Below are 72089 nucleotides of genomic sequence, written 5' to 3'. Positions count from 1 at the left end.
AGCCCGGCATCGGGTTCTGTGCTGACAGCTCAGAGCCTGGAGCCTGCTTTGGATTCTGTGTCTCCCTCTCCCTCTGCCCCTCTGCTGCTCATTCTCTGTCTCTCTCTGTCTCAAAAATAAATAAAAACATTTAAAAAATTAAAAAAAAACAAAAATTCATTGGAATTCTTGCTGAAATTTAAAAAATGTATTGACTTTCAATAGTAATATATTATGATGAAAAGAAACCACTGCCCCTTGCCAGTTTTGGTAACAGAGATGGCAGAAAAATGCACATGTTTAACATTTGAAAAGTATAACATGTAGAAAATAGGAATAGACACAAATGGCTGAAGTCTGTGCTATTTTGTTTTTATTATAAAGAGTCAAGATGTTCCAATTATTTGTCTCCAATAATTGCTTAATGATACAGCAGTCTTATAAATTACCTCCTATTAAGCTTTCTCTCAATGTGTGCATGAAAGCCTTAAAGCTTATATTAGTAATAATAGAGTCTCAATTTTCCACTGAAAGTTCTGATGTCAAAAGACCTCTTATATGCTTTGGATAGTTTAAATGTAAGATTGAAAATAAATAGGGTTGTGTTCATTCAGAAGAATTATTTACACTTAAACACTTTTTTTTTAAATTCAGGACAATTTTAATATTCCTGAATAAAACCATTCTGTTAACTTTATTACATTACGTGCATAAGCAGCTTTGTTCATGCATATGCAAGCCACCTCTATGTCGGTCCCCTACCATCTGCCAAATTGTGTGCTCTGCAGTTAAGATGTAAAGACAAAATGATAATTTTCCTATACTCAAGGAATTTAGATAAATGTTCATTTAGTCACATAAAAAGGGTGGCTAGGAGCCCTGTCTGGTGGCCTGAAATGATTATTAATTTCAGTAATGCCTAACAATTACTGAGTGATGTTCTATAAATGCAAGTCCTATACTAAATATGTTACATGGATTTTTAAAATTTAATCATCACAATAAGCTTATTGTAAATATTTATATTATTATTCCTCTTTTACCTTTGAGACCACTAAGTATTAGGAATTTGTCCCAAGTCACACGGCCAATAAGAGGCTCAGATAGATGCTCTGACAGTGCTGTTCCATATACACAGAGAAAAGAGAAAAATGATTTCTTCCAGAGTTATTAAGAAGGGTTCTAAATAATTGAAGCAGTCATCTTATATTTGAAAAAGGGGTTTGAGATAGGGAAATAGGATCATTATAAACTATTCCAGTACTAGTTTACATGTGCAGCATGGAAAAAATGGCATTGAGTAAAGACTTTGGAATGACTGAGAAATAACTCCAAATCTTGGCTACATAACTTACTGGTTATATAGAGTTGGCAAAATTATTGAATTCTGTATATCATAATTTTTCACATGTGACAATACGGCTGACAATTCCTACTACAAAAAAAATTATTTTTTTTAGTGTTTATTTTTGAGAGAGAGAAACAGAGCGTGAATGGGGGAGGGACAGAGAGAGAGGGATACAGAATTTGAAGCAGGCTCCAGGCTCTGAGCTGTTGCACAGAGACTGACGCGGGGCTCGAACCCATGGACTGGACCACAAGATCATGACCTGAGCCAAAGTTAGATTCTTAACTGACTGAGCCACCCAAGTGTCTCCAGAATTTTTTTTAAAGACTAGGGACACCTGGGGGCTCAGTCGATTGAGCGTCTGACTTTGGCTCAGGTCATGATCTCATGGCTCATGAGCCTGAGCCCTGTGCGGTGCTCCATGCTGACGGCTCAGAGTCTGGAGCCTGCTTTGGATTCTGTGTCTCCCTCTCTCTCTCTCTGCCCCTTTCCCTCTGTCTCTCTCTCTCAAAAATAAATATTTAAAAAATTACTACAAATAATATAAAGAATATATGTGAAATAAAAATAAATGAGAATATTTGTGAAAAAACCTACCATGATAACTCACATACATCATTTAAAATCCTTCTAATTCATTTTGTCTACTGTAATTGTCCTACAAAACCTACATGGATTCTTAGGCAGTTAGAAAATCATATGGCTTTGGCAAATCGTGCAAAGCTGCTTACCAGGCACTGGATTTCTTTCTATCTTTGGAATATAACCACTAGAAATAAATGTGTAAGCTTTTCATTGTACTCTCAAGCTAACTCCTGGAAGTAATTAAGTGATTTCCCAATACATTTGCTTAAGATGTGGTTCACAGGAGTGAAAGGAGAGAGGGGTTAGGGCTATAGTCACAGGACCAATTCACTTACAATTACCTTACAACTTAGTACTAAAAAATGCAAATTTTTACCACATTTGCAAGGAGAAGTTAATGCCCAAATTATATAATTATTACATAAATTTGTAAAAATCCAAAGCTACCAAGTACAGTTTATAAAACTATAATAAACCTGTTTCCAACAAAGATAATATAAACCCATTTTGCTTATGAACAAAAAGAAAAATGAATATCATAGATCCATTTTCTAATGAACATAGAAGAAATAATTCTAAATATTAGACAACTGAACCATCATTAAACAAAATTTATCATAATCATGTAGGGTTCATAACAAAAATGCAAACATTTTCAAAATCAGAAAAATTAAGGTAATTCATCATAAGGATCATTAAAAGAAAAAATACATAATTATTTCAATTGATAAAAAGCCCTTGGTAATGATTAGCTCATATTTATGATTAAAAAAATAACTAAGAATTAAAGAAAACTTTCTTAAAATAGACTTGGCAGACTAACTGTTTCAACTCCAACTTTTAAGAATCTTGGAAATTACCTATTCCAATCTATACCACAAGGAAAGCTAAATGAATTGATAATGGTTTTTATGGACCCAGGGCAAGAAAATTAGGCTGCAAGGCAAACAGCAACCCTGACATATATAAATAGTGAATCTAGAGTCATAGCCAAAAATCAGTTTACCCAGGGAAGACATCACTGGAGAGATAAACTCATAGGACATTTAAATGGTAATTTTAATTAATTGCTGGAGTTTGAGTGTAAATCAACATTATGTAAGAAACTAATAGGATGATAGCCTTTGGGCAGACCTCACACTGTCATGGATTTCACCTTCAGAAAATCTACCAAGTTTTTGGGGTGAAGATCCAAGAATTATCTACCTGGATTTCTGGGTGGGGAGAAGAAGAATCACTGAGAAATATGACCAGAGCATTTTCCCTGACAAAAGCCCACTCTCCAGGGAAAAGACTACTAGAAATTTATACCATCTGTGGGAAGGTATAAATCTCTTCCACTTCAGTACCCTGCAGCTTTTCTGTCTTACTTAAGGGATGGGAAGAAGCTAAGATATTCATATAAAGTTCACAACCCGGGTAAAAAGGACTAAGATTGCATCATAAGATTATAGAAGGCTCCTCCTCTCCCACAATTTGCTACTGTACCAATAGGGTTCCAATAGAACAGTATATTACAGCTGCAAGAATAGGGTTCCAATAGAACAGTATATTACAGCTGCAAGATGTAGACTCTCAGGAGAGAAGTAGTTACAGAAGCCAAAGTCAAACATGAGACAAAAACAAGGACACTAAAGGAATTTTAAGGCCGTGGTACTTACAGCTATAGAAAAACTAGATACAGGAAATATTAGCTATATTAAAATAAAACTGAACACTGTCTCAATTCTAATTACCCAATAAATCATGCTTGATGTTTTAGTCAGTTTGAGCTGCTATAACAAAACACCATAATACAAGGGCTTAATCAAAAGCAGAAACTTATTTCTCACAGCTCCGGAAGCTGGAAGTGTGAGATCATGGTGCCAGCATGATTGAGTTCTGGTGAGAACCATCTTCCTGTTTGCAGATGGCTGACTTCTGCTATTCTCACACGGAGGAGAGAGCAAGAGAGCCCTTTATAAGGGCACAAATCCCATTCATGGGAGCTCTACTCTCGTGACCTAATCCCCTCCCACAGACCCCCCCCCCCTTCCTAAGACCATCACACTGGGAGTTAGACTCTCATCATATGAATGGGGAAGAGCACAAACATTCAGTCCTTAAAATTTAGCTCTCAACCAAAAATTAGAAGTCATGCTAAAAGGCAAGAAAAACAGTGTGAAGAAATAAAAAAGCATAAGAGACTCAGTTATAACACTGATTTTTGAATCATCAGTCAATTTCAACTATGATTAATATCTTGAGGGAGCTAATAAGAAAAGGAGATAATTCAAGAATAGATAGATAATTTAAGCAGGGTTACAGAACCCTATTCAGACTGTCTAGTAAGCTTAACTAGAGAATCCAAGCAACTGTGAAGCCCAATCCTACAGTTTCACTTGGGCAGGGAACCAAGTCAACAGTCCCATCCAGCTATTCTAAACCGGTGGCTTACCCCCAATCCTGACTTCAGAGATTTAACACTTGACTCACCCCAAAATAGACCCTAATAGCAGGAACTACATACCCAAGGGCATTTATTACCAGCAGGTGTATCCAGAAATATAAACTGAGCTGATAGGTGAACTGTTTCTGCCAAAGGGAACCTGCAAAGTCTGAAAGAGGAGACAACTTACTCAAATGCCCATATATCAATGTAATGAATTAAGGATCATGAAAAATCAGATAAATATGATACCACCAAAGGAAACTAATGAAGTTTTAATAACTGATCTTCAGGAAATGGAGATCTGCCAGACAAAAAACAAAGGTCAGAATAGACATCAGCATGTTTTTGTGAGTCATTTTTTCTTTCCCCTTCAATTTACAATAAACCAGACATCCATAGCAAAAAATAAAAAATAAATAAATACATAAAAATAAAGCACTTCTGCACAGCACAGCAGGCTACCTGAGAGATCCACTCATCTATGCACCTAAAAGTGGGTATATTGGACTTCAGAGGAAGCAGCACCAGGGGAGTGGTGACAGAGGCAGTGGCAGTGGCAGCAGTGGGCCAGCACAGCCCGTCTGGCAGAAGAAGTTGAGGGAGAAAGTGGTGCATTGGGGCTTTACTCAGTTGCATGGGATGCTGCTGGAAGGACCATTGCTCTAAGGAGACACTGTAGTGATTGGGGAGCAGTGTAGCATGGGGGAGTAAAAGAAAAGGCAAGAAGATAAAGAGAACTGAAGGAATAGGTTTCCTGCTTTCTGACCCAGGATTCTGGCAATCAGGCCACCCACAGACATCTGGGACTCCTAACTTGAGTATCCCCTACATGGCTGTGGACACACCCAAATCCTCAAGGGCTCAGCACACACCTCCCCCTATTCTGCCACCATCCTTTTCTCTGCTCTGTTTTTTATGCACATTCACAACCTTAGTGGCTAGCCAGTTCTTGGAAGAGAAACGAAAAACTTATGCTATATCACCATCTTATGGAATAACAAAGGAAGGCTCCTAATTAGCAACATGTAGAACTGTTAGAATCAAAGTAAACAAAGCTTTACCTAAATAAGAAATATGTTCACTATTTCTAATGCATTAGCAGAGGCACTTTTTATCATGACTATGCAAAGTCATGATAGTATGGTATCACAAGAAATTGACAGTTTTCTAATAAGTAAATCCAAGGACACAAAATATTGCACTGTAATAAATAATTCAAAATAGCTGGTGCAAAGAAATACAATGAGCTACAAGAAAACTCAGAAAGGCAATACATGATCTCAGAAATCAAACTGACAAGCAGAAGGAGTACTTCAGCAAAGATATTGAAATTCAAAAAAAAAAAGAACCAAACAGAATTGCTAGAGCTGGAGAACTAAAAAAAAATAAGATGAAGATTGCATTACAAAGCATTGGGAATAGAGCAGATCAGATGGAAGAGAGAATAAGTAAACTTGAGGACAGGAATACAGAAACATTTCAGGAGGAAAGGGAGAGAAAATTAAGACTTTTAAAGCAAAGAAATGCTATTATAATTATCTGATTCTTTTAGAAGAGCCAACACAAGATTCATGGGTATAAAAGAAGAGAGGAAGAAGGGAGCAGAGAACATATTTAAAGTAATAATAGTTGAGAACTTCTCAAACCTGGGGAAGAAATTGAATATAGAAGTCGATGAAGCTAATAGAACATCTTAATATCTCATGACCAAAAAGACTTTCTGTGTTAAAACATTATATTAAAATTATCAAAAGTCAATAATACAGAAATAATTTTAAGGGCAATATGAGGGAAAAAGACAGTCGTCTACAACAGGCCATTGGTAGATTTCTCAGCAGAAACTCTACAGGCCAGGAGACAGTGGAATGACATATTCAGAGTATTGAAAGATTAAATATTACCAGCCAAGAATACTCTATCCGTCAGTTATCCTTCAGATCTAAAGGAGAAATAAATGTTTTCTCAGACAAACGAAGGCTAAGGAAGTTCACCTCTACCTGAGTTGCTTTACCAGAACATTGAAAGGAGCTCTTCAGGCTAAAATAAAAGGACAAAAATATAGAAGACTCTGATTAAGTTGATAATCAATTAGAATTCCATAATTCTTTTTTTTTTAGAACAGCATATTATACTTTTTGTTTTAAAGTTTATTTATTTTGAAAGAGAGAGAGAGAGAGAGAGAGAGAGAGAGAGAGAGAGAGAGAAAGTGGGGGAGGGGCAGAGAGAGAGGATGGGAGAGAGAATCCCAAGCAGACTCCACACTGTCAATGTGGAGCCCAAAGTAGGGCTCAAATCCATGAACTGTGAGATCATGACATAAGCCAAAGCTGGACATTTAACCAATTGAGCCTCCCAGGTGCTTCTTAAACTCTTAACTATAGCATAAAGATTAAAGAAAAAGAGCATTAAAAATAACTATAGCTACTACAAATTGATAACAAAATCAAAGCATAAAAAGATGTCATTTATGACATCAAAAAATAAAAGAAATATAGTAAAAAATGGATCCTTTATAGACAAAGGTAAATTACTATCAGCTGAAAAAATACTATTTTTAAAATTTTATTTTTGTTTATTTATGTATATTTTTGAAAAAGTACTATCTAATATAGGAGGTGTTTTATGTACATCCCATAATAATCACAAAGAAAATATATAGAAGAGAGACAGAAAACATAAAAAAGAGACTGAGGAAATCACCATGAAATCTACCAGCTTATAAAGGTAGATGGGAAGGAGGGTAGGACGAAAAAGAAACAACGAAAAGACAAAATAACCAGAAATCAAGAATAAGATGGCAGGAGTAAATTCTCCTTATCAGTAATCACCCCAAATGTAAATGAACTAAACTCACTAGTCAAAAGGTGCAGAGTGGCTGGATGGATTAAAGAGCTCTAAAGCTCATGTTAGCTCTAAAGACACACACAGGCTTAATATGGGAGAATGGAATATTTCAAGTAGATGGAAGCCAAAATATAGCAAGTATAGCCATACTTAGACAAGCTACACTTCAAGCCAAAAAGTATAACAAGAGAAAGTCATTGTATAATGAATACAGTAGCCAATAATTCAAGAAGATATAAAAATCATAAATATATACTCTATCAACACACAAGAACTAAAATATATTAAGCAAGCAATATATATTAAGCAAGCAGATCTTAAGGAAGAATTAGACAACAATCAAATAATCTCAGTGGACTTCAATACCACCCTATTAGAAATGGATAGATTATCCAGACAGAAAGTTAACATGAAAACATTGGAATTGAACCACACTTCAGAACAAATGCACTTAATAAACATATCCAGAACATTCCATCTTACAGAAAGAGAATACACATTCTTCTCAAGTAAACACAGAACATTCTTAAGGATAGATCATATAATAGGACACAAATAAATTTTTGCAAATTTAAGAAAACTGAAATCATACAATCTTTTCTGACAATGGTATGAAACCATATGAAATCAACAAGAGGAAAGTGAGAACAACAGATATGTTGAAACTAAACTAGCCAAGACACTTCTAAAACAACCAAAAGGTCAAAGAAAAAATCAACAAGAAAATAAAAGGTTATCTTGAAACAAATGAAAATATAATGTATCAAATATTATGGGATGCATAAAAGGCAGTTCTGAGAGGAAATTTTATAGCAGTAAATGCATATTAGAAATTAGATTCTAAACAACCTGAGTACACCTGAAGGAACTGAAAAAAAAAAGAGCAATGAAGTCCCAGGTTAGTAAAAGTAGGAAAATATTAAAGATCAGAGTGAAAATAAATGAAATAGAGACTATAAAAAAATAATAAAAAGAATAAAACTAAAAATTGGTTCTCTGAAAAGATTTTAAAAATTTGAAAACCTTTAACTAGACTATAAAAAAGCAGGGGTGGGGAGGAAGAAGAATCATATACAATTAGAAATGAAAGTGGAGATGTTACATATGATAATAACATGAGACTACTATGAATGACTATATAGAAACAAATTACATAACTCTTGAGGAAAAAGATACATTTCTAGAAATACACAACCTATCAAAACTGAATCAAGGAGAAATAGAAAACAATGGTGAATAACAGATGAATAACAAGAAATTGAATCCATAATAATATAAAAAAATAATCCCAACACAGAACACTCCAGGACTAGAATGCTTCACTGGAGAATTCTACTTAACATTTAAAAAGGAATTAACACCAATTCTCACACTCTTCCAAAATATCAAGAAGCATGGAATACTTCTAAACTCATTCTACAAACTCAGCATTACCTTGATATCAACCAAATAAGCACATCACAAGAAAGAAAACTATAGACCAGTATCATTGATAAATATAGATGTAAAATTTTTCAATATTCAAGAACACATTAAAATTCAAGAACAGGGATGCCTGGGTGGCTCAGTCAGTGAAGCATCTGACTTCAGCTCAGGTCATGACCCATGGCTTGTGGGTTCAAGCCCCAAGTCAGGCTCTGTGCTAACAGCTCAGAGCCTGGAGCCCACTTTGGATTCTGTGTTTTCCTCTCTCTATCCCCCCACCCCCGCTCATGCTCTCTCTCTCCTTCAAAAATAAACAAACATTAAAAAAATTAAAATTCAAGAACACATTAAAAAGATTAGTATACGTGCTGCCGAAGCGAGCACAACACATTAAAAAGATTATATACCATAACCAAGCGAGATTTATCCCCAGGATTCAAGGATGGTTCTGCATACTCAAATCAATAATATAATACAGCATATCAATAAAATTAAAAATATAAATCACATGACCATCTAATAGACACAGAAAAAAGGATCCAACAAAATACAGCATTATTTCATGATAAAAACCTTAAAATGTTGGGTATAAAAGAAATATACCTCAAAATAAGAAAGGCCATATATGACAGGACAAACAGCTAACATTATAGTCAATGGAGAGAAATTGAAAGTGCTTTCTCTAAGAAAAGGAAAAAGACAAGGGTGCCTACTCGCAACACTCCTATTCAATACAGTACTGGAAGTCCTCGCTAGAAGGATTAGTCAAGATAAAGAAATAAAAGTGCTCCTTATCAGAAAGAAAAAAGCAAAAATGTTCCTATTTGCTCATTGATATTGATGTTGACAATAATTTTTCAGGCATGACATCAAAAGCACAAAAAATGAAAGCAAAAAATCAACAAATGGGACCACATCAAACATAAAGCTTCTGTAAGCAGAGAAACAATGAACAAAATGAAAAGACAACCTACAGCATAGGGGACAGTTTTTTGCTAATAACCTGTCAAATAAAGGATTGATATCCAAAATAAAGAAATCATACAATAACAAAAAATAAAACTCTGATTTAAAATGGCAGAATAACTAAATACACATTTTTTGAAAGAGGAAGTCAAAATGGTCAGTGAGAACATGAAGATGCTCAACATCATGGCTATCATCAAGAAGACAAGAGACAACAGGTGCTGGCAAGGAGGTAGTGAAAGGGGAACTTATGTACACTTTGGCAGGAATATGAATTAGTCCAATCACTATTGAAAACAATATGGAATTTCCTCAAAAAATTACAAGTAGATCTATCATACAATCCAGCAATTCCTCTTCTGGGTATATACCCAAAGGAAGTAAAATCAGGATTTGAATGATATATATGTACTTCTATGTTTATTGCCACATTGTTCACATTAGCCAAGATATGGAAACAACCCAAATTCCCATCAGTGGATGGATAGATTAAAAAGATTTGGTACATATACACAATGAAATATTATTCAGCCTTGAGAATGGAGGATATTCTGCTATTTGTGGCAACATAAATGGACCTTGAACACACTACACCAAGCAAAATAAGTCAGAAAGAAAAAGACTAGTACTGTATTATAACATTGATATGTGGGTCTTAAAAAAGTCAAGCCTTTAAAAAAAACACACACACAAAAAAAAGAGAGTATGTTGGCTACCAGCAGATGAAGGGGGTAAGATTGATGGTGTTTAAGGATATAAACTTGTAATAAGTATTAAATAAGCCATAGAGGTCTAATGCACAGTGCAATGAATAAAGACAACAATATTATACTATAATTATGAAATGTGATAAAATATCACAACAGCAATGCTACAACATATAAATTTCTCAAAGTAAAATTCCATACATCTTAAACTTATACAATGTTAAAAGTCAAATGTATTTAGTAAAAAAAGATTTAAAAAATGGATTCAGAATAATCAGCTTTTAACAAGTTGTGAATTACAAGAAGAAATACCGGCAACTAAATGAAATTAGGAAGACAATGCATCACAAATGAGAAAATTGACAAATAGAAACCTTAAGAAAAAAAAGAAAGAAATCCTAGAACCAAAAAATATAATAACTGTATTGAAAAATTCATTAGGGAACCCCAAAAGCAGACTTGCTCATGCTACCCAGAAGATAGGACAACTGAAATTATCCATTCAGGGAAATAAAAAGAAAAAAGAATAAAAGAAACAATAAAGTCTATGGGAATTTTTGACACAATTAAAGCAAATATTCACATTATCAGAATTTCAGAAGGAGAATAGAAAGGGACAGAAAGTATATTTAAACCCACAATGGTTGAAAGCTTTTGAAACACGAGGAGAGAAGTAAAAGAATTATCCAAATACAAATGGTCAAAAAGACCCAAAATAGATGAAACCCAAATAGGGCTACAGCAAGACACATTAAAATTCAAGTGTCAAATGTCAAATAGAAAGAATTTTAGGGGCACCTGGGTGGCTCAGTCGGTTAAGTGTCCGACTTCAGCTCAGGTCACAATCTCGCGGTCCGTGAGTTCGAGCCCCGCATCGGGCTCTGGGCTGATGGCTCAGAGCCTGGAGCCTGCTTCTGATTCTGTGTCTCCCTCTCTCTCTGCCCCTCCCCTGTTCATGCTCTGTCTCTCTCTGTCTCAAAAATAAATAAAGAAAACGTTAAAAAAAAAAGAATTTTAAAGTGAGCAAAATAATATTGAGTAGTTACAGAAAAAGGAACCTGCATAAGGCCACTGGGGTATTTCTCAACAGAAACTTTTTGGAACAGAAGAGAATAGGATGACATATTCAAAATATTGGAGGGGGGAAATGGTCAACCAAGAATATTATACCTACAGAGATGTCCTTCAGAAAGAAAGAAGGAGTAAAGATTTCTCTGAACAAACAAAAGCTGAGAGAATTCATTACCAGTAGACCTACCTTACAATAAATGCCAAAGTTTTTTGACTAAATATAAGAGAACACTAATTAAATCATAAAACCATACGGCAGTTTAAAATTCACTAGTAATGGTAAATGCATAGTTAAAAATATATTCTGTAATAAGATAATGTTGGTACACTTGCTGGTGGGAATGCACACTGGTGCAGCCACTCTGGAAAACAGTATGGAGTTTCCTCAAAATATTAAAAATAGAACTATCCCATGACCTAGTAATGGTACTAGGAGGTAATTATCCAAGTGATACAGGTATGCTGTTTCAAAGGGACACATGCACCCCCATGTTTATAGCAGCACTATCAACAATAGCCAAAGTATGGAAGGAGCCCAAATGTCCATCGATGGATGAATGGATAAAGAAGATGTGGTATATATATAAATGGAATCAAAAAGAATGAAATCTTGCCATTTGCAACTATGTGGATGGAACTAGAGGGTATTATGCTAAGCGAGATTAGCCAGAGAAAGACAAATATCATATGATTTCATTCATATGAGGACTTCAAGATACAAAACAGATGAACATAAGGGAAGGGAAGCAAAACTAATATAAAAACAGGGAGGGGGATAAAGCATAAGAGACTCTTAAATATGGAGAACAAACAGAGGGTTACTGGAGGGGTTGTGGTAGCGGGGGATGGGCACAATGGGTAAGGGACATTAAGGAATCTACTCCTGAAATTACTGTTGCACTATATGCTAACTAACTTGGATGTAAATTAAAAAAAAAATGAATTAAATAAAAATTTAAGAAAAGATAATGTTTATGCACAATTCATGTACACCTGTAGCTTAAAAGTTAAAAAAAAATTAGTAAAAATAACCATAACTACAATAATCTTATTTGTTATGCAATGCAAAATTATTTAAATGATTGTATCAGTAACCTAAAATATGAGGGGGAGAGGTAAAACTGTAAGGCTTAGAAATTATATTAAATTTAAGTTGTTATCAGTTTAAAATAGGGTAGTATAGCTTAAGATATTTTATGTAATCCACATGGTAACCAGGAGGGAAAGCCTTGTAATTACACAAAACAACATGATCAAAAAAAGTCAAACATACTGATACCAACAAACATCAAAACACACAAAAAAAGATGACAAGATAAGTACCAAGGACCAGTGAAACTACAAAACAACCAGAAAAACAAATGAATAAAACATCCTCATTGTCAATAATCACTTTCAACATAAATAGATTAACTTCTCCATTCAAAAGAGAGAATGGTTGAATGGATTTTCTTTTTTTTTAAAGATCCCATAATATGCTGTCTACCAGAAACTCATTTTAGCCTTAAAGGCACACATGGAGAATGAATGGATGGAAAGATTTCAAACAAAGGGGAACAAAAAACAAATAAGAAAACCCAACAGGGGTAACTATATTTGTATCAGACAAAATAGATTTTAAACTAAAAATGATAAAAAGAGACAAAGAATGTGATTATATAATGATTAAGGGGTCAATACATAAAGATATAACAACTGTAAATACACATGAACCCAATGTCAAAGCTTCTAAACATATAAAGCAAAACCAACAGTTAAAAGGAGAAATAAACATCAATATAATAATAGTTGGGGACTTCAATGCCCACTCTCAACAATGGAAGTCATCCAGACAGAATCAATAGGGGGAACCAGATTTGAACAACACTACAGCCCAAATGGATCCAACAGACATATGCAGAACATTGTATTTGACAAATACAAAATTCACATTCTTTTTAAGTGTATATAGAATATTTTCTAGGTCAGACCATATATTAGGCCACAAAACAATCTTAGCAAATTGAAGATTAAAATCAGACCAAGTATTTTCTCTAACAACAATGGTATGAAACTAGTCATCAAAAACAAGAAAAAAACTGGGAAATTCATGAATACACAGAAATCAAATCAACGGATTAAAGAATAAATTAGAGGGGAAATAACAAATTTCTTTAGACAAATAAAAATGGAGACACTGCATATCAAAACTTATGAGATCCTACAAAAGCAGTTCTAAGAAGGAAGTTCATAACAATAAACACCTATATTAAGAAAAAAGATGCTGGGGTGCCTGAGTGGGTCAGTTGGTTGACCATCCCACTCTTGACTTTAGTTCAGGCTGTGATCTCATGGATTCTCTCTCTCTCCCTCTTTCTGCCCCTCCCCCATTCATCCTCTCTCTTTCTCTCTCTCAAAGTAAGTAAATAAGCTTAAAAAAAAAAAAAAAAGATGACAAATGAACAACCTAACTCTACACCTGAAGGAACTGAGAAGAATAACTGAGCCCAAAGTTAGAAAAAGTAGAAAATAGTAATGATTAGAGTAGAAATAAATGAGATAGAGAACAGGAAAAAAAAATAGAAAAAAATTAATCAAAATAAAGTTGCATTTTTGAAAAGATAAACCAAATTGAAATGACTCCTGCTAGACTAAACAAAGGGAAAAAGAGATAAGCCATATCAACAAAATTATAAATGAAAAAGAAAAGATATTACAACTGACAGCACAGAAATATAAAGGATCATAAGAGGTACTATGAACAATAATATGCCAACAAAGTGGACAAGCTAGACAAAATTTAAAAATTTTTGAAATACACAAACTACAAAGACTAAATCAGGAAAAAATACAACAACCAATTACCATAAGGAAATGGAATAGTTAAAATATCTCCCGATTAAGAGGAACACAGGGCCAGATAACTTCATGGTGAATTTCACCAAACATTAAAGAATAACTAATACCAATCCTTCTTAAACTCTTCCAAAAAATTGAAAATGGAGGACATTTTAAAATTCATTTTGGGAGACCAACATCACCCTGATCCCCAAACTAGAAAATGTCACTACGAGGAAATAAAAAATAAAACCAATATTCCTGATAAGTATAGATGCAAACAATCTGAATGAAATACAAGCAAACCAAATTTAGCAGCATATTAAAAAAAAAAAATCATTCACGCTGATCAAGTTGGATATATCCCTGGGATAGAAGGGATGGTTCAACATATACAAATCAATGTGATATATCATACTAATACAATTCAAAAAATCCCATAACCATTGCAATAGTCACAAAAAAAAGCATTTGATAAAATTCAGCATCTTTTCAGGATAAGAACACTCAAAAAATTACATATACAAGGATGACCTTGACATAATAAAGTGGTATATGATAAGCCCACAGGTAATATCATAGTCTATGCTGGAAGTTTGAGTTTGTCTTTTAAGATCAGGAATAAAACAAGGATGTCCATTTTCACCACTCTTATTCAAAACCGTACTGGACATCTTTGCCAGAGCAAGCCAGTGCGGGCAGAGGGGAGGGCAGCAGGTAGAAGACATTATGATTGGAGTGGAAGTATTGATATTTTATCTACTTGTAGATGAAATTGTTTTATACATAAAAATCCCTGAAGACTCCACCAAAAATTTCTTCGATCTAATGAATAAATTCAGTAAAGTTGCAAGTAAAATTGACATACAAATATTGGTAGTGTTTCTATACATTAACAGGTTATCTGAAAAATAAATAAATATCCCATTTATAATAGCATCAAAAACAATAAAATACTTTAGAATGAACTTAACCAAGCAAGTGAAAGTTCTCTACTCTAAAAACTACAAGACATTAATGAAAGAAATAGAAGAAGATACAAATAAATGGGATTATATTTTGTGTTCATGGATTGGAAAAATATATGTTGTTAATATATCCATACTACCAAAAACCTATGGATTTCAGTCCAATTCCTTTCAAGACTCCAATGGCATTCTTTTCAAGAAGGAGAAAAAAACACTCCTAGAAATTGTATGGAACCACAAAAGACCCTGAATGGCCAAAGAAATCGTAAGAAAGAAGAACAAAGTGGGAGGCATCACACTTTCTGATTTCAAACTTTACAATAAAACCATGGTCATCAAAACTGGCATAAAAGCAGGAAACATATCAGTGGAATAGAATCAAGAGCCCTGAATTTAACCCAAGTACATATAGTCAACTAATATTTGACAATAAAGCCAAGAATACTCAATGGAGAGAAGACAGTCTCTTTAATAAATGGTGCTGAGAAAATTAAATATTCAGCATGTAAGGAATCATACTGGACCTGTATCTTATACTACTCATAACAATTAACTCAAAGTGGACTAAAGCCTTATATGTAAGACCCGAAATAATGATACTTGTGGGGAAAAGAACATAGGAAATATTCCGTGACATGGGTATTGACAATGGTTTTTTTGAATATGACACCCAAGGCACAAGTAACAAAATCAAAAACAGAACAAGTGAGACTATTTCAAACTATAAAGTCTGCACAGCAAAATAAACAATCAGAAAAGCTAAAAGATAACTCATGGAATGAGAAAAAAATATTTACAATCCATATATCTGATAAAGGGTTAATGTACAAAATATATAGAGCTCGTACAACTCAATAGAAAAAAAATATTCCAGGGACACCTGGGTGGCTCAGTCAGTTGAGTGTCCACCTTTGGCTCACATCATGATCTTAAAGCTCATGAATTCAAGCCAGACATGGGGCTTGCTGCTGCCAGGCTATCAGCGAGATCCTGCTTTGGATCCTCTGCCTTCCCTCTCTCTGTCCCTCCCCAGCTTGCGCTCTCTCAAAATAAATAAACATTAAAAAAAAAATTCCAAATAAAAAATGGGCAAAAAATCTGAACAGACATTTTGCCAAAGAAGATATATGAAAGCCAACAGTACATGAAAAGACACTCAAGATTACTAAATCATTAGAGAAATGCAAATCAAAACACAATGAACTATCACCTCACATGCGTTAGAATGCCACCAACAAAAAGAAAAATAGTAACATTGCTACCAAAGATATGGAGGAAAGGGAACACTAATACATTGTTGATAGGATTGTAAACTGGTATAGCCAGTACGCAAAACATCATGGAAGACTCTGAAATACTTAAAAATAAACCTATCATGTGATCAGCAGTTATACTTCTGGAAATATATCTAATGAAATGAAAATACCAACTCAAAAAGATATCTGCGCTCCCATGTCCTTAGCAGCAATATACAGAAACCAAGAAATGAGAATAACCTAAGTATCCATCAATGAATGAATGGATAATAAAGCTGCAGTATGTGTGTATATGTATGTGCACATGCATACATACACACACACAATTGAATATTATTCACAAAAAGTGAGAAAATCCTGCCACTTGTGACAACACAGACTTTGAAGGCATTATGCTAAGTGAAATAAATCAGACAAATAGAAATAAGTCAGAGAAAAATACTGTAGGATCTCACTTCTAAGTTAAATCTAGAGAAAGAAAAGGAAGGAAGGAAGGAAGGAAGGAAGGAAGGAAAGAAAGAAAGAAAGAAAGAAAGAAAGAAAGAAAGAAAGAAAGAAAGAAAGAAAGAAAGAAAGAAAGAAAGAAAGAAAAGAAAGAAAGAAAGAAAGAAAGAAAGAAAGAAAGAAAGAAAGAAAGAAAGAAAGAAAGAAAGAAAGAAAGAAAGAAAAATTTATAGAAGGAAATCAGATTGTGTTTACCAAAAGTGAGGGCTAGGGAAAGGGGGAACCTGAGAAAGGTGGTATAAGATACAAACTTACAGTTTTGAGGTAAGTAAGCACAGAGGCTGTAATGTACAGAGGTGACTATAGTTAAAACTGCTGTATTATATGAGAGTTAAGAGAGAGAATCCTAAAACTTTTCTTTACAAAATTTTTTTCTTCTTATATTGTATCTATAGAAAATGAAGGATGTTAACTAAACTTATTGTTATAAGAGTTTTCACAATTTATTTAAGTCAAACCATTATGCTTTATACCTTACATGGTGAAGGATGTTAATCAGGTCTCAATAAAACCAGGAAAAAATAAAAACATTGTTACAGAAATAAAGAATGCCTTTGATGTGCTCATCAGTAGACTTGAATAGTCAAGTAGACAATCAGAGAGCTTGACAATAAGTCAACAGAAACTTCCCACCTGAAATGCAAACAGGAAGAACAGAATGGGGGAAAAAAAACCCACCACCAAGATCTATGGGAAATTTTTTAAAAGATGAAATATATACATGTATAATTGGGATACTAAAAGAAAAGGAAAGGAGAGAATGGAGAAGAAATAATTTGAAATGTTACGGATGAGAATTTTCTGAAACTAATGACAGACAATATACTTCAGATTCAGGAATTTCAAAGAACACTAAGTAGAAAAATATTTTTAGAACTATACCTATGTATATCATAATAAAAGATTTAAAAGAGGACTTTGTTACAAATAGTAACAATACATTGGGTAACACGTGATATGGCATTTATTGATGAAAAATGTTGACTCATCAACCTGGATAGAGAAGCTGTTGTTTTTCAGCTATTACCCAAATTATCTTTGATTATGTGCGGGCATCATGTAATGTGTCATAAAATGTTGACCTATCATACTGTTTGAGAATTTTTCATACTCATCCTAAACAGTTTACTCACTATAATTTTGTATGATGACATTATCAGTCTTATCAACTCTTAGCTTTTACTTTTCTGGGAAATAAGATTTACTGGTAAATAACTTGTGTTTGGTGCTTTTCACTGATTTTTTTAAAATAGGAGCTTTACTGTGTTTGATACTATAACAGATCATTAAGAAATAAGCACTTTCAAGGGTCAAATTCCAGTGTCCTGCAGTTAAGTGTTGTTTCAATTTTCCTGGAGTCATTTCTGTATTTGTAAGTTGTTTCCCACATACAGCATACTGTGAAATAGGACGATCTGAATTAGCACACCCCAGCCCATGCAGTAACCATCCATAAGCAGCTCTTGTTATAAACATGACATTTTTGTGTGTGTGTGTCCCTTGTAGCAGTAGTGTAGTGAAATAAATCAGAAGATTATAATTCATCATTATTTATTTTAGATAAGAACTTTATTGAGACATAAGTCACATGCCATAAGTTTCACCCTTAAAAGTATTCACTTCAGTGGATGTTAGTATATTCATATGGTTGTGCAATCATTCACAATTAAACTTATTGGATCTACCCCTGGGACAAATTTGGAATTCTATTTTCCCTATGTTACAACATATTTCCAAAAATTGTCTCATTGGAACAAACACATTTTTAATGTTTGTTTATTATCTGATGTTTATTTATTTATTTTTGAGAAAGAGAGAGAGACAGAGAGGCAGAGAGAGGGGGAGACAGAGAACCCGAAGCAGGCTCCGTGCTATCAGCTCAGAGTCTGATGCGGGACTTGAACTCATGAACCATGTGATGATCTGAGCTAATATCAAGTCAGATTCTTAATTGACTGAGCCACACAGGTTCCCCAAATGGTTATTTATTTTTGAGAGGAGAGAGGGGCAGAGAGAGAGAGAGAGAGACACAGAACCTGAATCAGTCTCCAGGCTCTGAGATGTCAGCACAATGCCTGATGCAGGGTCTGAACTTGTGCACCATGAAATCGTGACCTGAGCTGAAGTCTGATGCTTAACTGATTGCAACCCCCAGGTGCTCCTAAACACGTTTTTTTTAATACAAATACTAATGAAATATAAAGCAAAACACAATAATATAGATATAATAAGAATAACCAAAAATGAGATCACAAAAATATAAAACCTTGACAAAATGATTCAATTCTGAGCAATGCAATTCACTTACTGTAAACTTTACAATAAAGTAGAACAGGGAAAATGACTAGAAGCACATAAAACTTCAAGTTTTAGAATGAACTTTTCCTCTTAATTCTTTTCTCTACTGAGGGAACTTGTTTGTATAAAAGGAGATTGGGAAGGTAATTTACAAGAGAGAACATGAAACTACCAACCTACACGGTCTCCTTTGTATGATACAGTGTGGGCTCTTGACCAACACAGGTTTGAAGTATGCAGGTCCACTTATATGTGAATTCTTCTTGATAAATACAGTGTATTAGCATCAATGCATCCTCACTTTCTGATTATTTCTTAATAACATTTTCTTTTCTCTATGGAACTGTATGATTACAGTATGTAATACATATAATATACAAAATATATATTAATCAACTGTTATTGGTAAGGCTTCTGGTCAACAGTAGGCTATTAAGTTTTGAGGTAGGTCAAAATTTATATATGGATTCTCACCTGCTCAGAGAGATTGGGACTCCTAACCCTGGAAATGTTCAAGGGTCAACTATACAGTGCTCAACGCTCTATTATACCTATCATTAAATCTATATTACATCAAAATCCTAGAATAAACTGAGTCAATGATAATGGTTCTACTGCCCACTGCCCAGAGGACTAAAAAAATACTCTGAAGAAATTGTTACTGGGAATCAGTCACTGTAATCACTGAAAATGCTAGAATCACACAATATATGATGCTAACAAACAAACAAAAAGACAAAACATGTATTTGTTTTTTCTCATCACTAGCTCTTGAACTTTTACTGACATCTTAAAGAACTCTGGGGTTCCATGGACCCCTGCCTGAGTGACAAGCACTGGAGATGTAACAGTACAATTGTGTTCTTTGCATGGATCGTGTTACACATATAAAGGGTAATTCCTTGCTGTCCTCTTTTTCGGGATGATTTCCTAGGCTCACTCTCCCCCTTGTCTGTCACTGTCAGTTAACTGGAAAATGTGTTCCTCCATCCTCTAGTCTTATAAAAAAAAGTCTAAAATGATTGCTTCAACAGTTGAGACGAGGAACAGATACTGGACTTGGTATCACCCTTAGGAAATCTTGATGATTAGTTACATTAACAGAATTGTAAATGCTTACAGATATTCATGGAAAATGAGAGAACCTGTTAGGCAATTATGATGACAGTTCTGTAATCAATTGTCATATTAGAATGTGTTTATGTTCAATCAGGACATTATCATGATTAGGCTGAGCGACTTTAAGTATTAGAAATTCACTCATTCACATAACAGATTTTTATGGAGTGTCTGTCTACTTTGTGGCAGGCAGATTTGAAGCCCTGGGATATACATAATAAATGGAAGCCTACCTCAAACTCCCTTCTCCCAAAGAGCTTTAATTCTAGAAATGCAAGAAAATTTATATGGTACTTTCCTTTTTTAAGAAATGCTCTTTCTCAGGCTCCAAATCTGTATCTTCATCTTTTCTTTTTGTTTCATATAACAGACCACAGGGACTTACCCTGTTTTACTTCCTCATATTAGCTATCATGATCCTTCTATTCCATTCCATTCAATCTAGCTGCAGAAAAGGAATGAGTTATTTCTCCAATATCACTTTTCTCTTGTCCTGATGTTAAATATTCATTGCTCTTAAGTTTTGAGATTTTGATGGCATTCCATATGGAAGAAGCAGGAGTAAGAATAGTTTATTGGTAAGATACTACATTAACAGGTAAACTTCAATATCTTAGTGGTTTATTTCTTGCTCAGGTCAAAGAAAAAAGCCCCTAAGAGTGGATGCCTTTCTTCCAATGGCTGATACTGAGACGTAGGCTCTTTTCACATAATGGCTTTATCATCTACAACATTTTGGCTTGCAGTGTCCCAGTGTCACTGTGCTTCCCTGAATCAACCTGGCAGAAAAGGAGACTATGGAGTGCCCAATGCAAGAGATTTTCATGAATCAGTTTTGTAACTTGTATAAATTAACATCTCATATTTCATCATCTAGAATTTAGTCTATATTCGTGTCTACTTGTAAGAGAGTCTGGGAAATAGAGTTTAGATATATGCTCAAGAAGAAAAGAAAAAACAAAACAAAACAGGTTAATTAATGAGGTAACCAATTTCTGTCAAATAATGAAGATTCTAGGATTCTGGAGCATTTCTAAAACTACTTATAGCAGTGGGTTGGTGATTATGAGTCATAAATCTCAATAGCTGTGATTTTATTTAAATAAGATTTCCAGGAGGTCAGTGGTTTTGTCTTCTGACACAACCCAATACATGAAAGTGCTTAGAGAATAAGTGTGTAAAAGAAAGAATGAAAAAACCATCTTTTGACTCAAGTGAAAAACTTGCCTTCCTACTATTTCACACTGAATCTAGTAGGACTCTATATTTAGTTATCTACTCTTCCACTTATTTTAAGGAGAGAATAAAATAATTAGGAAAATAATAAAGTGGGAGAAAATCTTAATTAAATATCTTAATTAAATAAATATTAATTAAATATTAAATAAATCTTAATTAAATAAATATTGTAGTGATTTATACCAAAGTTGGCCCAGAAGAGCTGTGACTTCTAAATGACTGTGGGTGTAGATCTACCTATCCTTTGTTATTTGTTGTCAGCCCAGAACTGGAGACCCATCTTGGATGTTAATTTCTAATAAGTGCATTACAATGTAATTCACAGCTGCATATTTTCAGTGTTGTAAAATCTCTAGCTCACCATGGACATAGGTCTTAGCATACCATACATACTAGAAGAATGACAGACATAAATATCAAGGATCACAACACAGTTAGAAGTGTGCCATAGTCAATGTATATACAAAACATAATCATTGAGCAGGGTAAAGAAAAATCAACTTTCTTGGGAGTTGAGAAAGCCTCTCCAGAAGGATTCCTCCTTGACCTGAAACTTGCCATGTAAACCAAAAGCAGGAGGTAAATAGGTATCAAAAGTGCATGCAAAGGTTCAGGAAATCAAAGGGAGAAGTATATGTAGCTAGGGCATGGAGTGACAGTTTTTAGAAGAAAAAAATAGAAAGAAGGTTTGGATGAGATGCTGAAGGGCCTTTCATGTTATGTTAATATAGCTGCATATTTTGTTCATTGCCAGGAATAGAGAAGGATGGCTTGGAAGGGCCAATTATAGCTGTTTTGACACAGAGGATTTTTTTCACATGTCAAAATTCAAAAGCTTTTAACTTTTACAACCAAATAGCATGTGCAAGACACACTCTCATTCTAACTTCTATCCCCAGGGTAGGTTGGAAGCACAATGAGCCCTAGAGATGAGATAACAAAGGCAGTATAGTTTAAGAGTAAGGATGAGGAGAGTATGCGCTCAGGGATGATGTAGGATGTCTGTTCTGCACATTATTACTTAAAAAGAGAGACATGTAATAAACCAAAAAAAAAAATGCCTGGATTCTGATGGTGTGGGTTATTTTGGGGGCCACGTCAAGTGTACCTGAGTAAAAATGTCAAGTACCCTGTGCTAAAACAGCTTTAACTAACCATTTTGTGCCTTGCAGGAAATATGGAAAATTGGTTTTTTTTAAGAGCTCTCTTAACCAAAATACAGAAATATAATGGATTGCCTGTAACTAGAGAAGCATTTGTAAAATAAATTAAGACCACTATGTTGAAATTATTGGGATACAGAGCCTAGATAGTTATGTATGTATGAATGTATAACTGATAAGTAACTAAAAATACAAAATAACTTCCTAGTAGTGAAGACTTCTTTGGAAGACTGGGTCCCAAGAATGAAAATATTCATACATGGGCTTAGAAGATGTTGTAAAAAAATAATTCTAGCAATGTATGAGTTGTTAATCATTTATGTCTTCTTCTAAATCCTAGGTTCAACAATAATTATAAATGGTGACTCAACTCAAATTTCTAACAAGCATTTTTTGAGATTCCAAGTAAGACACAGCCCTTTGTAGAACACAGATTTTGTGATAATGCCAAGATACATGTAAAAGAAACTCTACTGCCCAATGTCATTTAATATTTGTTCAAATGGTGTTTATTAGGTTTCTATTCTGTGCCAGGCATTGGTTGTCAGTACTGTTGATAGTTTTTAGACTAAAATCAATAAAATTCCACATAGAAAATATATTTTATTGAAAGAAAAATAACAAGTAAATAAACAAATAAGAGCGACAATAACACCAGTGTGGGAGAAGCAAAATGATTTAGGGGGAAGTTATGGGAGAGCAATTAAAAAGGTCATGGGGCAAGATTAATGAAAAGCACAGTAAGGAGACTGGATTTTAATCTAATTGAGTAGAGAAGTCTTTCAAGTCTTTGAACAGGAAAGGATATAACCTTACTTTTATTTAAAAAAAATACTGCAGTTGGTATGTAAGGAATAGACTGTAGGGGATAAGAGTGTGAGTGAGGAACAGTACTCCTCACAAGGGAATAATGGCTTATACTTATACTAATAGCAGTATTTGGTATTTGATTTGTATTTTGAAGTAGCTCTTTCAGGAATCTTTAGTCTGGATAGGATGTGGAGTTATGGGAAAGGGAAATCAAGAACAAATCACAGATTTTAATCTAGAAAAACCAGTAAAGGTGGCAAGATTTACTAAATGGAAACACGACATTTTTTGTTTACTAATTTGGCAAGTGAAGCATAAGTAAGACTTTTTTACATCTGTAAATTTTGAAAACCTTATTAGATATCCAAGTGGAAATGTTGAGAAGGTAATTGACTATCAGTTGACTATTACTCTGGATCTCAGGACAGAAATCAGGGCTATCATTGTTAAACTTGGAGTCCTTGTCATGTGGCTTCCACTTAAACCATGAGACTTGATGGGATTATCTGGAGTGGCAATTTGGGAAAAGGACAGAGAATCTGGACTGAATTCCATGAGAGGAAACACTAACAATGAAAGTAAGTTAAGAGAAAAGTGAGAATTGTATGGTATCTTGAAAGTCAACTGAGGAAATGAGAAAGCATTCATTATGTCAAATCATACAGAAATATCAAGAGATATGATTAACTTCTCTGGCTAGACTGTTCCTAACAGGTCAGTCAGAAACACCCGTGCACACTTCGGCATGTTCACAATGTTCAACATTACAAAAAGACTCCATCTACAACTTGTAAATTGTACAACATCTACACTCCATTTATAACTTGTAAATTCCCAGTGTCCCAACCCTGTTGGGTTTTAGTTGTTCAGACTCCCTGATTTCATCCATCCCCTAGATCCAAAATTCTCAAAATTCCAAAGTGTTTTATTTTAAGCATCTATAAAACACTTCTCCTAGCTGGTTCACCCCTTCCCAAAACACATTTATGTTTCAACAACAGAATTCCTATATTCAAATACTACAGAATAAAACTGAGTCCTACTAGATGTGAATCCACAATGAAGTTTGAAAATTGGTTTAGGCCGTATTTTTAAGGGCCTTGAATTTCAGGATAAGTTTTTGGAAATGTTTGCTTTCTATGCAATCTGAGTTTCAGAGAAATGATTCTGGCAATAACATAAAAGTGAATTCAAAAAAGAAGACATCAGAGAACAGGTAGCAGCCTATCTGATTATTCTTCATTAAAAAAAAAAAAAAAACACACACAAAGCCTTATTTGACTTGAAAAGTAAAAGTAGGCATGATATACAGCAGAAGATTTGCAAAGAAGTAAGAATGCAGGACTATGACTCAGAAGAGTGTTTGGAAATATAAAAATATAATGGAGATTTCCAGGCAGAGAAAGTACAGTTGATATGTTGAGAAGAATAAAATGAAAAAGAGAGGAAAAGGAAATGAAAGAAAGTTATGTTTCAAGTTTGATAATGTCTACATTTAGGGATTAAAGGAGAAATAGAAGTTAGTTAAAAGACTGAGAAGAATAGAAGGAGGGATTACAACAGGGAGATCAGGGTTTAGTGTTAAAAAATAAAAAATCTTCACATTTAATTATTTGGAGACCAAAGCAAGGTATAGGTGTGTTTGTAGCCTAGAGTAAGGAGATTCAAACTTACTGTCTGAACTGGGACACTATTAAAAGGACATACTAAGCAATAGCCATGCTATTTGATTTACAAATAGCTACACAAGTAGGGCTGGCTGTCCCTGGAATACTGGAAATTCAGTCACTCTGGATAAGAGATGGGAGTCGGGGGACAATTATAGACTATCTAATTGCTAACAGAAAACTTGAACTCAGAGGGAAGAGAAAATAAAATTAAGAAAACAGCAGAGTGGTTAGTTTTGATAAGAAAGGGGTGTGTTCTTCCTAAACACAAAGCACAGTGAGAGTAGGAACACAAGTCCCAGAGGCATTTATAAATGGAAAAGAGGGCACTGAAAGATTTCCCTTTAGAGAGCCTCGATCATTTCAATATAGTAGACCAGATGGTTAACTCAGGAGCATCACAGGTAGAGCTGGAGATTTGAAAACATCAAAAAGGTTTTCAAAGGACCACTCTTAGACATGGTACAGGAAGTCGTTATACATTAAACGCACATGTTACCAAGCATGCCCAAGGTGCCATTCAGGTTTTTGACTCTTCAGAACGTTAAATAAACTTCACAGTAATTCTACTATCTGTTGATTATTGACTCTGCTCTACTGTGCTTTACCTGAGTACTTTCATTTTAATCTCAAAGCAACCATATGAAATAGATGTTACTATTATCCCCATTTTACCAATGCAGATACTGAGGTACAGAATGTTTACATAGCAACCCATCAAAGGTCACACAGCTAGGATGTAAAGTCATGATTCAAATTTGGCCAGTCTGGCTTCAGAGCCCAAGGTCTTGACTACTGAACACATTGCCTCTCAATTTTGATGTTAACTTTGAGTTTATAAAACAGATTTTAGAGTGGTATTCATTCTTTGAAATAAAAGGGTTCCACAGATTATACACATATGTAAGGAAAGCCAAATGGAGAGCATTGCCCAAGGAAAGTGTCTCTCACTGTCTGCATTTGTTGAGGCTTCCACCATGATCTGAAATGATGCTGTCATTTGATGCCAAGTGGGATGTAGTCAGTCTGTCACAGGAAGGTTTATACTACGTTGGCCTATAGTTCTACAACTGAAAAGATGATTTTAGTCTGTAGGGTATCATTTACTAGCATGGTATTTTCAGCACTTCAAAGAATATCAATCAGAAATCCCTGAAAGCTGAAATGTGCTTTCCTGAAGTGAGCAAGCTGGTACAATAATTCTTAAATCCTTTGTTGTTGTGGAGGAAATTTCTATGGATTTCATCGTAAAAAATATTTTATACTACAGCTAGCAAAAAACCCTATCAATCTAAGATCTAACATTAGTTTTTTTATGGTTTGGTTGCTAGGTAATAAATGCATACGGAAAAATGCAGTTTGAGGGAAAAAATGCCCCAATAAAGAGAATTCCCCTAAGGTTTAGGATGGCAATCTCAACTAATATTTTACATTTAAAGAATCAGAGATAGAAGTTCCTAAGAAAATTACAAAGGTCACCACAGTTTTACAAAAAAGATAATTTTTAGCATTTTTCATTTCTTTATTCCAGCCCCATGAACAGTGCTTGCGTTATCATAAGTTTTCAATAAACAGATATTGAATAATTAGGTAGATTTTCATTCTGTAAATTCTAAACTATATATAAACTACTAAATGAACATAATTTTTTATGAAGTTACTTTCTTTTCAAAAATCTTCCCTCTCCCACTAAAATATATGCATAGCTGATAAGATTATATGTATTTATTTGACATTGCATCTGAGAGTGTAGGATTTCCATATGTTGGTACTGTTATTCAGTCATCAAAAAGTCAGGCTGTCTTTGATACATATTAATTACTTTCTAGAGCAACAGAAAGACAAATAAAGAAACTGATCCCATTCACAATTGCACCAACAAGCATAAAATACCTAGGGATAAATCTAACCAAAGATGTAAAAGATCTGTATGTTGAAAACTACAGCTTTATGAAAGGAAAGCTTACGAAGGAAATTGAAGAAGACATAAAGAAATGGAAAAACATTCCATGCTCATGGATTGGAAGAATAAATATTGTCAAAATGTCAATACTACCCAAAGCTATCTACACAGTCAATGCAATCCCAATCAAAACTGCACCAGCATTCTTCTCGAAACTAGAACAAGCAATACTAAAATTCATATGGAACCACAAAAGGCCCCGAATAGCCAAAGGAATTTTGAAGAAGAAGACCAAAGCAGGAGGCATCACAATCCCAGACTTTAGCCTCTACTACAAAGCTGTCATCATCAAGACAGCATGGTATTGGCACAAAAACAGACACATAGACCTATGGAATAGAATAGAAACCCCAGAACTAGACCCACAAACGTATGGCCAACTCATCTTTGACAAAGCAGGAAAGAATATCCAATGGAAAAAAGGCAGTCTCTTTAACAAATGGTGCTGGGAGAACTGGACAGCAACATTCAGAAGGTTGAAACTAGACCACTTTCTCACGCCATTCACAAAAATAAACTCATAATGGATAAAGGACCTGAATGTGAGACAGGAAACCATCAAAACCCTAGAGGAGAAAGCAGGAAAAGACCTCTCTGACCTCAGCCGCAGCAATCTCTTACTCGACACATCCCCAAAGGCAAGGGAATTGAAAGCAAAAATGAACTACTGGGACCTTATGAAGATTAAAAGCTTGTGCACAGCAAAGGAAACAGCCAACAAAACTATAAGGCAACCAACGGAATGGGAAAAGATATTTGCAAATGACATATCAGACAAAGGACTACTATCCAAAATCTATAAAGAGCTCACTAAACTCCACACCCAAAAAACAAATAACCCAGTGAAGAAACGGGCAGAAAACATGAATAGACACTTCTTTAAAGAAGACATCCGGATGGCCAACAGGCACATGAGAAGATGATCAATGTCACTCCTCATCAGGGAAATACAAATCAAAACCACACTCAGGTATCACCTCACGCCAGTCAGAGTGGCCAAAATGAACAAATCAGGAGACTATAGATGCTGGAGAGGATGTGGAGAAACGGGAACCCTCTTGCCCTGTTGGTGGGAATGCAAACTGGTGCAACCACTCTGGAAAACAGTGTGGAGGTTCCTCAAAAAATTAAAAATAGACCTACCCTATGACCCAGCAATAGCACTGCTAGGAATTTACCCAAGGGATACAGGAGTGCTGATGCATAGGCGCACTTGTACCCCAATGTTTATAGCAGCACTCTCAACAATAGGCAAATTATGGAAAGAGCCTATATGTCCATCAACTGATGTATGGATAAAGAAATTGTGGTTTATACACACAATGGAGTACTACGTGGCAATGAGAAAGAATGAAATATGGCCCTTTGTAGCAACGTGGATGGAACTGGAGAGTGTGATGCTAAGTGAAATAAGCCATACAGAGAAAGACAGATACCATATGGTTTCACTCTTATGTGGATCCTGAGAAACTTAACAGAAACCCATGGGGGAGGGGAAGGAAAAAAGAAAAAAAGAGGTTAGAGTGGGAGAGAGCCAAAGCATAAGAGACTGTTAAAAACTGAGAACAAACTGAGGGTTGAGGGGGGTGGGAGGAAGGGGAGGGTGGGTGATGGGTATTGAGGAGGGCACCTTTTGGGATGAGCACTGGGTGTTGTATGGAAACGAATATGACAATAAATTTCAAAAAAAATAATAAAAAAATTACTTTCTAGAAAAATACCTCAAGGCCAAATTTCAAATTTTAAAAATATTTCTATTATTTATAAAATTCAAAAGGCCATTTATAAAATGTGGTATAAAGAACAGGGTTGGCAAAATCCAGTACCTACAGTTGCCTGGAGGTAACAAAATGAGTGAAAGAATGGGCTGGGAATGGAGTTTCAGTGGCAAATTGCAAGCAAGCCTGTCAAAAGAGAATGGCTATTATTCTTGCTACAGACCTTTGCCATGAATGATGACCATAAGTGATTCTGGAAGGGTTGATTTTAATATAAAACTAGTGATTTTAAAAAAATGTTTTAATACATTCAGTAACATTTAAAACACTGTGCAAGAAAGAAAATACCCTTGGGGAATAGGTAGCCTGAGCCCACAGTTAGTTACTTCTAAGCATGGAGTTCAGAGTCGTTCTAAACAGGGGTCATAATCTTGGCAGGCAAGGTATTGAACTTTACTCCCAAGTTTGTCATGCCTTCTTTATACTGGTTGAATCAACTCTTGTTCTCATAAGATGTGTTATAAGGCTCATTTGCTACTTATGGTACTTAAGTTACAACCTGAAAGCCTCTGAAGTGCGTGTTGTAAAGACTGAAGCAGAGTTAATGATTAAAGTTGCCACAGTCTTTCTTCTTTAAAACAAAACACGCAACAAGCAACAACAAAAAAAATACCGAACAGCAATAACAAAACCACAATTAATGCTGTCATGCTTCAGAGTTAAAGTTCCTTTCTGCCATAGGAGCTAATTAGTGTATTCTGTAACCAGTATAAAAAATAAAGACCATAAACTGTCTGCAATGGCAACCTGATTAGATTATTATTCACTTTCATTTTTACAGGTCACCAGGTGTCCAACTATTATAATTGCCAGGACTTTAATGTTAAAAATTCATTTACCCAAAGCCCAGGATCTCTTAAGTCACTGTTAATTTGGGGAAGACCTAATATAATGTTCTCAAGTGAATAAAATGAATGGTTCTAAACTTAGTTGTAAAATAAATTGAGAGTGCTAAAAAATAATTCTGCAAGTGTTATAAGAAATATTAAAATATTAGTATTACAAGTAATAGTTGCTTAAGAAAATGAAATGACAAGCCAGAGACATGGAGGAAATCTGGAAACACATACTAAAGGACTGATTCTAAAATACAAAGAATTCTTATAACTCAAACAAAACAAAGCAAATTACCCCGTTAAAAAAAAAATGGGCAAAAGACACAGAGACCTTACCAACACATATACAGATGGCAAGTAAGCACGTGAAAAGACGCTCAACATCACAGGTCATTAGAGAGTTGCGAACTGAAATGAGATATCACTATTCCCCTGTGAGAATGGCAAAAATCCAAAACACTGACAATATCATATGCTGCTGTGGATGTAGAGCAACAGGAACTCTTATTCCTGGTTGGTAAGAACGCAAAATGGTAGAGCCACTTTGGAAGACAGTTTGTCAGTTTCTTACAAAACTAAACATACTCTTACCAAATGACCCGTCCATTAGGTTCCTTGGCATTTATACAAGTAAGTTGAAAAGAAAACCTGCACATGAATGTTTATAGCAGCTTCATTCATAATGGCCAAAACTTGGAAGCAAACAAAATGTCTTTCAATAAGTGAATGGGTATATTCATACAATGGAACATTATTCAGTGATAAAAGAAGTGAGTTATTAAGTCACACACACACACACATTCACACAAACATAAAGCAAACTTACATATATTTTGCTAAATGAAAGCAGCCAATCTGAAAAGACTACGCACTCATTCCAATGATATGACATTCTGGAAAAGGCCAAACTATGGCAACAGTAAAAAGTTTAGTGGTCTGGGGGGAGAGAGGAATCAATAGGTGCAGCATGGGATTTTTAGGGGAATGAAACTATTCTGTACAGTACTGTAGTGGTAGATCCATCTCATTATGTATTTGCCAAAATTCCACAGAATGCACAGCACAAGGAGTGAGCCCAACATAAACCATGGACTTTTGTTAATAATAATATATAAATATGGACTCATCACTTATAACAAATGTACCACACCAAACCAAGATATTAATAACTGGGGAAATTGGGAGGAGGATGAAGGGCAAAAAGGGAATTCTCTTCACTTTTTGTTCAGTTATGAAATAGACTTACAATCACTTAAAACAAGACTGAGTTTTTAAAAAGTTGGCATTCAAGGAAAAACTTCAGTCCATTTAAGGAAGATTCTCTGGTAGTACTGTATACATTTCCTACATACTAAGGACAACATTTTTCACATAAAGAAAATTTGTTTTCTCAACCAATGTATTTCCATAATGCTGAGCCATATTATCCAACTGCATGAAGTAGATAAAGTATCATGCCTTGTGTTGAAATAACACATGGATTTCAGAAACTAAAATGTATTTACCTGTAATTTATTGAAGTATTTCTTTTATAGCCAGGAACAATTAATTGGAAAAGTACGATACTAACTCATTATGACATGTAAGTATATTTATTGATTAAACTTCGTTTCTCAAGAATAATAAGAGTTGTTACAATTTTTACAGGTAGGTTTCTGAGAGGAGAAATCCTTATTTTTAGATTGCACATAAAACATAACTTGTATTTCTACTGTTTTTTCATATGTTGGAAAATTCATTTACTGTTAAATGGATTTACTTTTAAATTGAAATTAATTAAAAAACACATAGACATCTTGAAATTTACTTGTAATATTAATTGATAGTACACATGACCTGATGAATAATATACAGCTAGGTACATACGTATCTGAGATATATGTATACACGTATATAGAGAATGTATACACGTATATATATGTATACACATGCAAGATATGGGGTAGTAATGCTCAGAAACACAGATAATTGTTTTCTTCATTTTTAAGACATACCACTTTGACATTCTAATTTCTCTAAAATTGGGAGGGTCTTAAAATTAACATCAACTTACAGTAAATGAATTTTAATGATTACACTGTTAAAAGATAGTATGCATGAGATATTTTGAGCTTGAGTTTAGTTTAATGGGAACATTTTTGATAATGTAAGTTTCCAGCTCTATTTCAAAGGATGCAAGATTAATACCTAGGGAGGGAAGAATATCACATTTCACTTAGGAATTTTAGTGGCTTTAATGGATGAGAGAATGGAAACAGGGAGCATTAAGTACATGAAGAGGGCTTCTCCATTTTCTAGCTCATCATCTGGATGCTACCTTTTTTTCCTTCAATGCGTAATTGCTCTATATAAAGTGCTATATTAGGTCTTGAGTTAATTTTTCAAGGAAATAGGACTCTGGATTCATGTTTTAAAAGAACTTAGAGATTGTTGAAAAAGATAGATCATAGAATATGTTATATAACATTTGACAACTTCAGCAGAATCTCTTCGCATTATATGAGTGCTAAGGTTTGTATTTATTTTGATTATAGCTTGGTAGTATTAATCCAGGAATACATATTAGAAGAAAGAATATGAATCAGAAATTCAAAAATTAAAGAGATAGAATTTTTTAAAAATGTATTTTTGAGAGAGTGCAAGCTGAGAAGGGTCAGACAGAGAGATGGGGACAGAGTATCCCCAAGTGGGCTCTGTGCTGACAGCAGAGAGCCTGAGGAGGGGCTCAAACTCATTACCAGTGAGATCATGACCTGATTTGAAGTCGGACACTTAAAACCCACTGAGGCACCTAGGAACCCCAAAGAGATAGAATTTTGATATTGAGGAGAATGTAAGTTGTTTCAGGTTGAACAAATGTCTTATATGTTTGAGATAGAATGAACAGATGCTGTTTTTTAAAAAAAAATATTTTAAAAATCTATTCCTCAATAGTGAGATACTTCATTAACTTCATTACTAAATGCAAAAAAAAAGTTATTTCTATATAGTTTATAGGTTAAATGTTTGAACTGTAATAGCTTATTAGGAAACCAATGATTTTCCCAGTACCTCCATAGTACTTAAACAGCCTTACTTATTCACAATGAAATGCTTTAATAATTAGTAGTATGATATTTATATCTTTTTCCTCTAGTACCAGTCATCAAAATATGTCAACATATTAAATTATTTTTATTATTTTCATTTGTTTGAACTGGTGATTTGCATGTAACACTTTAAGCAAATAAAAAAAAAAAAACCTTCTAAGATCTTCAAATAACTCAGATCTTTTCCAAAGGAAACATTCTTTGAAGTGTATGAGTTGTGGCCTTATTTAAAAGCAATGCAATATTTTAACATGCAATACACTTAGAAAGGATTGTCTCCTTCACAAAGTCAAATCAAATTGTGTGGTTCGAATTCTGATTCTATCACCTATTAGTTTAGGCAGAAACAGCCTTTTCCTGTTTCAGTACACTCTCTGTAAAATGGAGACAGTAGTAAGTGAGAAAATGTTTGTAAGGTGCTTAGGTCAGGCTGTGTCAGCAGAAACAAATAAAATTTTGAAACAAATTCAAAAAATGGGCACTTATACACACCGATACCTGAGTGGAGAACAATACTACAATGATATTTAAATAAAATAAAAGTTGTAAATACTTATTCATATGCTTTTTAAATAAAATGTTGGAATAGGTGGGAATGCAAACTGATGTAGCCACTCTGGAAAACAGTATGGAGGTTCCCCAAAAAACTAAAAACATAACTACTCTACGACCCAGCAATTGCACTACTAGGCATTTTTCCACAGGATACAGGTGTGCTGTTTCGAAGGGACACATGCACTCCCATGTTTATGGCAGCACTATCAACAATAGCCAAAGTATGGAAAGAGCCCAAATGTCCATTGATGGATGAATGGATAAAAAAGATATGGTATAGATACAATGGAGTATTATTTGGCAATCAAAAAGAATGAAATCTTGCCATTTGCAACTACGTGGATGGAACTGGAGGGTATTATGCTAAGTGAAATTAGTCAGAGAAAGACAAAAATCATATGACTTCACTCATATGAGGACTTTAAGAGACAAAACAGATGAACATAAGGGAAGAGAAATTAAAATAATATAAAAACAGGGAAGGAGACAAAACAGAAGAGACTCATAAATATGGAGAACAAACTGAGAGTTACTGGAGGGGTTGTGGGAGGGGGGATGGGCTAAATGGGTAAGGGGCATTAAGGAATCTACTCCTGAAATCATTGTTGCACTATATGCTAACTAATTTGGATATAAATTTTAAAAACTAAAAAATAAAAAAAAAGAATTATTACCCTAAGTAATGGAATAATTTGTCTCCGGTAGAGAAGACTGGCCTTGAAACATCACATGAGATTTCTTAATACTTCTTGATAATGAAAATCATCATGTATATGATTGATCTATTCCAAAGACTCAAAGTGGAAATTTCTGTTCACATTCTGTGATTGCTAGAGATTTATAAAGTAAAAACTTAAAAACTTGGAAAGAAAAAAAATGCAAGGATCAACGGAACAGAATGGAGAGAACAGAAATGAGCCCACATGCATATAATTAATGATTTTAAAACAAAGGAGCCAAGGACACACAATGGGGAAAGGATGGTCTCTTCAATAAATGATGATGGGAGAACCAACAGCCACGTGCAAAAACAAACAAACAAACAAACAAACAAACAAACAAAAAAACCTGGACTCCTATCTTCAACCACACCCAAAAGTCATTTCAAAATGTGTTAAGGATGGAAACATAAAACCTGAAACGATAAAACTGCTAAAAGAAAATGTAGGTGGAATACATCCTGACATCGTTCTTTGCCATGATTTTTTTGGGAGGGGGCATGACAACAAAAGTAAAGGAAATAAATGCAAAAGTAAACAAGTTGGACTACATCAAACTAAAATGTCCTGCATATCAAAAGAAACCATCAATAAAAATGAAAAGACAACCTATTGAAGGGAGAAAATATTACAAATTGTGATCTGAAAAGTGGCCTGTATATATCCACATAGAACTCAGTAGCCAAACAATGAAGCCTTGGAAGGTGCTGAAATTTGTAATCAGCAGGGAAATGACAATCAACATCACAAAGAGCTATCTCCTTGTACCTGTCACAATGGTTCTTACTGAAAAGACAAGAAATAACAAGCATTGCCAGGAATGTGAAGAAAACGGAACCTGTACACCATCGGTGGGAATGTAACATGGTACAGACCCTTTGGAAAACAGCATGGAGATTCCTCAAAAAATTAAAAATGGAACTAGAACACAATCCAGAAATTCACTTCTGGATGTTCATCTGAAGGAAACAAAAAACATAATCCTAAAAGATATACCCACACCTACGTTCACTCCAGCAATAATTACAATAGTCAACATCTGCAAACAGGGTACATGACCATAGATGGATGAATGTGTACAGGAAACATCACACACACACACACACACACACACACACACACACACACAGTGAAGTACTATTTAGCCATTAAAATAAAAAAATCTGGTCATTTGTATCAACATAGATAGAACTTGAGATCATTGTGCTAACTGAAATAAGTCAGAGAAAAATACACATGATCACTTATATGTGGAATCTTATCAAGAAAAAAAAAGCTCATAGATACAAAGAAGAGATTAGTAGTTTCCAGAAGTGGGATCAGGAAGTGGGCAAAATGGCTGAAGGTGGTCAAAAAGTGCAAACTTCCAGTTGTGAGATACATAATTCCTGGGGATGTAACTAATGTGCAGCATGGTGACTGTAGCTAATGATCTCGTCTATTTGAAAGTTGCTAAAAGTTTATTTTAACTACAAGAAATATGGTAAATATGCATGGTGATGAATACTAAAAAAAATTGTAATAGGTAAAATAATCATGTATATTAACTCTCAGAGAAATAAGTAGAAGGATTACAGGAATTAAGATTAGTCCGGAAGTACTAAGTAGTGAAAAGCTTTAAACTTCAGGATTGCATTTTTCCTTTGATTAATGAGGTCTGTGTGGGCCTGACTCCACCAACTGTGACGGAACTTGAGAAGGGCAATGGGAAAGTCAAGACATGACATACTACAGGTTTTCACAGTCTGTACTCTAGAGTATCAAGTATGTCAGTGAGAATACTTTGTAATTCAGGTTTTATCTTGATAATATAAGCTAAAAGGCTAAGATGTCTAGGTTTTCTGGGTCATGCAATGATGTTCTCCTCCATGTACTCAGGCACTCTTAATATGAAGTATAGAAAATAGCACCTGAAATCTTTCAAATGCCAATGAGATACAAAATGATCTATGCACAGGTGAGAAAATCCTTGTGCTTTAACAAACAAGCCAAATGTACTTACATACATCTGATTATGATTTGGGGGAGAAAAATTTGCATTATATCTATTTCCAAATAGTATAATTTGGCAGTAATTTCCTATTTCAGAGATATAGACATTTCTCCTGAAGCTAATTAAAGAAGTATAAAGACTTCACTTAGGCTTTGAAATACTCATTTTTTCTTTGAATTGAGAGAAGAAATAGTTTAATAAAAATCAGTGTGCCTCTTAATTATCAAGGATACAATGCAGGTACCTTTCCATGCCTGGGATAAAATTCCTCTAGAGCATACAGGCCAGATGTAGTATAAAACAAAACCCAATAGATTAGTTCAGTTTCCTCTTCCAATGCCTACTCGATCGGGCTGCCTAGCACTTGGGAACAAGTAGGTACTATTTAGATTTGCTTGGCATCCATGTGCGTTATGTGAAGCAGTCATCTATTTTACAGCTGCATAAAACAGTACATGGATTTCATGATGCAGAAAAGCAGTAGTTTATTCCTCATTTTCCATCATGTAAATTTTTACTGAATAGATTTGCACGAAGAGTCACCCTCCCTTTACAATACAAATGAAAAATGCCATCATTATACACTTTCCTTTTTCTAAGCCTTTCTTTGTCAGAATCAAACACTTTAAAGAAGGAGAAAAGACAGAACATTCTTTAGGATAAAATTGCCAGCCAGAACTGCAGCTAATTTTAAATGTTGCAAGAATAAGTTTTACAGCAGGAATAGAAGCAGGTATAGTTTGAAAATAGACTCTTTGTATTCATTAAAAAAATGGTGAAAAATATTCTTCCTGCCTACAAACTAAGAATTACGTATAAAATAGTAGAGTTATCCTCAACCCATAAAGTTAATACATTCAAATAAAAGTAAAACTCATGAAAGAATCAGAATATACTTTCCTAATAAACCATAAATAGAAATAATCTACATTATAACAAAATATGAAATAAAAGCCAATTGTCATATATATTAACTGGGAGGCATTACTTTTTTTTTTTTAACTTCAATTAGTAGTTTAAATTACTTCATTTAATCATTAAATAGTATGAGAATAAATCTGATTTTCAGACATATGTCAGAAATTCATACTTTCATTTCTTGGTAGGATGAAATTACAGAATACCCAAAATAAAGACTTTTTAAAATCTATGACTGCTGAAAGTGGCATATATTTTGAAGATATAAATCATATATAAAAGTGTGAGTTTTACATTTGAACAGTGCCAAATGATCCAGCAACCAAAAAATAAAAGGTGTGTTTAGAGGATATACAAGATAGTATGATCTCAAAAAACTGATGTTTTCAAAGACAATCTCTTAAAGAATTTGTGATAACCTTGAAGAATAGGTAAGATATAAAGAAAATAAGAAAGCAGCCCTGAAAGAAGAAAGCATACTAAGACTTAGGCTGTAAGTTTCTCAACCGTGGCACTATTAATATTTGGGACTGGGTATTTTCTTATTATGGGCAGCTATCTTGTACATTATAGAATGTTTAGTTGCATCCCTGTAGGTGTCAGTAACACACTTCATTCCCTGTAGCAACAACAGAAACTGTCTCCAGCTATTGCTAAGTGTCCCTCTATGTGAAGAAAATCACCCTTGGTTGAGATTCCCTAAGTAATGGAGATAGAGTTACATAATGGAATAAAGGATAAGGAAACCAATGTTGATGTGGCAAGGTTAAGATAAAGTTATGGAGGGCCTATAAACTCAGGTTAAGGAATTTTCAAATCTTATAAACACTGGAAAACTCTGAATGTTTCTAAGTAATAAACTAACCTAATGGATGTTAAGCTTTAAGAATATAGGTGTGTATAATTGCATATTGTAGGGAATATAGAACAGACAGAGATCAGTGAGCAGGTCAGTTATCCTAACGTGGAACAACAAGAACAGAAATTAAGATGATAGCCATGAAAAAAATATAAAGGTGGGGATGAGGAAACTTCACAATAAATACTGCCAAGAGCAAATGATATAGACTATGTCCTACTCAGCTTATAGTAATGGAGGACCCTCATTATTGAAAGTCAAAATAGTATATTATAGAAAAGCCTGGAATTCTAGCCTAGATATGTGTTTATGCTACCAAGTAATGTGTAACTTTCACTACTTAGGTGGCTTGTCCCAAGGATTACCTCTTATGGGTGTAGTTATAAAATTTATTGAGAAAAATTTCAGAGACTTTTCTAACTTCAAAAGCTTATGAAACATCAGCAGTTCCAGATTTGTGGTTTGGTGCAGGAAGTCTAATGCAGTAATTTCAAAAAAGCAGGGTCAGTTATTTTCTGAGGAAATCATTATTTTTCATTTTCAAGGCTTGAGTTCACAAGGAGAAGACTTGTAACTTGACTAAGAATCAGCTAAATGAACAGGACCAGGTATGTTGCCAGTAACACAGTGCAATGTTTCTTTTTTATTTTTTTTTAATGTTTATTTATTTTTGGGAGAGACAGAGCACGAACAGGAAAGGGGCAGAGAGAGAGACAGAATCTGAAACAGGGTGCAGGCTCTGAGCTGTCAGCAGAGAGTCCTATGCGAGGCTGAAACTCCTGATTGTGAGATCATGACCTGAGCTGAAGTCGGATACTTAACCGACTGAGCCACCCAGGCCCTCCCACAGTCCCATTCTTCTGTATTAGTCTCCTTAGCCTGTTGTAACAAAATACCAGAGTCTGGATGGCTTAGTAACAGAAATTTATTTTCTGGCATTTTGAAGGCTACAAGTTTAAGGTAAATGTTCAGGTTGATTTTGTTTTTTGGAAAAGGCAGTCTCCCTGGCTTACAGAAAGCTTCTTTCTCATTATGTCCTCCTATGGCCTTTAGCCAACGCACTTGTCCAAAGAATGAACTTGCTAATGTTTCTCTTTTAAGTATACTAATCCTTTTGGAACAGTGCCCCACCCTTATGACTTCATTTATTCTTAATTACTTTTTAGAAGCTCAATTTCCAAATAAAACAACACTGAAGGTTAAAACTTCAACATTTGAATTGGGGGAGGGAGACAGGCACAAATAGTAAGTCAGTAACAGTTTCTACCATTGGATCAGAAACAAAGACTCTCCATGATATTACTGAAGAAGAAAATGAAGATCTCAATAGATAACATAAGGTGTATAAAAACAAAAACCTCATGCCATATAAAAAATGAACTAAAAATGGAGTGCTTCGATTTCTGTGTCTCCCTCTCTTTCTGCCCCTTCCCCACTAGTGTGCATGCTCTCTCTCTTTCTGTCTTTCTCTCTCTCTGAAAAATGAATAAATATTTGGGATGCTGATTGGCTCAGTAGGTTGAGCATCTGACTTCAGCTCAGGTCATGATCTCAGTTTGTGAGTTTGAGCCCCCCAGTCAGGCTCTGTGCTGACAGCTTGAAGCCTGGATCCCGCTTTGAATTCTGTCTCCATCTCTTTCTGCCCTTCCTCCACTCACTCTCTGTCTCTCACTCTTTCTCTAAAGTAAATATACATTAATTTTTTTTCCAAAATGAATAAACCTTAATTTAAAAAAAAGGCAGCAAGAAACAAAAAGTTACCTACAAGGGAAAACCTATAAGACTATCAGCTGATTTTTCAGCAGAAACCTTGAAGGCCAGAAGGAAGTAGCATGATATATTCAAAGTGCTGAAAAGGAAAAAAAAAAAACAGAAACAAGAAATACTCCACCCAGCAATATTATCATTCAGATTTGAAGGAGAGATAAAGAATTTCTCAGGGGTGCCTGGGTGGCTCAGTTGGTTAAGCCTCCAACTTCGACTCAGGTCATGATCTCATGGTTTATCAGTTCGAGCCCCATATCGGGCTCTTTGCTGACAGCTCAGAGCCTGGAGCCTGCTTCCGATTCTGTGTCTCCCTCTCTCTCTCCCCTGCCCCCTCACGCTCTGTCTCTCTCTCCTCAAAAATAAATATCAAAAAAAAATTTTTTTTAAGAATTTCTCAAAAGATAAGGTGTTTATCACCACTAAGCCAGTCTTACAAGAAATGTTAACAAGATGTCTTTAAGTGGAAAAGAAATGGCCATAATTAGACATAAGAAAATTATAAGTAGAAAGATGTAATATATAACAACATGTACATAAAATGTAAAACAGAAAGTAAGAAAGGAAAAAGAGATGGGAAGAAAAAAGAGAAATAAGGTGTTTTTTTTCTTTTCATTTCCAGAATGTATTTGAACTTGCATAACCAAATTCATATCAACTGATATTTACTTAAGATGTCATATATGGACCTCATGGTAACCACAAATCCAAAACCTATGATACATACATACATAAAATATAAAAGAGAAAGGAAGCCAAACATAACACTATAGTAACTCATCAATCACAAAGAACAGAGAAGGAATAAAGAAACAAAAAAAAGAAAGAAAACAAATTAAAAATGGCAATAAGTACATACCTGTCAATAATTATTTTTAATGTAAATAGCCTAAATGGTCCAATCAAATGACATAGGGTGGCAAAATGAATGAAAAAAAAAAAAAAAAAAAAAAAAACAAGACTGATCCATATACTATCTAAAGAGGCTCACCTTAGATCTAAAGACACATATAGACTGAAAGTGACATGAAAAACATTCACCATCCAAATGGAAGCAAAAACAAAGCCAAAGTAGCAATATTTGTATCAGACAAAATATACTTTAAAACAAAGACTTTAACAAGAGACAAAGAAGGGGATTATGTAACAATAAAGGGATTGCTCCTATAAAGGGATATAACAATTATAAACATCTGTGCACCCAACACTGGAGCACCTAAGTACATAAAGAAAATATTAACAGACAAAAGCAGAGAAGTTGATGGCAATACAATAACAGTAGGGGACTTTAACACTTAACATCAATGGATAGATCATCCAGGCAGAAAATCAATAAGGAAACAATGTCATTGAATGACACATTAGACCAATGGACATAACAGATATATACAGAACATTCCATCCTAAAACAGCAGAATACATATTCTTTTTAAGTGCACATGGAACATTGTCCAGGATAGATCACATTATAAACTGCTAAACAAGCCTCAGTATATTTAAGAAGATTGAAATCATAACATGCATCTTTTCCAATCATAATGAAACTAGAAACAAATCACAAGAAAAAACGGGAAAATGTGCAAGCACATGGAGACTAAATAACATGATACTAAACAACCAATGGGTCAATTAAACAATCAAAGAAATAAAAAATACATAAATACAAATGGAAATGAAAAAAACAAAATGGTCCAAAATCTTTGGGACACAGTGAAAGCAGTTGTAAGAAGGGTGTATATAGCAGTGCATGCCTACCTCAAGGAACAAAAAAATCTCAAACAATTTAACCTTATACCTAAAGGAACTGGAAAAAGTCAAAGCCCAAAGTGAGTAGAAGAAAGGAAATAATAAAACTGTGAGCAGAAATAAATCACTAGAGACTAAAAAAAAAATAGAAAAAAATAATGAAACCAAGAGCTGGTTTTTGAAAAGATAAACAAAATTGACACATCTTTAGCCAGACTTATGAGGAAAAAAGATCTTAAAAAATAAAGTCAGAAACAAGAGAATATCTGACACTACAACGAATAAGAGAATATTATGAAAAATTATAAGCCAACAAGTTGGATAGCCTAGAAGAAATGGATAAATTCCTAGAAACATACAGTCTTCCAAAACTGAACCAGGAAAAAATTTAAAATCTGACAAAATCAATTATAAGTAACAAAATTGAAATGATTATCAAAAACTACCAAGAAATTAAAGTCCAGGACTAGAAGGATTCACAAGTGAATTTTACAAAACATTTAAGGAAGAGATAATACGTACTATCTTCAAACTATTGCAATAAAAGTAGAAGGTGAAGGAAAATTTCCAAATAGTTTCTAAGGCCAACATTATCCTGACACCAAACCAGACAAAGACACCACAAAACAAGAAAACCACAGGACAATATTCCTGATGAAAACAGATATAAAAATCCTCAACAAAATGTTGGCAAACCACATACAAAAAAACATTTAAAAGATCATTCACCCGAAACAAAAGAGATCATTCATCAGGATTATGTAGGATTTATTCCAAAAATGAAAGGGTGGTATAATATTTACAAATAAATTGATATCATAAAACACATTAATAAAACAAAGGATAAATTTATATGATCATCTCCTTAGAAGCAGAGAAAGCATTTGACAGATTCAAAGTTCATTCATGATAAAAACTCTGAACAAAGTAGGTTTAGAGGGAACATACCTCAAAATAATAAAGTCTGTGTATGAAAACCCACACCTAACATCATCCTTAATGGGGAAAAACTGAGAGCTTTTCCCAGATTGGGAACAAAACAAGGAAGTCCATTCACACCACTTTTATTCTCCATAGTACTGGAATTTCTAGGCATGGCAAGAAGACAAGAAAAAGAAATAAGAGGCATCCATATTGGTAAAGAAGAAGTTACACTGTAACTATTTGCAGATAAAATGATACTATACATAGAAAATTGTAAATCCAAAAAACTATTATAAGCAATAAATGAATTAAGTTGTAGGAAAAAAATTAATACCCAGAAATTGGTAACATTCCTACACACTAATAAAGTAGCAGAAAGAAGAATTTTACAAGAGCATTCAAATTTGCACCAAAAAGAATAAAATGCCTAATAATAAACTTAACCAAGGAGATAAAAGCCATACTCTGGAAAGTACAGAACACTGGTAAAAGATACTGATGATGACACAAACAAAAAAAATATTCCACCCTCATGGGTTAAAAGAATTAATATTACTGAAAGCAATCTCTATCAAAATATCAGCAACATTGTTTTCACAAAACTAAAACAAATCATATTAAAAATTGTATGGAACCATGGAGAACTCCAAATAGCCAAAGAAATCCTGACAAAGAGGAACAAAGCTAAAGATATCACAATCCCAGATTTCAAGATATACTATAAAACTCATAATCAAAACAATATGGTACTGGCAGAAAAGTATACACATAGATCAATGGAAGAGAATGAAGAGGAATTAAATAAACCCACATTTATATGGTCAATTAATGTGACAAAGGAGACAAGAATATACAGTGGGGGAAATGATAGTCTTTTCAATAAATGGCGCTCGGAAAACTGGACAGCCACACGTAAAGGAATGAAACTGGACTACTATCTAACACCATACATGAAAATAAACTCAAGATGGATTAAAGACATAAATGTGAGATGTGAGACCATAAAAATCCTAGAAGAGAACACAGTCCATAATTTTGCTGACATCAGCCATAGCCACATTTTTTTTAAATTTTTTTAATGTTTTTTTTTTATTTATTTTTTGAAGGAGAGAGAGAGAGAGCATGAGCAGAGGAGGAGCAGAGAGAGAAGGAGACACAGAATTGGAGGCAAGCTCCATGCTCCAAGCTGTCAGCACAGAGAGCAACGCGGGGCTCAAACCCATGAACCATGAGATCATGACCTGACCTGAAGTCGGAGGCTCAACCGACTGAGCCACCCAGGTGCCCCTAGCCACATTTTTCTAGATAGGTCTCCTGAGGCAATGGAAATAAAAGCAAAAATAAAATGTTGGGACTCATTAAAATAAAAAGCTCTACATAGCAAAAACAAAGCAAACAACACCCCCGTCCCCCCAAAAAAGCCTCAACAAAACAAAAAGACAACCTACTGTTGGGAGAAGACATTTGCACATCATATATCCAATAAGAGGTTACTATCCAAAATATATAAAGAAGTTACATAACTCAACACCAAAAAAAAAAAAAAAAAAAAAAAAAAAAACACCTTGATTAAGAAGTGGACAGAAGATCTGAATGGACATTTTCCCAAAGAAAACATTCACAAGGCCAACAGGTACATAAAAAGAGGCAACATCACTAATCAAGAAAACGCAAATCAAATCAACAATGAGGACCTTGCACCTATTACAATGGCTAGAATCAAAGAAGATAATAAATAAAAAGTATTGATAAGGATGTGGAGAAAAGGGAACCTTCATTCACTGTGGGAATGTAAATTGGTACCACCACTGTGGAAAACAGTATGGAGTTTCCTCAAAAAAATTAAAAATAAAAAACACCAGGGGCGCCTGGGTGGCTCAGTCGGTTAAGTGTCGGACTTCGGCTCAGGTCAGGATCTCGCGGTCCCTGATTTCGAGCCCTGCCTCAGGCTCTGTGCTGACAGCTCAGAGCCTGGAGCCTGTTTCAGATTCTGTGTCTCCCTCTCTCTCTGCCCCTCCCCCGTTCATGCTCTGTCTCTCCCTGTCTCAAAAAAAAATAAACGTTAAAAAAAAAAATTGAAAAAAAAAAACAACACCATATGATCCAGTAATCCCACCACTAGGGATTTACCCAAAGGGAAAAAAAAAGCGCTAATTTGAAAAGATATATACATTCCTATGTTCACAGCAACATTATTTACAGTAGCCAAAATAGAGAAGCAACACAATTGCCCACCAGTGGATGAATGGATAAAATATGTGGTGTGTGTGGGTGTTCCATATATATGGAATGTATGTGTGTGTGTATATATATATATTCCATACATATATATATTCCATATATATATATATATACCATATATATATATATTCCATATATATATATTCCATATATATATATATATTCCATATATATATATATATTCCATATATATATTCCATATATATATTCCATATATATATATTCCATATATATATTCCATATATATATATTCCATATATATATATATATTCCATATATATATATATTCCATGTATATATATTCCATATATATATATATTCCGTATATATATATATTCCATATATATATTCCGTATATATATATATATTCCATATATATATTCCGTATATATATATTCCATATATATATTCCATATATATATTCCATATATAATTTATATATATGTAATTTATAAATATAAATTTATTATAGATAATTGTAATATTATAATTATATATATTTATTATATATAATTTATATATATGGAATATATATAAGGAATATATATATGGAATGTATATATGGAATGTATATATGGAATGTACATATGGAATGTATATATGGAATGTATAATATATACATTTCATATATATATATAATATACATATGTATATACATACATACATAAGCCATAAGAAAAGATGAAATCTTGTCATTTTGTGACAACATAGATGAACCCAGAGGATCTTATTCTAAGTGAAATAAATCAGCCTGGAAAGAAAAAATACCATATGATTCCTCTCATGAGTAGAATCTGAAAGAAAAAACAAGTGAATAAACATAAAGCAGAATCATACCTATAAATATAGAGAACTCATCGTTGCCAGAGGAAAAGGGGTGGGAAGTTGAGAAAAATGGGTGAAGGGGAGTGGGAGATATAGGCTTCCAGTTATGGAATGAATAAGTCATGAGAATAAAAGGCACGAATAAAAGGCACAGCATAAGGAATACAGTCAGTGATATTTTAATAGCTATGTAATGGGATGGATGGTAGCTACATTTGTGCTGCACATACAGCAATGTATAAATTTGTCAAACCTGAAACTAATGTAACATTTTGTGACAACCATACAAAAAAACCTAAAAAACAAAAACAAAAAACAAAAAACAAAAACACAGTGAAAGACCCTAATGTCCATCAACTGACAAATGGGTAAACAAATGTGGTATATGTATACAATACAGCATTGTTCACCCACTAAAGGGAATGATGTACTGACACATGTTGTATCATAGACAGTCATTGAAACATTACACTCAGTGAAAGATTCTAGATACAAAAGAGTATATATTATAGGATTCCTTTTACATGAATTGTCCAGAATATATAAATCCATAGTAGCAGAAAATAGATTAGTGGGTACCAGAGTCAGGGGAATTGGGGATGGGGAATGACTGCTAATGGATAGAGGGTTATGAAAATGTTTTTGGAATTAGACGGTGGCTGTGATTGTACTATTTTGTAAATATACTAAATAGACATTTAATCATACACCTTGGAATGATGAATTTTTTGGTATATAAATTATGTATCAGTCAAGATTATATGAGAAATAATGAAGGCAAAATAAAGATAATTTCAGAAAAACAAAAGAAAAAACAGGGAAAAATAACTTATTTCCCTAGCCTGGGAGACAGTTCTAGAAAAATATTGCGGGGCACCTGGGTGGCTCAGTCAGTTAAGCATCCAACTTCAGCTCAGGTCATGATCTCACAGCTTGTGAGTGTGAGCCCCACATCGGCCTCTGTGCTGACAGCTCAGAGCCTAGAGCTTGCTTTGGATTCTGTGTCTCCCTCTCTCTCTTCCTTTTCCCCACTCATGTTCTGTCTCATCTCTCAAAAATGAATAAATGTTAAAGCAAAATTAAACAAAATCCCTTTAGAAAAACACTGCAAAGGCTGATGTCAAAGAGATTACTGCCTATTTTGTCTTCTAGGAATTTTATAGGTTCAGATCTTATACCTAAGTCTTTAATTTTAAGTTTATTTTTATGTATGGCATAAGAAAGTTGTGTACTTTCATTCTTTTTCATGTAGATGTCCACTTTTTCCAGCATTAATTATTGAGAAGACCATCTTTCTCCATTGTATATTCTTGCTTCCTTTGTCATAGAGTTTTTTAAATATTTAAAAATTTATTTTGAGATAGAGAGTGCATGAGTAGGGGAGGGGTAGACAGAAGCGGAGGTTAAGAATCCCAAGCAGGCACTGCACTGTCAGTGGGGCTTGGACTCATGAACCTGGAGATCATGACCTAAGCCAAAGTCAGATGCTTAAGTGACTGAGCTACCCAGGTGCCCCCTTCATTGTAGATTAACTGACCACATAAGCTTGGATTTCGTTCTGGGCCCTCTATTCTGTTCTGTCGATCCATATGTCTACTTTTGTGCCAGTACCATACTGTTTTGATTACTACAGTTTTGTAGTATATCTTGAAATCTAGGATTGTGATATCTCCAGCTTTATTCTTCTTTCTTAAGATCAATTTGGCTATTTGGAGTTAACTATTGGCACTATACCAAAATAAAAAGGTTTTGCAAAGAAAAGGAAACCATCAATATAAAGAAAAGGAAACCTATTGATCAGAAGATATTTGCAAATGATATATCTGACAAGGGGTTAATATCCAAAATATATACAGAACCTCTGCACTCAACACAAAACACACACACACACACACACACACACACACACACACACACATATACACACACACAACTAAAAAACGGGCAGAGGATATGAATAGACATTTTTCCAAAGAAGACATACAGATGGCCAACAGACACATGAGAAGATGTTCAACATCACTAACCATTAGGAAAATGTAAATCATAATCACAATATCACATTAAACCTGTCAGAAACCTGTCAAATCAAAAAGAAAAGAAATAAAAATATTGGTAAGGGTGTGGAGAAAAGGGAACCATCATGTGTTGTAGGTGGGAAGGTAAATTGGTAGGGCCGATGTGGAAAACAGTGAAGGCTCCTCAACATATTAAAAATATAAATATTATTTGATCCAGTAATCCCAACTACTAGAGATTTACCCAGAGAAAATAAAAACACTAATTTGAAAAGATTATGTATTTCTATGTTTATAGTAGCATTATTTACAATAGCCAAAATATGGAAGCAACCCAAGTGCCAATCAACAGATGAATGGATAAAGAAGTGGTAATATGTGCCTATATGTATTAGCCATAAAGAAAGAGGAGATCTTGACATTTGTGACATCTATGGACCTCGAAGGTATTTTGCAAAGTTAAATAAATCAGTGAAAGACAAATACCATATGATTTCACTTATATGTAAAACCAAAACAAAACAAATGAAGAAAAAAAAAAGAAAGAAACCAAAAAAACAGACTCTTAAATACAGAAAACAAATGTGGTTGCCAGAGGTGGGTGGGAGAAGAGTAAAATAAAGGTAGTTACGAGAAACAAACTTATAGTTATGAAATAAGTAAGTCACAAAGATGAAAATTACAGCACAGGGAACATGGTGATTGATGTAATAACATTGTAGTTATATGGTGACTACACTTCTCACTAACTAATGAGCACTGAGTAATGTATAGAATTTTTGAATCAATGTTTTACACCTGAAGCTACCTTTATATTGTATGCTAATTATACTTCAATTTTTAAACAAAGCCTAATGGAAAAATCTTAACAGATAAGAAATTTAGTGAATATGCTTTAAACCATTTGCTTTTCACCTTAACCAATATATAAGAAATGCCTGGTTCTTCTATATATTTTCCATCCCCCCTCAGACACAATGACTGATTATATATTATGAATATACAAGCCTAATAAGCCTGTTAAGATAAAAACAAGATTTGTAACTCACTTTATATTTTAAAGTCCAAAGTAGATGTTTGTAGGGATAATTAAATGCAAGGGTAAAATCGTTAGTTGTAAGTATTATTACTTGTTACTGTAAAACTTTTCAAATAAGTTTAGGAACATATAATTCCTGAGATTGGCCATTGAGAATAAATTCACGTTTTTAGCATAGGGAAAGAATTTAAATCTCTGCATTTAGGTTTCTGCTCACAATTTGTCTCAAATTTTCCAGTAATCCCTGCCAATGTATTCAATAAGTAAAAATCTGAATTAAGTTACTGCTTGGTTTCTCACTGCACTGAGAAGGAAATAAATACTGATGTTGTTGCGTAAAGCCTCTATGCCCCAATTTCCTCTATCTTATGTTCACCTTTCTTGTACCACTCTCCACTTCACTTGGTTTTCTTCAGCCACATGCTTCTTCATTCTTGCCTATAGGAGATTCATGATTGATTATTTCTTCATTGAGGTTCTGGCATTAGGCTGATTGGATTAATCTATGGAGCAAAGTAATGTGTGAACCAGTTACCCATGTATGTAATATTCTTTCCTTCAAGGAAAGTGATGACATCATTCGAATCCAGGAATATATTTGTCATCTTGGCTCTCTACCTCCCTACACCTCTCATAAGCATATTCAGTCAGATTCCAAACGGAGGTACTGAGCATGTTAGGAGGTTTGAAGGTACTGATAGTCACATAGAACTACCTCTGTAGAGAAGATGGTAAGGTATCCATCAATGACAAATGTGGCAAAGATGTTGAATTTTAGAGGAATATTTTCTCATATCCAGAAAATGCCCAAATTTGCATTTAACAGTATAGATTTTAACTTTTTGATTAAAACAGAGACAAAATACCCAGCTCAAACATTTGTTATGAGAAGAAAATGAGATCATATATTAAATGAGAGAAACAAATAAGCCTTAAAATGCAGATACTGAATAACTAGATGGACTGTTTGCTACAGAAAGCACACTAGCACTTTCATTTTTTAATAACCTTATTGTGTGGATGTTCACAATCACTCAAAATAGGATAAACCACATGTGCTGAAAACACGCACACATGGACACACAGGCTCTACTAAATATTTACTGCCATAAAATCTTTGAAGAGGTATAAATGAGCCCATTTCTGATAGAATATCAGATAGAATATCAGAATATCTAATAGAATACTTAAAACAGTGTTACGTGTGGCTCATAGCTAGTCTCCGAGGGGGAAAATTGTTCCCAGGGCTGCGTCTGTTCCAGAGTCCCCTACATGTTCCATATGCATCCTCAGCTGTATCATCAGTTGGGAATGATGTCTTCACATGATTCTCACTCCTTTCTCTACACTCTGGTTTATCAGTAAGGTAAGTGTTAAATAAGTAGCACAAGTAAACCAAGAACCAAATGTAAGCTTTTGCCAAATACAAACCAAAATGTTATTATATTGTATCTATAGTTCATTAAATGCTAAGGAAACAACATGCCAGCTGTCACTGTAGGATTCTATATTTTTGAGAAACCAAAGGTAGTTCTTCATATGAAGAACAAAAATTTCTAACATAAAAGGAATGTAAAATTTAAAAAAAAATTTCTATTATCTTATTCTAAAGCCAAGTTCACCATTTGCTTTTCCTTTTTCATACCAAAACATAGAAAAATGGAGAGATATGCATTGTTAGGAACATGGGGTTTTGATTTTATAAATGTGTTTTACTCCAACCCATCTTTTGTAATTTTATACCTTTTCAAGGAACTAGAGAGAAATATTGTCTAGCAATGCAGACATAAAATGCAGTGTAAATGTGTGGTAAATTTACATTTTTGGATCCAAGCAAAATTTTGCCAAGGTGCTTCTTTCTGGCATTGACTGCAAACAATACTCAAGACCTATTCTGAGAAATACTTTCTGTTCCTTGTAATTCCTTATACAACAAGACTAGTAGTTTTTCCATTTTATCTATTCATATTTTCATTTCATAAAGCTCACACTTAATAAATGGCTTGAATATATACATGTTTTGGAGTATTCAGCACTTAAATTTGTTAAATTTATCCATTACTTTACAGCCATCCACTCACCCACTCATCTATCCAACATTTACTGAGTATTTACTATGTGCCAGGCAGAGTAAGTTCCACATGCTTGGAGTATATGGAGAATGAACCAAAGATCTCTGCCCTGGTAGAGCTTATATTCTAGCTAATAAGAGAGAGACCATCAAAAGTAAGTTTAATAAATAACAATATTACAAATATGTTAGGAGATGATAAATTCTATGGAAAAAAGTTTAAGTAGAGTAAGGCAAGTGGATTCACACATTCTGGTGATAAAACAGATGGAACAATGTAGTACTAAATGATGTGGGAAGGTAGGGTTCATTAAGATACAATTTGAGCAGATACCTGAAGTAGGTTTGTCAGTTGGCCAAATAGCTATTTGGGACAAGAACATCTAGGCACAAAGGAGAGGTGGGGCACAGTCCTGAAAGTGAGCATTGGCTTGATATGTTTAAGGAAGTTATTAGATGTCAGTATGGCTGCAGTGTTTAGGGCGAAGAAAAGAGAAGTAGAAGATGAAGGTGGAAGTAATGTGAGCCTAGTCACCTAAAGACTTAGAAGACATTTTAAGGACTTTGGATTCTACTGTGAGGAAATGGCCAGCCATTGTAGTTTTTAGCAGAGGGGTAACATGAACTTACATTTTTGAAGGATTCTGTCAGTTTTGGGTTGCTAGAACAAAACAACAAAGACTGGTATCTTAAACACTTATTCCTCACATTTCTGGAGCATGGGAAATCTAACATCAAAGTGTCAGTAGATTGAATTTCTGTTGAGAACCTGCTTCCCGGCATATAAGCAACTACCTTCTTGCTATATACCCAAATGGCAGAAAGAGAAAGCTCTGGTGTCTCTTCCTCTTCTTATAAGGACACTAATTCCCTCATGGGGCCTCTACCTTCATGACCTTATATAAACCTAATGGCCTCCCAATGGCTCCATCTCCAAATATCATCACATTGGAGATTAGGGCTTCAACAGTAAAGGGAGTGTGGAAATCACAAACATTCAGTCCATAACAGATTACTTTGGTTTCTCTGTTAACACTAGATTGTAGGAGTGGCAAGGATAGACCCATGGAGACAAATAATCAGGCTATTCCTTATTTTCATTTTCAGCAAAATAAAATTCTGGTTTAGTGTTCAACAACATTGTTTCACACATACATCAAGCGGGCCAATGAATAAATAAACAAGCAGCAACTTCATAGAGAAAAAAAGGGAAAAAATAAACTTTTTATCTTTGGTCTTGTTAGCCATCTCATAGAAAGTAACTACTTATAGTACAACTAAAAACATATACAAAAAAAAGTTACTGGAATTCTCAGAATAAGATTGTTTTATTGCTTTTGCTTTTTAGAACAAGGTTATTTTCCTCCTTTAAGATCACAATAAACATGATCACACCACAAGTAAAGTCAGAGAGAGGACAGGGAACCTTCTGAAGGATGATTTGGTCATCCAAGATCATTAAAAATGACTGACCCCTAACAATATAGAAAAAGGTATAAAATGTAAATAAAAAACACAAATTTTCCTTTTTAAAGTGTTTTTAAGGAAAAAAAGAACAAGGCCTTGGATGTTTTGGTTCTTTTTTTCTCCCGTGTTGCAAATTCACGTCGTGCTTGTGTGTGACATCTGAGGGTGGCGCTGCCCAGGATGGGTGGGTGAGACCGTCCATGGTGACCACGTTTGGATTCTGAGGTGGGAAGTAGAGGGTGAATAGGTCGCGATGGTCTTTTTCTCGTTTGACTTTTCCTTTTTTGATGTCTAGTCATCTGTGTTGCTTTTCTGCTTCTTGTTGTGGATACTGTCATCCTCATCATCTTCAGCCGTCCATTTGCCAGTAGCTGCCTCAGCCTCCTCAGCCTCATCTTCATCCTCTTCCTCGCCTCGCCTTCCTCTCCTCCTCTTCATATTCCTCATCATCAGCCTACTGCTCCCCATTTGCCTCATTAGTGTTCCCATCAGGGAATCAGGGGCCGGACTGGGGAACAATCTATTCCTTACTTAAATTATGAGATTATATTGGTTCCACTAGGGTAATATAAGTAGAAGCTATGTAAACTGGTCAAACTCTGGATGTATTTGGTGATGAAACCAATAGGATTTCTTGGAAGTTCCTGATAGGGGAAGTAGGGTTCCAAGGTCATGTATTAAGAAACTGGAAGGATAGAGTTACGATTTATGAGACGGGAGAGGCTGCAGGAAAAAACAATTTGGGGGTTGGAGGTGTGAGAATTAAAGTTGTAGTTTGCAGTTGAGGTTCCATTAAAAGGTGAGGTGGAGATACAGCTAGCTGGATGTATGTCTGGAGATCACAGGAAATATCAGGGATATGGATATAAACTTAGCAATGAATACACACGATGGCATATAAAGATCCAAGCATAGATGCAGTCAAAACATGGATGAGTATAGATAAAAAATAGTAGATGGTCATGGATTGAATTACATATTAGAATATTCCATATTAGAATATTAAGAAGAGAAGAAACTACCAAAGCAGACTGAGAAGGAATACCCAATGAGGTAAGAGAAAATTTCATGTGACGTCTGAAGCTCAATAAAGTCTACCAAAAAAGGAGTGATAATGATGCTGCTTATAGGTCAAGTATGATGAGAAATGTAAATGGACCATTGGACTTAGCATTGAGGTTATAGGTGACTTCAATAAGGACATTTCTAACAAACAACTCTATGAATCTCTTCCTGACCTCTTTACCTCCTGCCTAGCCATCTTCAATTCTAACTTCTTCCTATTATGATTACCAGTTATTAATTTTTCCTTTTGTTTGTAATTAAAAAAGGAGTATATGCTAGTTGAATTAGTGAAATAATTTCACACCATTTTCCATATGAACCTAAATGGAAAAATGTACAATTCTATTTATTTAAGGGTCAGGTTTTTAGCTTGTGTTGACAAAAACTGGTCCTAATTGCTCTAATAGAGAAATATAAATTTGAATATCTTTAGTAGCTGCATTTACATTAATATGTGCAAATCAAAATTTAATCCATTGGTTCTGAACAAATAGTTATTTCCGGTTTTTGTCTCTATAGATGGTACTGTAACAGTATTTTCAAATATCCTGATATACCTGTATTTTTGTTTCAGTTGGGTAGTTTTTCAAAAGTTGAATTCATAGTCAAAACATATGTATATTTTACAGTATAATGGATATTGTTGCACCCTCACTAGTAATTAATGGATTTTTATAGTATAATGGATATTGTTGCACCCTCACTAGTAATTAATGTTTACCATACCTTTACTAGCATTGGATTGTACTAATTTTGTTTATTTTTTATTTTTTATTGTTTTAGCATTTTCTAATCTGAAAGATATATGAATTGTTGCTGTGGTTTGCATTTCTCTGAATAGTAATCAGGCCAAGCACCATATAATAATAGTATTTTTATTTTGCTCTTAAGTGAATTACCCATTCTTTCCCTTTGTTCACTTATTTTTTTCTCCTTTTTTAAAAAGTTTATTTTGAGAGAGAGTGTGCACGCATGAGACAGAGAGAGAGAGAGAGACACAGAGAATGTGGGGTAGGGGCAGAGAGAGACAATCCCAAGCAGGGCCTGCGATGTGAGCACAGAGCCCATTGTGGGGCTCGATCTCACAAACCCTGAGATCATGATCTGGACTTAAATCAAGAGTCAGATGCTTAACAGATTGAGCCACCCAGGCTCCCCCGTCCATTTAATTTTTAAGTAGTATCCCAGAAACTACTTTTTTTCCTACTATACTGTTTTTTAGAACTCCTTTTATTTCTTCCACATATGCAGTTACATCACCTTGGACAATCCTAGAAAGGTATCTTTTTGCTGCTTCTTTTTTCCTTAAACTTCCTCAGGATTGATAAACTATGTTAATTGTTTCTAAGAAAGTTTTTTCTTTAATTTAGTATTTTTTTGGTTGTCACAACAGAATGGTACTATGCTAGGCACTAAAACCGGTATAGTTAAGGAAGTAATGTTCCTTTAATGGTAAAAGAAATGGAAAGTTACAAAGATAATTACTTTAATAGGAGACAACACAGCATGCTCACACAGAGTTAAAAGCTTACCAGTTTTTTCAAAGTTCCTCTGTAGAGGCATACAACCGCTCATGAGTGAGGAAATATCCCAAAAGAAAGTCTCCATTTGCCACACTGAAGGAGGTTTTCATATCATACTTGTTCCCTGACCTTCACTAAACCATGTTGGAGATGGGAGGCTAGGTATCTGGCATCCTGATAATCAGGTACAACTCGTGTCAACACATTCTTGAGTCTCAATTACATAGCTGGGCTGAGAATTTCCCAGTTTTTCAGGTCTCATTTTATTATTTCTCCTTTTCAGCATTCATTTCTACTTCTCTTCCCTCTCTTTGGGCAAATAAACAAAAGTATTGAATACGTTTGTAGTAGTGACAGGTAACTTTCACCCTTATCTGTTTGCTCACTTTTTTTTTTTCTTATTAACTAATTAACAAGGCAGTGCTGCTCCTCAAGGTTTAAGGTGGTCTGTACTTACCAGCCTTTTTTGTAGGTAGATATGGCTGTATGACTAAGTTCTTGCCAATGAAATAGGAGTGGAAGAAATGCATGCTACTTTCACATCATTTACTTAAAAGAAGCATGCTGACCCTTTGTTTCCTCTCTTTCTGTCTTCCCCGTGAGTTTTACTATGTAGTGGTCAGCCAGCTTCCATCGTGATAATAAAGGCAACTTAGTCTACACAAGGTAACCAAACCTAAGAACCAGAAATTTTGGTGGCTGCAACAGCAATGATTTTGGCCCTGCGCTGCCTATCCACCTATATAGTAAAATGAAAACACATAAACTAACAAAAAAAAATGGTCTTGTTTTGAGCCACAATATTTTGGAGTCTTTTCAAAATATCACAGTAGTCTAGCCAAGGGATTGGCAAACTCTTTGTGTGAAAGGCCAGACAGTAAACATGTTCAGCTTTGCAGGCCTTACAGTTTTTGTTGTGACTACACCATCTGCCCTAAACCTGTCCTTTCAGGGTAAAGGGAGACAGACATAGATAATACAGAAATGGATGAGCATAGCTGTGTTCCAATAAAACTTAAAAAAAAAAAGCAACTTTTTAGTCATTTGTTTCATGGATATAGTTTGATAGTTTGATGTCTGCTGATCCAGCCCACAATATCATACAATCTTTTTGGTCATACATGTGTTTGAAAAAAAATTTTTGTGTGAATATACATTTGTTTTAAATTTATATAAATTGTATTGCATTAAAGACATAATTTAAAATTTTGTTAATACCGTAAATTTAAGATTATATTATAATTTGCATTTGTTATTGATTACTTCTGATTATTGCCTGGATTTCCATAATAATTAGTTAGGAGACAACTGATATGTTAATATATTGAATCTTCTGATAGATGAAAATGATACAGTTCTCCATTTGTTTAGGTCCTCTTTAGTTTTATAGTTTTTGGTGAGCCAAACTTACACACATATGCTTAAATATTTGGCTTAGTAATTTGTATGTTTTGACACTATTGTTAGTAGGGCTTTTAAATTTCCATTTCTAGCCATTCAAGCCTATTTACAGAAATGTATTTGAATTTACATATTAACACTATATAACACAACCTTAATTCATCAGTAGTTATGGTATCTTTTTCTGTGGATTCCTTAATATTCTCTATAGAGATAATTACTCTGATAGAAAAAATAAAATTTTACTTTTTTTCCCCAAGTATTCGTGCTTGTATTTCTTCTTTCTCATTTCACTGCACATTCACAAATTTTCAGTAATGAATACAAGTAGTAAGTGTAGACATTCCTTTTTTGTCCCCGATTAAAATGGGAAAGCATTCAAATTTTCATCATCGCCCATTGGGTCCATTGAAAGTGGTTTTGAAGATTGCTCTTAAGCAGAATGAGGAAGTTCCCTTCTATCTTTAGTGTGCTGAGAATTTTATTATAAATAAGTATTGATTTTTGTCAAATGATATTTTAAAAAAAATTTTTTTTTCAACGTTTATTTATTTTTGCGACAGAGAGAGACAGAGCATGAATGGGGGAGGGGCAGAGAGAGAGGGAGACACAGAATCGGAAACAGGCTCCAGGCTCTGAGCCATCAGCCCAGAGCCTGATGCGGGGCTCGAACTCACGGACCGCGAGATCGTGACCTGGCTGAAGTCGGTCGCTTAACCGACTGCGCCACCCAGGCGCCCCTGTCAAATGATATTTGACATAACCATGGCCCAATGCACATGGTTTTCCTCCTCTATTCTGCTAATATGGTGAATTACATTTTTATAACATCTTTTTTTGTGGGTGAATAATTTTCCACTGTATGGCTATCCTACATTTATTTGTCAGTTTATAGACATTTGAATTCATTTCACTTTTTGGCCATTATGAGCATTTATGTACAAGTTTTTATATGAACATATGCTGTCATTTCTCTAGCAGAATCTAGAGCGATGATTGGGTTATAAATTAACTGGATGTTTAGCTTTAAGGCAGTGCCATGCTGTTTCACAAAGAGGTTTCACCATTTTACCATCCCCACGCAATATAAGAGTTCTGTCTCCTACCATCCCTGTCCTAAACACTTGGACTTACAGACTGTTGTCTGCTGGGTCACTTCATGCTTTTCTCAGTTAACTGCATTTTATCAAAACTCATTGGAACTGTTCAAAGATCAGTTTTTGCCACTTATACTGTAATCACTATGTTTAATTAGATGTTATGTCAACAATTTAAAAAAATGCAAATAAAGAATTTGTTTTCTTGAGATCTAAGATGAATTCTTTAGAAGGACTTCAAAAAAGCTAGTTAATAAAAGAACGCAGACAAATTAAGCATGGACAAGATAATGTAAGATTAGATGGAACTTCACAAAATTGCAAGAGGATTCTACACTCAATTTACTTTGGAAGTTTCTGGATATTTCTCTACCACTTTTAAGAAAATAAATTGAAAATCATAATTGATATTTTATGGGAATAGTTACAAAAATGAAAGAAAAAAACTGAAGAAGTCCCCCTCCCCCAAAAAAACTCTATTCAGTGGATATGTTTATCAAAAAAGCATGCGCCTATATGAAGATTGATAAACGAATACATACAGGTGTTTATGTTAACATAAAATGTTTAAGAGTTTATTTTGTATTTTGATGATTCTTTATGTTTAATTAACTGTTAGTCAATGAACTACAACTAAGAAAACTATCAAGCATTTTATATCATTACATTGTCCTTGATCTTAGAGAAGGCATGTATTTTGCTGTTCTCCTCTTAAAATTTTATTTTCTGGATGTCAATCTTCCATCAAAATGGTGAAACTCATAAAATAAAATAAAATAAAATAATGGAAATAAAGAGGACTTGATCAAAAATGAGGTTGAGTATATTCAAGGCATATGTTGCTAAATTTGCTGCGCATATATTGTTCATTTTAAAAATCATTGGATGAATGAGTGAAACAAACAGAATAAAAACTAGATTTCAACTTCTTGTTTGAAGTTGAAATGATAAAATATTTATCATGGTAGAAATATCTTATATGAATAAAAATATATGTGGTAAAACAAATATGCTGATATTTAAGTACTCATGTGTGTTCATAAATTAAGTCACTCATATACAAGGGATACTCCTCAGTAACAATTAACTGAACATATTCAAAGTCCTAAACATATAAAGGCAAAGAAAAACATAGTGGAAATTAAAAAAAAAATTTAACATTTATTCATTTTTGAGAGACAGAGCATGAACGGCAAAGGGGCAGAGAGAGGGAGACACAGAATCCGAGGCAGGCTCCAGGCTCTGAGCCATCAGCACAGAGCCAAAGCAGGGCTCAAACTCACAGACTGCAAGATCATGACCTGAGCCAAAGTCAGTCGCTCAACTGACTGAGCCACCCAGGTGTCCCTATAGTGGAGTGTTTTAAAAGAGAAAGATAGGAGTAGGTCTCATATGGTAACATAAATTTCTAGGACTGCCTATAAATAGAACTTTTTAAATACACCATTTTTTAACATTTTATATTAAAACAGTGGAAAGGTACCACAGAGAGTTCCTATATACCTAGCAAACTCTTTATTATCTGCTAACATTAGCAAGGTACAGTTGTCACATTAATGGAGTGGTACTGATGCACTGTTATGAAGTAAAGTCCATACTTAAAGTAGATTTCCTTAGTTTTTCCCTAATGTTCTTTTCCATTTGAGGATACCACATTATATTTGGTCATTATGTCTCATTAGGTCATGGCAGGTTTTCAGCTTCTTCCTTTGCTTTTGTTTGTTTTATTTTGTTTTGACAATTTTGACAACTTTGAATAATAATGGCCTGATTATATATATATATATATATATATATATATATATATATATATGTGTGTGTGTGTGTGTGTGCGTGTGTGTATATATATATATATATATATATACATACATATATATATATATATATATAAAATCAGGCCATTATTATTCAAAGTACACACACATATATATATATACACATATACATACACACACACATATATATTTTAGAATACCTCTCAATTAGCTTTTGTGAAGAAGACCTGAGGTAAGTACCATTCTCATCACAACATATCAAGGGTATTTACTATCAATATGACATTTCACTATTGCTATTAACCTGTAGGCAATATTTGGTTTTTCCACTGTAAAATACATACTGTACTCTTTCGAAGGAGGTTAGAATGTAAAGCCTAGCTTAGAGTGTACAGTTAATCTCCACTTCCTTCCAGGAAAAATATCTCTGTCAATTAGGTTTATTTTTCACAAGAGGTTTGGCACTTCTACCTCTATTTATTAAATAATTTATGTCAGTATGAAAATTTATTTTATACATTAAGTTATAATCCAATACTACTTTACTGTTTTGCTTAAATTGTTTCAGCTTTAGATATTAGTGTTCTTTCAGTTGACTACTGTATCCCTTTGACATACCCCTATCAATGTTGATGGACTTTTTTTTTTTTTTTTTTTTTAGCACATCCTTACTTTCTGGTACTACAGGATGCTCTACACTTATTTTGTACACTTCTTGCCCCAGTTCTAAAATCCATTATCTCTCCAAATAGCCCAGTTTTTTTTTTTTTTTAACTAGAGGTCCATATTAGACACAAAGATCTTGGTTCCAGGCTTGCTCTTTGCTCCTGGGGTGTCATTGCTTCTAGGCAATCTCAGCTAATACAGCAAGGAAACATACAGATCTATGGCAACCAGTGTATGTACATGTATCCATAAGTATATCCATATGTATCCATCTGTATATATATTAAGGTAAACTTAGGTTTATGCTGATGTTTTCACCTCTAACCCATTACCACATGGATCATTCTACCCTTCTGCCCTTGTTTACCTATAACTACTCACTCCAACAGTGAGAAACTGTCATAATTTACTTAATCAATTATTTTTACAGTCTGCATTCCATTCTTGGATTCCACAACCTTCTAAATGACTTTCTAAAACTAACATACATTAAAATTCACTCAGTGCTGTGAAGTTCTATGGGTCTTGGCAAATGCCTAGTGTCATTTATCCGCTATTATAGTATCATTCATAATAGATTTATTGCTCTAAAATTTTCCATTTTCATTTATTAACCCCCCAAAAAAACTGGTAGCCATTGATCTTTACATAATTTTGCCTTTTTATAGGTCACATAAGCATACAGTATTCAGTCTTTTCAGAATGGCTTATTTTACTTTTGCAATATATATTTAAGGTACATCCACATCCTTGGATGAATCTTATACATTAATTTGTATACAAATAGTATAAAGTTTTCTCCAACATTTTTCAGCAGTTAAAAAAAATCTATACTCAAAACAATTCCATGTCAGTATACACAGACCACTTTGTTTTTAAAAGTATGATATACTATACCAGAGAATGGATAATCTACTTTAAACATCTCACTATTGGTGAGTATTAATGGTTTCTAATTTTTTTGCTATTACAAATACGACTTCACTGAATCTCCATAAAGCTTTGAATTTGTGGTATTTGCCCAATTACTTTATAGGTAGAATGAAGCATTGATTTTGGGGGTACTCCATATTGTTAAATTTAAATTTTTATTTTGAAATGATTTTGGATTTACAAGGGGGTTGCTTCTTTAACATCTTCCATTCACCATGGTTTTATATCTAACATTTGATATATAATACATTTTTGCATTCCAAGGAAGCTGCACCAATTTATACTACCTCTAAAACTATGTAAAGAAAACTCTATTCTATAACCTTTTTGTAAATTTTTAAAATTATTATTTTTTTAATTTGAGAGAGAGAGAGAGCAAGCAAAGGAGAGGGGCAAAGGGGGAGAAAAAGAATCCTAAGCAGGCTCCATGCTGACGGTGGAACCCAAGAGGGGCTTGATCCCAGGCCCCTGGGATCATGATCTGAGCTGAAATCAAGAGTCAGACACTCATCCAGCTGAGCTACCCAGGCACCCCTCTATAGTAGAGGTCATTCTGAATTTTTGCGATTTGATGTGTATATATTTTTTGTGCTTAAATAGCATTTTCCTTATTTTAGTCAAGATATATTTCCACATGATTATTGTAATCTTTATAATACCTTGATGATTCTTTTGTTTATTTTCTTTGATCATTTTTTGTCATGTATCCCTCATGAGGTTCTCTCAGCCTCACTTGCCTCCAAAATATGTCCAAGTGTTATCCATCTCAATAGCTAACAAATCTGTGCAGCTCTCCCTGACTTTGCTGCTTTAAGGCACACCTGCCATGCATCCAGAGTTTCTGGTTCATCCCATCATTTTTTGGAATTGGATGGGGTAACACAGCACAAAAATTGGGATTGTCTTCCCAACCTAGATTGTCAAGGGGCTAACTCTTTATGGAGGAACTTTGACAGATGGGAAAGAAGCAGGATGGTGTAGACAAATAAATTCCCTATCCATTCCTTGGTCAGATGGACATGGTTTTTGGATTGTCTGCCTTTGGTTTTCTTCTCTTCTCTCTGGCTCATTTATTTCCCTCAATCTTTCTGCCCTGAGATCGCATCTTACAATAAAATATTGCACACTGCATCTAAGATCGACCTCAGGCTCCTTTTCAATTGGAGTCTGCGTTAAGGCACCATTTTTCTCTTGGGTAGGGCTTTTCTTTACCAACTTGCAAAATACCATCAGGCATTATGGTCATTATTTCCTTCCTATTGTACATGTACTAAGTATTTTTGCAGTGCGTACTGGCCTAAGAAATTGATTGTATATACTTCTCGTTTGTGAGAAACAGATTTTTATGTTTGTTATATCACTCTTTCCCTTATGAGTTCTGGTGATTCCTATGTTGTTCTGGAAGGCTTTCTCGATTCCAAGATTATTTTTGAAATTACTAATAGAGGGGCACCTGGGTGGCTCAGTTGGTTAAGCGTCCAATTTAGGCTCAGGTCATGATCTCATGGCTTGTGGTTTTGAGCCCCACCTCAGGGTCTGTGCTAACAGCTCAGATCCTGGAGCTGCTTCGCATTCTGTGTCTCCCTCTCTCTGCCCCTTTCCTGCTCATAATTGGTCTCTCTCAAAAATAAGTTAACATTAAAATTTTTTTAATTACTAACTGCGTATAAGATCTTAACTTTTTCTCAATTCATTTGAAATGTATTTCTATAATGATGGAAGTCAGAAATTGATTTCAACTTCAAAAGTGATCTTCTAATTTACTTTATCCCCAATCCTTTTTGCTCAATACTAGAAAGTCTCTGGAAACATGTGGAAGTAATTTTGAAAGAATCTCCACTCAAATTACCAAAAAACAACCATTTTTCCTTTGGCTCCAACATGACAGACCTAATGACATAAATCAGATATAGGCAAGACCAAAAGCCAGCCCTCATGTAGGCCAGTTCTCCTTGAACTTCCATTTCAGGGAATCCATTCTCCTCTTTAATTCCTAATAATAATATGAAGTAATATCTTGCTGAGTTACATTTACAGAGAACCATCAGCATACTTTTTTTTTTCTTTTTCTGATCAGGTTGATACTTATAACACACTTCTATGCCAACTAGAAAAAATAAGTTGTTCCTTTCAGATGGGTAAAGCTCGGTAGGTATGCAGCTTGGCAAGCTCTCATCACTTCTGCACAAAGAGAAAAGGGCTCCACCTCAGGATTAAAGCAGCCCCACCTCAGGCAAAGAACTTGGAGAGCAGAGCTCACCTGCATTGCTTTTCATACCAGCCTCCTCAGCCACACGTACCAGTGTAATGAACTTGCTTACATCTATGCTGGAGATCTGCTTAAGGCAAAGCTGTCCATGCCCTCTCCCTCAAATAAGTATGGCAGGACTGATTTAGTCTTTGAAGAAATGTAGAAGGTAATTTGAACATATTAGAAAAACAAACGAGGAAGAAGAAAGGTATGTTAAATATTCCAAGATCTTTCTTCTAAGATTCTCAACTCTCTGGAGACTCCTCAAAGGTAGAGGGTTTCCTTGAGGTATACTCATCTTGTTATTTTGTGAAGATTAAATACAGCAACCCCATCCCTTCATTTCAGTTTATGTGAGGATTTTTATCCTCTGTGGTTCCTTTAATTCTCCACAGTGGAGTGGCACAGAACGTTCCATTTTTGTTAAATCTTTATTTTTTTCTTTTAATTTTCACTTAAATTTATGCATTTATATTTTAAGGACAGTGTCCTACCATATACTGAAATGTATCATTTCTCTGTACTTAAATAATTTATGATTTTTCCCACTTTATACTCCATTTTCTAATTCGATTCTTATCTTCCCACAGTGTCCATGATTTTATTTAAATGTACGTATTCCTGAAAAATATATGTTGCTGTTTTTGTGCTGTAAATCTTTTCTTACTTTTATATTCAACATGTTTTTGAGCTCAATTCATGTGAGTATATGTACATCTAGATCATTACTTTTAACCGATCCAGATTTTATATATATATAAAAATTTATATGTATCTAAAATCTGGATCGGTTAAAAATAATGATATAGATTATATATACATATATTATATATGTATATTATATATATGTATATTTAATACATACATATTATACACATATATTAATACATACATATTATATACGTGTGTATTAATACATACGTATTATATACGTGTGTATTAATACAGACGTATTATATACATCTGTATTAATACACACGTATATATAATATACACATGTATATTTAATACATATACATGTATTATATATATGCATATTTATGTATTACATGTATAATATTTTAACTTATCTATCCTTCCAGTATTGGATTTCTTGTGTTCCTACGCTGCAGCCTTTGCTAATTCTCTGTGGTTTTTATCTGCTTATAGTACTTCGTCCCCAGGTATACATTCTTAGTATAGTTAGTTTTCTCACTCTAGAGCTAAAACTGTCCAAACTGAAAAATCATATCTCAAAGATATCCTTTGGGGGATGTATGCATGAGAAACAGAGAAGGCACAAACAGTCCATAATATACCTATCCCACCAAAGATCTCTGTTCTCAGAAGCCATGTTTGAATCTACTTTTAAAATTGTTAGGGCGCCTGGGTGGCTCAGTCCATTAAGCGTCCAATTTCGGCTCAGGTCATGATCTCACAGTCCGTGAGTTCGAGCCCGTGTCAGGCTCTGTGCTGACAGCTCAGAGCCTGGAGCCTGCTTTGGGTTCTGTGTCTCCCTCTCTCTCTTCCCTTCCCCTGCTCATGCTCTGTCTCTCTCTGTCTCAAAAATAAATAAAAACATTATAAAAAATAAAATTTTTGTAACTGGACAATGAATCTTCAACATAGACTCTCAAAATCTGACCCTAGTATTATTCATCTTCAGTACTTTCAATGAAACTGACAGAATAATTTATGCTACCGAATCAGCTCCATTTTATCACATCATATTTTTTTTTCTTTAAGAGACTGGTTATCCTTTTGGTTTTCATCTGTAACCCTTCCTGATACTCCTTTGCTGTATTTAAACTGCTTGCCACTGCAAACAATTCATAATACTTTTTTGTGCCTTTGTTAATGACTGCCATCCAGTCTGAGAAAAAAAAAATCAATTATACTTTCTTTAGCTTATTGTCCTTAGATCAGGTAGTGGGAATCATCCGTGGCTGCTATCCCATATCTGCCCACTCTGAGCATCTAGATTTGAATGCAAGTACACTACAATTTTATTATCACAGCCGCTGGCACATTTTGAGGAAAATGAGGCACTCAGCTCTACTCTGTGCTCCTCCAAATCTGACAACTGTGTGACAAAAAATGATATTATGGACACAGCCCACTGAAAAGAATGTATTCTAGTGTAACATACATTTTTATTTTTTAAAAAATGCTTATTTTTAAGAGACAGAGACCAAGCACGAGTGGGGGAGGAGCAGAGAGACAGGGAGACACAGAATCTGAAGCAGACATCAGGCTCTGAGCTGTCAGCACAGAGCCTGATGCGGGGCTCAAACTCATGAACCACAAGACCATGACCTGAGACGAAGTTGGATGCTTAACCAACTGAGCCAGCCAGGTGCCCCAACATACATCTTTAAATAGTAAAAACAAAACAAAACAAAACAAAACCTGTACTTCTAACTTTAGACTCTAAGAGGAAATACTCTCCATTTAAAGGAAGATGAACATATAAAATCCTCCTTCAGTTTCTCACTTAAGTATCAGAATAAAACAACAGAAGATAAGGCATGTACAGAATCAACAAGTAATTTAGCTCCTTTACTAGTTTCTATGGCAACCTTTCTGCATGCAAGCTAAGAACAAAATGCACTAAAAAATTCAAGTTTGCCTTGGCCTTGGTCATTGACACTTTCAGCATTACCTTCTTCAACACAATGTTCAAAGCAATCAAAAACCTATATGAGTCAAAGTGCTAACTCTCTATAGAAAGACTTTTATAAACTTGAATGTAGGACGGTGTTTAGTCAATGGGGCAAAAATAAAGTTTTCTTTTTAAAAGTCAACTTAAAAAAATATGAACTCTCGCCTGTTGACAATGACTGAAATAAACCAGTCTACAAATTGCCAGTTTGAAAGGGATTTATGCAGCTGGGGCAGTCCCATCAGCTCCTGAGATAAAGTGTCTTTCATGCTATTCCCCTGGAATTTTCTCTGCTGACCCCGAGTCACTGCAGATGAATGACTTCTCCAGGTTGTCCCAATAGAGTCGATAGCAGCCTTAAAAGCCTTCAGAATAGGTCCTCTGAGACTCTGATCCTTGAAAACAAAGGTGCACATTGAATTGTGGAGTCTGTGTGTTTGTTTCTATGAGAGGGAAGGTAATGCTGTAACACTGGCACTTGATTCACGGACTACAGAGCTCTAATATGCACAGACACATACATCTGATTCTATGGTCACGGCAATGCCTATAGTTCTACAGTACAATGACATCTGGGGTCAGTTTTTTCACATGATGTTTTCCTGCAATGTGTATTCGAGCAGATGATATTCTTGAGTGGTATCTTAGTCCAGACCCCTGACAAAACTAGAAATTTTTAAATGGGCATTTTCTTTCTAGGCTCATATGGCTTAAGACTTTATTTTTTTTCCTTCATATTTTTACTATTCACTGTAGATTTGCTTTTGCCTTTCCATTTGAATTTATTCTTAATATTTACTTCACCATTCTAAGTAAAACTTGGTTAAGCACATATTTATTGCCAGGCTCCAGGGAAGGAGTTGTGGATAACAACGTGTCCTTGCCATTAATAGATATATGTGTATGGTTCCAGAGAAAAACACAATTCACACCAGGGATGTCAAGAAAGTCTTCTAGGTACTGTTATTTTTGAGAAAAAAAATATATCTGGGGGAGGAGAAATTATCTACTTAAAGAAATGAAGAAAACATTTTTGGCAGAAGGAATCTCAGGTGTGAGAGAATGCAAGTGTGAAAGAGATTGGCAGATGCAAGGAACTGGAAAGATTACCAATTAAATATGCCGTACATGTGAGAGCAAAGGAAAATGAAGCTAAAAAATGTGGTAGGTAATGAAACCTATGGGACACTGTAAAACCCTATGCAAATATTTTGTGATTATCTTTGCATGGGATAAAGCTCATTTGTGTTGGGAGGATGTAATAGAAAGTAGTAAAGCACAAGGTAACAGACATGGAAACCATTTGAGTCAATTTTAATAATTTATACAAGAATTGATAAGGACTTCAATACATGTAATGGAAGTAGAAATAAGAGAACAGGAGATCTCTAAGGTGTGGTAAGTAGATTGTTTTGATAGGGTATTTGTAACTTCTTATTTTCAAGTAATTTTAGACGTCAAGGGCAATTGCAAGGTTAGTACAGTTCCTGAACACCTTTCTTTTTTTTATTTAAAAAAATTTTTTTAATGTTTATTTTTGAGAAAGACAGAACAGAGCTTGAGCGGGGGAGGGGCAGAGAGAGAGGGAGACACAGAATCCAAAGTAGGCTCCAGGCTCTGACCTGTCAGCACAGAGCCTGACGCGGGGCTCAAATCCACAGACCGTGAGATCATGACCTGAGCCTAAGTCAGGCGCTTAACTGACTGAGACACCCAGGTGCCCCCTGAACACCTTTCAACCAACTTACTCCCAGTGACAATATTATATGTAACATTTTACATAACTGATTACATGAAATTAAGAAATTAGCTTTGGCATAACATTATTAACTGAACTACTGGCTTTATTCTAATTTCTTCCATTTTTCCACTAACATCATTTCTTTTCCAGGATCTAAACCAGACTACCTGTTATTACCTTCTATTTAATTTTCTTATGTCTTAGTCACTTGCAGTCTGTGACAGTATTTTAGTCTTGGTCTTGGTGACATGGATACTTTTGAAGACCACTGATCATATATTTTGAAGAAAGTTACTCAATAGGAGTTTGTCTGATATCGTCTCATTAGACTGATGCTGTGGATTTAGAGGAAGTATATTGAAGATGTAAAGGGTCTTTTATAGTATCATTTCAAGGGATACACAATGCCAATAGGTCTTATTACTGATGCTGATCTTGATCACTTGGTTAAGGTGGTGTTTGCAAGATTTCTCAATTGGAAAGTTTTTTTCTTGACATTGTATTCATTAGAAAGGAGTCTTAGGTACAGCCTTTATTCAAAATGAAAGAAATTAAGCTTCACTTCTTAAAATTTGTGGGCATATATTAAAACCACGAGAGTATAGCCAAAGGGTACTAATTTGAGGCTCTGCAAGTTTTACCTACTAATTCTATTATTAGAATTACTATTCTTGCCTGTAGTCATTATCACGCTATGTTCTAATAGTGATGGTCTGTTTCCCTTATTTCTAAAGTAATTGCTATTTTAAGAAAGCCATCCCTCTCCATTTATATATTGTTCAATTATTTATTTATACCAGAAATGACTCACACATATTTATATTTTATTATTGAGGTTATAATCATATACTATCTTACGTATTTCACAAATTCTTCTAGTTTTGACTACTGGAGTTCTTTCAAAATGGCTCCTGTGTCCTTTTGGTAAGCCCCCCGATTTTTTTTGAAGCATTGTATTACTTTTGGCACAAAAGGTGTCCAAGATTTATTTTTTCCTGCCCCTATTTTTTTTAATTTTAACGTTTATTAATTTTTTGAGAGACAGAGCACAAGTGGGGGAGGGGCAGAGAGAAAGGGAGACAGAATCCAAAGCAGGCTCCAGGCTCTGAGCTGTCAGCTCATAACCCAACATGGGCCTCAAACCCAGGAACTGTGAGATTATGACCTGAGCCAAAGTCAGATGCTTAACTGGCTGAGCCACTCCGTGCCCCTCCCTGCTCCTATTTTAAGATCAGCCAAGGATATCTTTTATTTCAAAATGGTATTGAGAACCCTGGATCTGAGTGTGGGGTATACTTGTTGCTACTTTGATGTCCCTTCAAAGCCATCCCTCTGGACAGAGGTAAGAAATGTACATTTATATGCCAAGATGTAAAACAATTATATTTGCATCTATCTGGCTATTGGTAGGTATGTGCATGTATATGGTGTATATTTGTATAGTATATACACTCATATTGACATCTCAGACTCCAGTTTGGTACCAAATAGCTCATTCCAGAATTCTCTTTGTAACTATTTCTCTGAAAGCGAGAAAATGGACCCTCATCATCTATAATATAGGTGTTCAAACCTAGGTATGCAGTTTCATAATTTCTAATGTGTATTCCTATAAGAAAAAAATTTACCAGTGAGAATATGGGGTTTGTATTCTATAAAATTTTGACTGTGTGTGAGGAATAGATAAAAAAAAAATAATTGTAGGTCCCTAATTTGAATGGCTGGGTGCATGGTGAGGCCACTGATAGAATGGAGAATTCACCATAGAAAAAAAACAATGATATAAGATGGAATTAACGTTAGATATATTTGGTCTGAACTGGCTATAGTTCATCCAAAAGGCATTTGGGAGGGTAGGTTTAAGGGCCAGAAAGAAGTCCCAATTAGAAATAAATATTTGAGTTGTGTCAAAGATATCCAAACACAGTATATAAAGTGAGAAAATAAAAGTATTAATAATTGAACACAATGAAAACATATGTATGCTCTGTGAAAATTTAGTAGCTGTAGAATGGGGATAATAACTGCATCTCCTGAAATACACATTAAAAATTTATGGCATAATCCATATAAAAACTATTTGAAAAGTACCCAATAAATATTTTCTAATATATACATTTAATAAGCAACACTTGGATTCATTGTCCATGAATATGGCTTGTGTATAAACTGCTTATGTTTTCTTATATATTTAAATATTCAGAGGTTATGTTTGTATTGGTGCTGTAACAAATTACCACAAACTTAGTGATTTAAAGCAACACAACTCTACTATATTAGAGTCCTGGAGGCCAAAGATCTGAAATGGATTGGCAGGGATCTATAATTTCTGTAAGATCTAGGGAATACTCATTTTCTTGTCTTTTTTAAACTTCTAGAATCGGCCCATGTTTCTTGACTTGTGGCCCTGCAGCTCTCCGATCTTTCCTTCCATGGTCACGTCTCTTTCTGATTATGGTACTCCTGCTTACCCCTTACAGTGACCCTTATGATGACATCAGGCCCATTTGTATAATAGAAGAAGGTATTTTAACACCTTCAGTTTATCCATATCTGCAAAATCCCTTTTGCTATATAAGATTATAGAGATTTCTGGGATTAGGATGTGGACAGCTTTGGGTGGGTGGAGGCATTATTTTACCTACCACAAGGGCATTAGAATTTGTAATATACCTAGGAGAAGGACCATGTGGGGAATACCGACACCCTGGGAAAGTTTTGCATGGGCCAGACAGTCATGTAGTGCCTAGCACTTCTACCCACATTCCAAAGACCAGCACTCAGTCACATGTCTACATTTGACTGTAAGGCTAGAGAATTTAGTCTAGCTATGTATTAAGCAGCAACAACTATTGAGTTTGGTGAGCAGATATCTGATTTCTACCACTCAACATGTTTATAAATAAAAGAACACTTCAGCATCTTTTAAATTAATACTAGTTTAATCTAGTAAAAAATAGACTAATTGTAAATTGTATAGTTATGAGCTGAAGCAGTTAGCTGAAGGATAAATAGCTCTAAAGTCTCCATAAGATATAGGATATTTTTCCATTTACTATTATTTTCCAACTGGCATAAGCTTACCTGACAATTCAGACAGACTCTAATAAAGGAAATAATCACCTTTTGGATGTGGGGGGATTTTATAGAATCAGATTTTAAAGAATATTTTCAAAAATATTCTATTAGATTTACATATTAGAGGACAATCTATGTGCTTGTTTAATACAGAAAAAACACTACCTATTTAATTCAACTACACATTTAGTGAGAACCTTGTATTATAATTGTTGTTTCAGGAGAATTTTTTTCTGTTCGTAGTCACGAAATGGACTAAAATTAATATTCATTTATAACCTAACCTGGGAGGTTTTTCTGTCATCCTAATGATGACATGATGATTAGGTATCTTAACATTCTCCAAATCTAAGACTATTTCTGTAGATCATTTCATAACAGCAATGGATCAAGGAGACATCCTAGAACTCATTAAACAATGGTCATCCTATCCCTAATAATTTTATAGGGCCCTTTGTAAATGATTTCCAGGGAAGAAAGCACGTGGCTCCATTGTTCAGAGCTGTGGAACTGAACCTAAACAACTATCATGACACATTGTATTTGCTGTTAGTGTTGTGAATACGTTCTTCGAATCAACATTTTCAGAGGTTTAAATTCAAGAGAAGAACAGTCTGTTATCAGGCAGAATTAGGATACCATAGTCATATTTAAAAACGTATGTAACAAATGTTTGTGACACCAATCTTTTCCCTGCTAATATAGCAACATCTGACAGTTTATTAAGAAGAAAACCAAGAAATCAACCCCAGTAGCATGGAGTGAATTAATTTGATATTTAAATGCATTACAGAATGATACTAATCCAATTATATGGAACAAAGTTTAAAAGAGAAAAATGACTGCCAGGATTGCCACAATGTGTGGAAGATAAGAGAAAATAGTCTTTAAAGAGCATTTCTCTTTGCAATGAATAGTCAAAGAAAAGAAAAAAAAAATCCTGAAATGATCACATGAAAGCATAAGGTTTCCACTTTCCTCTGGTTTTGTAAAAGAATCTTAAAGAACTTGTGAAAATTGTGATAATTTAGTAAGGTTATTTCAAGCATTGCTCCATGTTTTTCCTTCCATATCTTTTATTTGCTTCTTCTCACTTATCATTTATATGCATAATTCTCCTCATATAGAATTTGTTTTCATTATACATGATACTGTAACAGTAAATATTTTCTCTCCTAATGTGTTACTGTGTGCCATTTTAAAATCACTATAATCGCAAGAAAATTTATGGGGCATTGTCTTTCATTCTAAAATTGTGAAGTGTTCCATGATATGTGTCAAATTCATATTGTAATAATAAGAAAAAGAGGCCAAAAAGGCAATTCTGCTATTAGATTTCAAAACTGGGTTTAAAGTGTTTCATCAGCAGTGATAAACAATCTAGCAGTACTCTGAACCTTGTATTTCACTATGAGATAAGAAATATAGATAAAACATCCTTTTCAAATATTTGATGTTTTAGAAATCATTTAGAAAGAGTGCATTGTTTTGCTTATTTATGGCTACATACCCAAGCAACATTTTAGGTAATTAAACAGATTTTTCACCAACAAAGTCACAGCCTCAGTAAATTCAAAATTTAACACCCCATACTGTGTGGAAATGAGAGGATCAACTTAGATAGATGTCTACATATGGTCAAAATCTATTTTCTGATGTTTTGCACTATTCTTCATTTGCACTGTTAGCAACATCCCAAGCAGGAAATTCTGATGTGGGTGTTAAGTAATTGATACTAAATGGAAAGGGTTGTCTGGGCTATAAGAACTCTAAATTAGAAGATGCAGATGATGTGATAGAATATGTGGTCAACATCAGTAATGGGGAATATTCATGAAATTCCAAGCAAAAATCTGGCAGATACGCCTGTTCTGGCATTAGAATATGAATGCCGCTTGTCAGATAGGTAGTTCAGC

The sequence above is a fragment of the Felis catus genome, chromosome B1, assembly GCF_018350175.1.
Source record: "Felis catus isolate Fca126 chromosome B1, F.catus_Fca126_mat1.0, whole genome shotgun sequence".
Lineage (NCBI taxonomy): Eukaryota > Metazoa > Chordata > Mammalia > Carnivora > Felidae > Felis > Felis catus.
Note: the sequence above shows the minus strand (reverse complement) of the source record.